The sequence below is a fragment of the Danio rerio genome, chromosome 8 (genome assembly GCF_049306965.1).
Source record: "Danio rerio strain Tuebingen ecotype United States chromosome 8, GRCz12tu, whole genome shotgun sequence".
NCBI classification, from domain to species: Eukaryota; Metazoa; Chordata; class Actinopteri; order Cypriniformes; family Danionidae; genus Danio; species Danio rerio.
The window spans coordinates 63117836-63189924 of NC_133183.1; the positions used below are offsets into that span (position 1 = coordinate 63117836).

Genomic DNA, 72089 nt, shown 5'->3' on the forward strand with positions numbered 1-72089 from the left:
TTATTTTTTATGGCAAGTTTGACATTTGCATAGAATTGCCCATATATATATACATACAGTTGAAGTCAGAATTATTAGCCCCCCTGTATTATTAGCGCCCCTGTTTATTTTTTTCCCCAATTTCTGTTTAATGGAGGGAAGATTGTTTCAGCACATTTCTAAGCATAATAGTTTTAAAAACCTATTTCTAATAACTGATTTATTTTCTCGTTGCCATGATGACAGTAAATAATATTAGACTAGATATTCTTCAAGACACTTCTATACAGCTTAAAGTGACATTTAAAGGCTTAACTAGGTTAATAAGGTGAACTAGGCAGGTTAGGGTAATTCGGCAAGTTACTGTATGATGATGGTTTGTTCTGTAGCCTATCAGAAAAAAAAATAGCTTAAAGGGGCTAATAATTTTGTCCCAAAAATGGTTTTCAAAAAATTAAAAACTACTTTTATTCAAGCCGAAATAAAACAAATAAGACTTTCTCTAGAAGAAAAAATATTATCAGACATACTGTAAAAATGTCATTGCTCTGTTAAACATAATTTGGGAAATATTTAATAAAGAAAATCAAAATCAAAAGGGGGCTAATAATTCTGACTTCAACTGTATATATATATATATATAAACCAAAAAAAGTCTATTACAGTGTAAACTAAAAGCAAAAGAGCTGAGTGCAGCTAAGCAGCTCCTCTTACAGACGCTAATAGGCAAAAACAAAAGCACACAATGCAGTTATTCACGAGCACAGCACTGTTCTGTGTTTGAAGAATGACGCTGGGTGGAATATCGAGTTTCACTTCAATGATATGAACATATACGAAATAAACGCCGTCTAAAAATAATTCAGCTTTGAGTATATGCTCACTAACGTTACCTCATATTTGACTTCGAATTATCCTTATAGCAGAAATCTTACCTTTCAGTGCTGAGGAATCCAAACCACGACTCGGCTTTCACATTTTGCCATGGATGAGAGATCCATACAGTGTTTATTCTAGGCCCCTTTCCGTGTCCATCTCTCTGTAACGGCTATTCAGGTCAAATCTATTCAGTGTTGCACGACAGGAGGATAAAAACGCGCATTTCTGTAAACTCACCGTCGATTAATGATAACTATTCAAGTCTATATGTTAAATTATGATCACTAGGCACTGTAGAAATACTCCAGGGCTCTTTACATCCTTTCAGTGAAGCGGATAAATGCGCGATACTGCCTGAGTGATGAGAGTAATTCCCCGCTTCGGACTGCAAAGGGTGCCTCCTCGTTTCTAGAAGGGATACAGCTGCGGCTACATTAACGATTGAATGAGAGGGTGCTCGCTGCAGAGCCATTTGAGGAGAGGTGAGCTCCAGAGAGGGGGAGCATGAGCTGTCGCTCCTCCTCCTGTAAGCTGTTTTAATGCGTACACCAACCCCACCCCTAACCCTACCCCCAGTGACATCACTCGTAGAAGAAGTGCAAAAAAGGTGGAGCTCAAGCTTAAGCTCCCCCTCTCTGGAGCTCACCTCTCCTCAAATGGCTCTGCAGCGAGCACCACTTGGATTGAATTGATGTATATTATTTAATAAATTACAAATTGATTGTTTTAATTAACGTTTACTCAACTCCTAACACTAAACCCAACCATCACAGTAATGTAAAACAGTAATTATTACGATGGTTATTTATTAAATTGCGTATTATAATAAAATAGTTATTTATTAAATTGATTACATTTCATTTTATTAACGTCGAACTCTTTCCCGACCCTAAACTTACACTTCACAATGATGTAAAAATATTAGTTATTATTTTACAGTGTCACAAAATTTTGCCATCATGACGTGCACGAGTAACCGCAGCTGTATCCCCTCGCTCAGAGGGCGTGTTTCAACCCATCACTTCACTCACTCGCTGTGCAAATCAGTGCACAAGCGTCTACTTGATTAATTATAAGCATCCCAATTAACTCTTAATTTACAGGCACCACTGGATAGATATTTGTAAGTTTATTGTAATCTGTGACGTATTAAATTAACATGCTTTTAAATAAATGTACATTTTTACATTGCACACGGTGCAATTTGAATCAGTAAGATTGCTTTTTTAAATTCTGAAATTAATATAATTTAACTTGATAATGCAGTTTTAGATGTGTGAGGAGATCCTGAAATTCTGGAAAGCAGAGTATGATCTTAAAATAAAAAATTAATGTCACCAGCCCCTAAAATGAACCAAAAAAGGTTTAATTATATTTATTTTTATCAATCAACATTTGAGAAGAAGAAGATAATATATATTTGTAGATATGTGCTTTTTACTAGCTAAACAGCTTGCAGTGCTTCATTGGATGTCAATAAATAGATCACTGGGAAAATAAAATAATGTGAAATGTTTTATTATTTGAGGCCATTATTAATTAATTGTTTATTGATTTATTTTATTGTATAGGTTTTTATATGTGCGTATTTGTGTCTACATGGATACTTGTGTGTATGCACAGCAGGTATATATTTTATATTTAGATTTGTTTTTAATTTGTAATAGTGTACAGTGCTATATTGTCTGTGTTGGTGTTGTAAATTACGCTACAAACACCTTGTAATAAACTGCAGCACATTTACTGTTATTTCACACACTCATTTCTCCAGATATTATTTCTTATCCTTGATATTATTATTTCAAATTACTAAAATATCAATAAAAGTCACTTTGTGAAACTGCAGAGTTGAATTCTTAACATCAGAAGTGGACAGAGCAGAGATCAACATCCCATGATGCAATCCACAAACATAAATAAACAAAAAACACTTGTGTACTACGATCACAAAGGGGGTTTTATGTTTATTCAGTATTGTTTCTCTACATCATGTGGTCAGATTTTGTTGAATTAACGTGCTTTAAAAATAAATTGAACATTGTAGATTGAGCATTTTCAAAATTGCGAAGTATAAAATGAAGAAAAATGTGTAAATAAATACACTGTAGATGTATCTCATTGTTTCATCAAAAGTTCTACATACACTTGGGGTCTAAAAGGAAGCCTTTAGGCAAATATTCAAGTGTAAAAGCTGCACATGCATGCAGGAATGGGTCATTTTTTTGCTTCCCCTTTTCTCATTCTAGCTTCCCCAAAATGCAAGGAAATGAGGATGAAGGAATTAAGGTAAAATCTATTTATATATTGAACAATTCTTAATCAGATTTAGTGAGAGTTCAGGGCTTGTTGTCGATGTTTGAATATAATTCTTTATATTAATAAAGCAAGATGGCATTTTCAAATACGGGAAATGTAAGCTCTTTTGTAGTAAAAAATAAATTCAAATAATCGGGCACCAAAATGAATTTGCAGAAGAAAAATGTCTGTTCCAAAAAACTTTTGTGAAAATGACATAATATGGGTGACATATTTTTTCAGAATTATTTGCCCCCTGTTTATTTTTTCCCCAGTTTCTTTTTAATGGAGAGCAGATTTTGTCAACACATTTCTAATCATAATAGTTTTAATAACTCATTTCTAATAACTGGATTAATTTATCTTTGCCATGATGACAGAAAATAATATTTTTCTAGATACTTTAAAGACACTTCTATACAGCTTAGAGTGACATTTAAAGGCTTAACTAGGTTAATTAGGGTAACTAGGCAGGTTACCCAAAAAATGTAGCTTTAAGGGGCAAATAACATTGTCCTTAAAGTTGTTTAAAAATAAAAACTGCTTTCATTCTAGCCGAAATAAAACAAATAAGACTTTCTCCAGAAGAAAAAATATTATCAGACATACTGTGAAAATTTCCTTGCTCTGCTAATAATCCTGACTTCAACTATATATTATATATATATATATATATATATATATATATATATATATATATATATATATATATATATATATATATATATATATATATATATATATATATGATATGTACAGTGGTCATTATAAATCAGTGCAAAAACATTTTTATCAATTTCTCAGTAAAAATAGTTCATGCATTTAGGTGCAAAACAGATTTATTTAATGTATATATTTATTAAAATAATATTTTAGCCACCAAAGACTAATATTTTAAAATATGAATTTAAACGAGACATTTGTGAGGGGTGTACGAGTACTTATATATGTTGAGTACTGTGTATATACACATACACACACACACACACACACACACACACACACACACACACACACACACACACACACACACATATATATATATATATATATATATATATTTATATATATATATATATATATATTTATATATATATATATATATATATATATATATATATATATATATATATATATATATATACATGTGTGTGTGAAAATGCTCTAGACATGACCCTGTTATTTTGATTGAAAAGAAAAACAACTAATCAAATAATTTGTCTGGGTTTTGAACAGTTTTCAGCTGGAAACACTCAAGTGTGTATCTGGCAACACTGCTGCCAATCCGAGAATCTGAGCACTCTTTTTTCCCCGCTGACACCTGAAAGTGTATTAATTATTTCTTTATTACTATTAACAAAAAATACAGAATTATACAGTAACACACAAAAACGGATCCCAGAGTGTGCATAAAAAACATTCAGTCATTAAAACTCTTACATTCCATTTCAAACATACTTCAAAATATCTTCTTTTGTGTTCAACAGAAGAAGAAATCAACTCAAACATGTTTGAAACAGGTGGATGGAGAGTAAATGAAGTCAGAAACTAAATAACAATATACAGTAATATACAGAAACAAATGCCAGAGTGTACACACAAAACATTCAGCTATTAAACATCCTACATTTCTGAAGAATATTATAAGTCTTTGCTTTTGGCCAATCCGCGCGCTCGTGCTGGAGACAGACAGACACGATGACGTCAGCGACGGCTCGCTCCAGACGCTCGTGCCCGCGCAACCGCGAACGCGCCCGAGAGGAAGAAAAACTCTCGCACGCTGGCAAACGGGGTCACGAACTATGACCTTTCACTGGAGTAAAACAATAACAAATAATGTGCAATAAACCCGAGAGCGAAAACCCCGCGGCCGTGCGTTTGACAGGTGAGCGGCTTTTTAATTCTGCATGTCGCACAATGGTTGGTCAAAACGGCCGCGTGAAAAATCATCGCTTTGTGCAGGATTTGTGCTGTGGAGAGCTAAAAACAGGCCTGAGCTGTTGTCAAAACTCAGCGCTGCTGTCAACAGTGGATATGTGTGTTTATTTAACAATATAAAACTGTCCGATTGCATTATTGTTAACAATGCCTGATGCATTACACTGTATTTCAGACAAATAATGCGATTAAATTTGATTCAATCACCGCTTTTGGAGTGACTTTATCAATCGGCGTGCATGTTTACGTTAACATTAGCTGGTTAGCATGAGAGCTAACATATGAACTCGACCCTTTTACCTTTGCCACCGCGGGTCCTTCAGTGGGAGGATTTCTTCCCGACATTGATCTATTATTAGTGTATTTTTAAAGCAGACGACTGAATTTATATCAATAATAATGTGTTTGGGGATCAGGAATGTTTTCGATTTTAGTTATATTTACTAACGTTTAACGAAGGTTTCGTCTGTCTGTCTGTTTGCTGGCCTTATGCCAAAGTCTCCATTTTGTTCCGTGTTTTGATCGGTGTTTCCTGCATAGTTCCGCTTTGAGGCGGAAGGACATTTCATTATCCTTCACTTTAACCTATCAGCGATCAAAAATAACAACCATATAATAATAAACCACACATACAAAAACCATTAAACTATACAATAATAACACCAGATTTTAATATTGATATTTTTATTTTCCGAAAATATCAAAATACTCGGGTGAATTCAGTTAAATTTACCGGAATTCCCCTTTAAACTCAAGTTCATTCATTCATTCATTCATTTTCGGCTTAGTCCCGAACCCTTTATAATTGTATAATAATAACAATTATTATTATTATTATTGTTATCGAAATTAAACCCTTCCAGTTGCAACCAATCACTGGGAAACATCCACACACACTCATTCACACACATACACAACGGACAATTTAGCCTACCCAAATCACCTTCTTTCACCATCTTTTTGGCTTAGTCCCTTTATTAATCAGGGGTCGCCACAGTAGAATGAACCTCCAACTTATCCAGCATATGTTTTACGCAGCGGATTTCCTTTCAGCACACTCCTTCACACACATACACTATGGACAATTTAGCCTACCCAATTCACCTGTACCGCATGTGTTTGGACTGTGGGGGAAAAAAACGGAGCACCCGGAGGAAACCCAAGCGAATGCAGGGAAAACATGCAAACTCCACACAGAAACGCCAACTGAGCCAGCCGAGGCTCGAACCAGCGACCTTCTTGCTGTGAGGCGAACATGCAACCCAATGTGCCACCGCGTTGCCCCGAAATGATCATTATTGGTCCCATTTCAGAAAGAGGGTTCAGTGAAAACTCAGAGTATGTTAACCCTGAAATAAAAGAAACTCAGGGTTTTCCGTTTTAAAAATGGCAGGTTTGTCAAACTGATGAAAGCAGGGCAAGTCAAGCCTGTTTTAAAAAGAGACGCCACTTTAACTCAGAGTCAGTTACTGTGGTAACTTACTCTGTGAACCTAACCTGGTCAGGAGCAGGTTTATCCTCTAAACTCTTTTTATTTTTATGTTTATTCTCTAAAGTTTCTGTTGGTCTCCTCCCCTTTTTTAACGAAGAAGCTGTATTTTTCGCCTTAGTCTTACGTTTCCAACCACCTATTTTTATGCGCATTTTGTATACGGTTATGGTGGATGGAAACACCAAGATGCGTATAACTTTTGAAATGTTATCTTGAACTGGTGAACTTACAAGTAAGTACGTTAAACATTAACATTAAGCTAAAGGTTATATGCATTTTTGTTTTGTCATATTTGTTGCAGAAAATATACAGACGCCTATTTTATGGGATTTAATGCAATTACATCTGAAATAACTTAAACTACAGCCAAATCCCCACTTTATCACGTAAAAAAGTCATTAAACATCACACATTGTTACTTTTTTATTATACCGAATTATTTAAATACTTTTAATGTAAAGATACGCATTAACTTGAGCTGCTTTCCCACACTAGCTGTCTCTATTTCACTGATGCAGTGCTGTTGCTTTTTTAAATTTCTGCTCATATTTGCTGTAATTTTGCACGAGCACATCAAGTTCAGCTGGAGAAAGAAATGCTGATCTCTATTTTCAGATGTTGCCCTAGTGACTTGTAATATCTGCGCTCCATTGATAATGTCTTTTTATAGTCACGGTGTGCGTGCTTAAGTCTGAGTTGGTCTACTCAACGTCGGTTGACCCAACTCAGATCAGCTATTCTGAAACCCAAAACTCTGAGTTTTTAATAATAATAATAAATTTTATTTAAAGGCGCCTTTCTAGCAACTCAAGGACACCGTACAATCAACAAGAATAATAAAACAACAAGAGAAATAATAAAATATACACAGCAATAGTGCAAATAAAATTAAGTATTAAAAGCCATCTTAAATAAGTGGGTTTTGAGTTTTGATTTGAGCAGTGTGAGGGAGTCAGTGTTTCTGATGGCAGGTGGTAGTGAGTTCCAAAGCCACGGAGCAGAGCGGCTGAATGCTCTGTTGCCCATAGTTGAAAGGCGAGTAGAGGGAACAGACAAGTGGAAGGAGGAAGAAGATCGCAGGGTGCGAGAAGGAACAGAAATGTGGATGAGGGCAGACAAATATGGAGGGGCGAGATTGTGGATGGCTTTGAATGTTTATATTAAGATTTTAAAGTCAATTGGAAAATAAACAGGTAACCAGTGAAGCTGTTGCAGGACAGGGGTGATGTGATGAGAAGAAGGGGTTCTGGTGATGATACGGGCAGCTGAGTTCTGGACCAACTGAAGCTTACGGAGGGATTTATGAGTGAGACCAAAGAGAAGAGAGTTGCAGTAATCTAAACGAGATGTGACAAGGCTATGAAGGAGAACAGCAGTGGCGTGAGGGGTAAGAGAAGAGCGGAGACGGTTAATGTTGCGTAGGTGGAAGTAAGCAGAACGGGTGATGTTGTTGATGTGAGAATCAAAGGATAGGGTGCTATCAAGGATGACACCCAGACTCTTAACCTGTTAATCTCCCGGTAAGTCAACTCAGAGTTCAAGTTTAAACCCTGAGTTGGTTAAACCTCCTTACTGAAACAGGCCCACTATGTTTGTTATTGTTCTCGAAATGATCATAATTATGTTTGTAAGTGTTATTGAATTATTATTCATTCATTCATTTTCTTGTGGGCTTAGTCCCTTTATTAATCCGGGGTCGCCACAGCGGAATGAACCGCCAACTTATCCAGCAAGTTTTTACGCAGCGGACGCCCTCTCCCATCTCTGGGAAACATCCACACACACATTCACACACACACTCATACACTATGGACAATTTAGCCTACCCAATTCACCTGTACCGCATGTGTTTGGACTGTGGGGGAAACCGGAGCACCCGGAGGAAACCCACGCGAAGGCATGGAGAACATGCAAACTCCACACAGAAACGCCAACTGAGCCGAGGTTCGAACCAGCGACCTTCTTGCTGTGAGGCGACAGCACTACCTACTGCGCCACAGCCTCGCCTGAAATGATTATTATTGTTATTGTTACGCAGTGGGCGTGGCCTTCAGATTATAATGCGTTGCGCTGCTTCTTTTGTCTTCTAGGAGGAGGTATCATTTTCAGATGCAGAGCTCGGCCAATCAGATGCTTGTAATGACTTCACATTACCATGACAACCAATGTGGAGCTGCTGGCTCAGCAGATATTGACCACTGAGCAGCTTTCAGAGGTCAGTGGTGATGCGAGACATTAAGGGTTCATTCAGACGCAGCAGTAGCGGTGTGTCCTCTATGCAGTCGGTTGCAGTAAACGGATCCATCTATGTGCTGGAAACACTGGTTGTAGTCAGAAGACTCCTAATCAGCCAAAATATTAAGTCTACCTTTAATTTTATTTGTAAGATCAGGCTTATTCGAGGTCATGCTGTGTGTTCTTACTGTGGGGATAAATAAACAGGATTGTAGTAAAGGTTTTGGTCACCTCACTGAGTTGCTATGGAAACGCACTGGCTGTGACCCTCAGGTGTGTGTGTGTGTGTGTGTGTGTGTGTGTATGTGTGTGTGTGTTGCAGGTTCAGTTGTCTCCGTCAGGCAGTTCAGTGATGAGCGGCTCTCCTCAGCGCATTCAGATCATCTCCACCGAGCCCTCGGTCACCAGCCCACAGAGAATACAGGTCCACACACATGTGCACATGCATACACACACACACACACACACACACACACACACACAAACAAACATATATATACCTAGACACACAAACACATGTGTACACAACCACACACATATCTATACACACACACAAGTACAAGCACACACACGCAACCACAAACATATATACACACAGACACACAAACACATGTGCACACTACCACACACACAAACATGCATGCAGTCTTATACAGACACACAAACACCAACACACACATGCACACACAACCAAACATATATACACCCAGACACACAAACACATGCGCACACACACACACACACAAACATGCATGCATTTATGCAGACACACAAACACGCACACAAAACCAAACATATATATACACCCAGACACACACACATGCACACAACCACACACATGCACACACATATATACATACACAAAAACATGCATGCAATTATACAGACACACCAACACACACACACACGCACACACAACCATACATATATACACCCAGACACACAAACACATGCGGTCACACATACACACACACACACACACACACACACAAACATGCATGCACTTATGCAGAGATACACAAACACATGCACACAACCACACACAGATATACACACACACACACACATACACACACGAACATGCACGCACTTATACAGACACACAAACATTCACACATATGCACACACAAACAAACATGTATACACCTAGACACACAAACACATGTGTACACAACCACACACATATCTATACACACACACACAAGCACACACCCACAACCACAAACATATATACACACAGACACACATATGTGCACACACACACACACACACACACACACACACACACACACACACACACACACACACACACACACACACACATATATATATATACACACAAACATGCATGCGCATATACAAACACACAAACACACACACGCGCACACAACTAAACATATTTACACCCAGACACACAAACACATGTGCACACAACCACACTCACACATATACATACACATGCACACAAGTACACACCCACAACCACAAACATATATACACACAGACACACAAACACATGTGCACACTACCACACACACACACACACGCACACACAACCAAACATATTTGCACCCAGACACACAAACATGCACACAAAATATATATATATACATATACAATATACATACACACACACACACACACATACACAAAACCAAACACACATGCCATGAACACAATTACACACTCACACACATACACACACATGCACGCATACAAACACATATATTCAGACACAGAGATTCTCACATTCACACAAAACCAAACACACACTCCTCATCAGCGCTGTCTGGTTCACACATGATCCTCCTCTTCAGATCGTCACAGAGCAGCAGACGGGGCAGAAGATCCAGATAGTGACGGCTCTGGACTCCTCTGTGCCCAAGCAGCAGTTCCTCCTGGCCTCTCCTGATGGCTCTCCAGCGGGTAAAGTCCTGCTGGCGTCCCCAGAGAGCTCCAGCGCCAAACAGCTCATCTTCGCCACTGCCGACAGCCTGGTACCCGGCAGAATACAGGTATGAAGAACACACACACACACACACACACACATGTACAATTCTGGGATGTACGTTATCTCTTACTTATTATATCGGTCAGAGTTTCTTGTTCACCTGTGAACTACTAGACCATCATCATCATCATCATCATCATCATCATCATCTTTATATAGCTGTGCTGTATTAATGCTGAATAAGAAATGCTTCTGCCTTCTGCTGTAGTTTGTGACTGATGCCGTGTCCGTGGAGAGGCTTCTGGGTAAAGGCACAGACCTCAGCCGAGTTCAGCCAATTGAATACTGTGTGGTGTGTGGAGATAAAGCCTCAGGTACAAACGCATTCAGTCTTACAAATGTGATTTTCTTTTTATACATGGAAGAAAGCATATTAAATGCAAATGTGTTGAAATATGGGTGAAATAATGCTCCATTGTCATTCAGTGTAATGTATGTTTATTTAAGAGTGAAGCACACACTTTTTCTGGCCTGTACATGAGAAATATAGTAAAGTGATCACACCAAATACAAATATATTATTGATATCTCCTGCATATTGTATTTGGTATGATCACTTTATTTATACTCACCGGCCACTTTATTAGGTACACCTGTTCGACTGCTCGTTAACGCAAATTTCTAATCAGCCGATCACATGGCAGCAACTCAATGAATTTAGGCATGTAGACATGATCAAGATGATCTGCTGCAGTTCAGAGTGAGCATCAGAATGGGGAAGAAAGGGGATTTAAGTGACTTTGAACGTGGCATGGTTGTTGCTTCCAGACAGGCTGAGTATTTCAGAAACTGCTGATCTACTGGGATTTTCACGCACAACCATCTCTAGGATTTTCAGAGAATGCTCAGACAAAGAGGAAATATCCAGTGAGCGGCAATTCTGTCGGCGCAAATGCCTTGTTGATGAGGCCAGAGGTCAGAGTAGAATGGCCAGACTGATTCCAGCTGATAGAAAGGCAAATAAGCACTGTGTGATGCCATCATGTCAATATGGAGCAAAATCTCTGAGGAATATTTCCAGTATGCTTGTTGAATCTGTGCCATGAAGGATTAAGGCAGTTCTAAAGGCAAAACGGGGTCCATCCTCGTACTAGTAAGGTGTACCTAATAAAGTGGCCGCTGATTGTATAATACTATATTTTTGCTTTATATAAAAATGAAAATGATGCAATAATAAAAAAGAACACTTTGCAGCATAACAAGTTGTATTTTTACCATTTTTTTTACCCTTATCTGTTCCGGGACTTGACAATTCACAAATTAAGCACTGGCAGTAAGTGAGACCAGAAGTGTCCAGTCAATAAGGCTGAACCACTCATATGTGAAAGAATCAGGTCTCTGTGGGAAAATAGTAGTTTTTGAACTGCATTAAAATTGCATTACATCAAACAGACGAAATAATGTTCTTGTTTTCTTTAGCAATGTCATATGACCCCTTTTAAATAGAAGTATTAAACTGAACTTCATTCATTCACTGGTCTCATCTCTCTGTGTGTGTGTGTGTGTGTGTGTTTGTAGGGAGGCATTATGGAGCTGTGAGCTGTGAGGGCTGTAAGGGTTTCTTCAAGCGGAGCGTGCGCAAGAGTCTGACCTACAGCTGCAGGAGTAACCAGGACTGTGTGATCAACAAACACCACCGCAACCGCTGCCAGTTCTGCCGGCTCCGCAAGTGCCTGGAGATGGGCATGAAGATGGAGTGTGAGTGACGCAGAAACAGCAGGGCTGGGGGGCGATGAATGCAATCGAGAAATTATTCTGCATCCGTTTTGAAGTTTTGCACTGCAATATATATACAGAATTATTCACCCTCCTGTGTTTTTTATTGAACAGATTCAGGAATTTTTCACAGTATTTCCTATAATATTTGTTCTTCTGGAGAAAGTCTTAGTTGTTTTATTTCGGCTAGAATAAAAGTAGTTTTTTATTTGTTTTAAAGCCATTTTAAGGTTAATATTATTAGCCCCATTAAGCAATATTAGTGTTGGATTGTCTCCAGAACAAACCACTGTTATACAATGACTTGCCTAATGAACCTAATTAACCTAGTTAAGCCTTTAAATGTCACTTTAAGCTGAATAGTGTTGCACAAAAATGACCTATATTTAATATAAAAAGTTATTTTTGGACTGGATATATTGGATTTATGTATAAATAGATATAATATTAGATATAACACTGGCTCTGATGCATTTTGTGCAGCATCAGATTAAAAACTTTTCTCCCTCATTGATGTTCTTGGCTATATTTGCCCCATTGACTTCCATAATAATCACATTTATTTATTGCAAAGCCATGTCAGCATATAATCATGCATTCTTGGTTGTTCTTGTTTTTCCCTGTTGGAAGAAGGGACACTGTTATTTTTCCTGTTGAACATCAGTTGACAGCATTAACCCTTGAGATAGGCCTGTGCTAAAGCGTTTCTGGCTTGTATATGGAGTATAACAGGAGATTATAGTGTGTGTGCAGAAATACATTTACTATGTTTTTGTTTACTCCATGTAGTTCTGAGAGCTGAGGTGCTTATTTTGATTTTCTCAGACATTTCAAGGTAAGTGGGCAAAGGTTTCTCTCACACCCTCACACACACACGCGTACACACACCCTATACTTCAAATAAAAGCCAGAAACTATGCTTTTTTTGCACTGCAACTGATGATCATCAGTAAAATAACTAGTTGTACCGCTTCCCGTAAATGAAAACCACCAGAAATGGTGTTATGTTATCATATATGTTATCACCAGTTATGGTGTCATGGCATTGCAATCAAAAATGTGATTATAATGGAAGTCAATGGGGCCAAAACAGCCACCAACATAGTAAAAGGGTAGTAAATGAAAAGTATTTTTCCAAAATATGTGTCAAAATAAGATTAGTCAGCAAAAATCTAGCAGTGCTTCCCACATGTAGACTTTACTTGGGCGGGCCCCATTGTGTGTTAATTCAGCTATCACCGCAAGTATATTCAAATCTATGGGAAGCACTGTCTAGGGTAGTTTTGAACAGCAGATGGCGCTCTAAACAAGTTTTCTAACAGCATTTTGTTCGTTTTATAACTCTCGTAGCTGTACAAAGTGAGCGGAAACCCATCGATCTTCCTCGAGAAAAACCTGCGAACTGTGCAGCGTCTACAGAGAAAATCTACATCAGGAAAGACCTGCGCAGTCCGCTTATCGCAACACCCACCTTCATCTCTGAGAAAGATAGCTCACGGTGAGACACACACACACACACACACACACATACACAAAAAGACGGATGGATGGATGAATGGATGGACAGATGGGTGGTTTGGTGGATGGATAGACAGGCAGACAGACAGGTGGATGGATGGATGGATGGATGGGTGTGTGGGTGGGTGTATGGATGGATGGAAGGATGGATGGACATAGATGGATGGATGGATAGACAGACAAACAGACAGACAGACAGGTAGATAGATGGATGGATGGATGCATAGATGGATGATGGATGGGTGGATGGACGGACAGACGGATGGATGTATAGATAGATAGATAGATAGACAGACAGACAGGCAGATAGATGGATAGATAGACAGATAGTTAGATGGATGGATGGATGGATGGATGGGCGGACGGACCGAGGGATGGATGGATGGATGGATGGATGGATGGATGGATGGATGGATGGATGGATGGATGGATGGATAGACAGACAGACAGGTAGATAGATGGATGGATGGATGGATGGATGGATAGATGGATGATGGATGGGCGGACGGACGGACAGACGGATGGATGGATGGATCGATAGATAGACAGACAGGCAGATAGATGGATGGATGGATGGATGGATGGATGGATGGATGGATGGATGGATGGATGGATGGATGAACGGATGGACGAATGGATGGATGGATAGATGGATGGATAGACAGACAGACAGGTGGATGGATGGATGGATGGATGGATGGATGGATGGATGGATGGATTGACAGACAGACAGACAGGTAGATGGATGGATGGATGGATGGATGGATGGATGGATGGATGGATGGATGGATGGATAGATGGATGATGGTTGGCCGGCCAGGCGGACGGACAGACGGATGGATGGATGGATGGATAGATAGATAGATAGGTAGACAGACCAATAGACAGACAGACAGACAGGCAGATAGATGGATGGATAGATAGATGGATGGATGGATGGATATGTAAAGTTTGGCATATGTAGTTGGAAAATGTAGACTGGTGTAAAACTGTAAAATTTGCTTTAGGTAATCAGATTATAGACATTAATAAAACAGTACACATTTCTGTATGTAATCATAAACTAAAGTGGAATAAACAGTAAAAATGTGCTTTATGTGTTGAGAATATAGATAAGAATAAATGTGTAAATATTGTATGTAATAATGCTGTAATATTGATGGGAATAAAACTGTCAAATCTGCCGGATATATTTGAGTCATTTTGTTTTTTGATTGTTTGCAAAATAATACAGGTTTGATGATGTTTTTTCTCTGTTTTAATTCTCTGCAGGTCCAAGCTGTTGGATTCTGGGATGCTCGTCAATATCCAGCAACCCTTAATACAGGCTGATGGCACATTACTGTTAGCAACAGACAAGGTAAACACATCTACATGACACAGTATGTTAGTCTATTATTATTTGTTTTGTGTTGTGCAAGAAACGTTTGTAAGAATCTTGGGCATCATTTCTATGTGCTTGTGTTGTGAGGATTTGCAGAGCTCCTAATAGAAGAGCTGTAGATTTTTTCTCTTATCATATTCTAAAATCTTAAAGCAGATGTTTGTTTCCTCAGACGGAGTCGGGGCAGGGTGATCTGGGGACACTCGCTAATGTGGTCACATCATTAGCAAACCTGAACGATTCGCTCAGTAATGGAGAAGCAACAGACGGGCAGCTGGAGGAGTCGCCCAGTGAAATCACACGGTGTGTTAATTATACAGACAACATCTGTGTACTCTGTGCATCACTATTCCCATCACCGTCTGTGTTTTTGACTTCAGAACATTAGTTTTGGCTGAGTTAATTAATTAATTTCATCCAGCGGAAACGCATGCAGTCTGCCTGAGCAGGGTGTCTAAGCTTTTCTCACTTAGAGTTTTTGTCTTGTTTCTTGTCCAAATATCTAAAAAGTCTTAAATCAAGAAGTATTTTCTAGACAAGTACAAAATATTGTGTTGTTTACAGAAATAATGAGTCAAAATGAAGTGAGTTTTACCTTAAAACAAGCTAAATAATCTGTTAATGGGGGAAGAGAAATAATCTTATGTCAAAAGGAAAAACAAGATTACTTTTCTCTTCGCATTGGCAGATTATTTTGCTTGTTTTAAGGAAAAACGCTAAAATGCATGTATTTTAGAGAATGGTGTTGTTCAATCAACTTAAATTTGTCATAACCAATTAACTCAACTGATTTTAATTTTGGGAAACATTAATTAATTGTGTGGAGCTCTGCATTTTTACAGTTTAGTAATAGTAGTAGCAGTATTATTATTATTATTATTATTATTAGTAATTATAGTAGCATTATTATTATTATTATTATTATTATTAGTAGTAGTAGTAGTAGTATTAGTAGTAGTAGTTGTCGTAGTCATAGTAGTAGTAGTAGTCATCAAAGTAGTGGTCATAGTAGTAGTAGTAGTTGTTGTAGTAGTATTATTAGTAGTAGTAGGAGTATTCATTATTGTAGTCACAGTCATAATAGTGGTCGTAGTATTATTATTAGTAGTAGTAGTAGTAGTAGTAGTCTTCGTAGTAGTAGTCATAGTCGTAGTAGTAGTAGTAGTAGTCATCGTAGTAGTAGTAGTTGTTGTCGTAGTGGTCGTATTATTATTATTATTATTATTATTAGAAGAGGTAGTAGTTATCTTAGTAGTAGTCATAGAAGTAATTGTAGTATTATTATTAGTAGTAGTATTAGTAGTTGTAGTAATAGTATTATTATTATTAGTAGTAGTAGTCATCGTATTATTATTATTATTATTATTATTATAAGTAGTAGTAGTCATCATAGTAGTAGTCGTAGTATTAATATTATTAGTAGTAGTAGTAGTAGTCATCGTAGTTGTACTCGTAGTAGTCGTAGTATTATTATTGTCATTATTATTAGTAGTAGTAGGTGTCGTTGTAGTATTATCATTAGTAGTAGTAGTCATCGTATTAGTTGTAGTAGTAGTCATCTTATTAGTTGTAGTAGTAGTCGTCGTAGTAGTAGTAGTATTTTTAATAATAGTAGTCGTAGTAGTAGTGGTATTATTATTAGTAGTAGTAGTCGTCGTCGTAGTATTAGTTGTCATAGTATTATTATTATTAGTAGTAGTAGTCGTAGTTGTCGTAGTAGTAGTAGTCATAGTTGTAATAGTAATAGAAGTTATCTTTGTTGTCGTAGTATTATTATTATTATTATTAGTAGTAGTCATCGTAGTTGTACTCGTAGTAGTCGTAGTATTATTATTGTCATTATTATTAGTAGTAGTAGGTGTCGTAGTAGTATTATCATTAGTAGTAGTAGTAGTAGTAGTCATCGTATTAGTTGTAGTAGTAGTCATCTTATTAGTTGTAGTAGTAGTCGTCGTAGTAGTAGTAGTATTTTTAATAATAGTAGTAGTAGTGGTATTATTAGTAGTAGTAGTAGTCGTCATCGTAGTAGTAGTTGTCATAGTATTATTATTATAAGTAGTAGTAGTAGTCGTAGTTGTCATAGTAGTAGTAGTCATAGTTGTAATAGTAATAGAAGTTGTCTTTGTCGTCGTAGTATTATTATTATTATTATTAGTAGTAGTCATCGTAGTTGTACTCGTAGTAGTCGTAGTATTATTATTGTCATTATTATTAGTAGTAGTAGGTGTCGTAGTAGTATTATCATTAGTAGTAGTAGTAGTAGTCATCGTATTAGTTGTAGTAGTAGTCATCTTATTAGTTGTAGTAGTAGTCGTCGTAGTAGTAGTAGTATTTTTAATAATAGTAGTTGTAGTAGTAGTGGTATTATTAGTAGTAGTAGTAGTCGTCATCGTAGTAGTAGTTGTCATAGTATTATTATTATAAGTAGTAGTAGTAGTCGTAGTTGTCATAGTAGTAGTAGTCATAGTTGTAATAGTAATAGAAGTTGTCTTTGTCGTCGTAGTATTATTATTATTATTAGTAGTAGTAGTAGTCATCGTAGTTGTACTCGTAGTAGTCGTAGTATTATTATTGTCATTATTATTAGTAGTAGTAGGTGTCGTAGTAGTATTATCATTAGTAGTAGTAGTAGTAGTAGTCATCGTATTAGTTGTAGTAGTAGTCATCTTATTAGTTGTAGTAGTAGTCGTCGTAGTAGTAGTAGTATTTTTAATAATAGTAGTCGTAGTAGTAGTGGTATTATTAGTAGTAGTAGTAGTCGTCATCGTAGTAGTAGTTGTCATAGTATTATTATTATTAGTAGTAGTAGTCGTAGTTGTCGTAGTAGTAGTAGTCATAGTTGTAATAGTAATAGAAGTTGTCTTTGTCGTCGTAGCATTATTATTATTATTATTAGTAGTAGTAGTAGTAATAGCATTATAATTATTGTTATTAGTAGTAGTCCTTGTAGTAGTTGTATTATTATTATTATTACTATTATTATTTCTGAATGAAAAAAAGCTTGTGTTTTCTCTGCTTCAACAATTTCCATTTTTATTATTTATTATCAACACCAAAAGTCCCATTCATGGTGATTTTATTTATTTAATATTTTAAATGTATTGATTTATATATATATATATATATATATATATATATATAAAAGTGTATTCATAATTAATTTATCATTTATTTATTTAATTTTAATGGCTTTATTCAACCTTAAAATATTCTTAAATTTCAAAGGGTTAATTTTAAATGTAAATGTATTGTTGCTCGTCTGTGTGTGTGTGTTTGTGTGGCTGCAGTGCCTTTGACACTCTGGCTAAAGCGCTGAACCCCGGCGAGCTGACGGAGAGCCAGAGTCTGTCTGAGGTGGACGGAGTGGGCGGAGCTACAATACAGGTGATCAGCAGAGATCAGATCTCGCCACTCATAGAGGTGGAGGGACCGCTGCTCACCGACACACATGTCAGCTTTAAGGTGCGTATAAAAAAATGATATTTGTAATGTCTGTACTGTCGTCATTATCTGATTACAGAATTAAGCAGAGATCATGTTTGGTGACTTGGTTTTTTATTTGCGAGGTCAAGCAGTAGATCAAAGAAAGTTGGTCATATAAAGGAATAGTTGTAACGAATATATTGCATGTAAAGAATATGAATATGAAAGTGTGTTTGATTATTTGTGTGTGTGTGTGTAGCTGACGATGCCCAGCCCGATGCCGGAGTATCTGAATGTACATTATATCTGTGAGTCGGCTTCACGTCTCCTCTTCCTCTCCATGCACTGGGCGAGATCTATCCCAGCATTCCTTGCTCTCGGGTGAGATGTCTGTCATTGGGTTTCTCTGTGTGCTGATGTGTGCTTCCTCCAGTGTATGTCAGTATTTCGATACAGTTCATTTGTATATATATGTGTGTGTGTGTTCCCATTTGTCAAAAGTAATGGAAACCAATGGAATGTCCCCACGATTCATAAAAGCAAATGTGTGTGTAGGCAGGAGTGTAACACCGCTCTGGTTCGGGCCTGCTGGAATGAGCTGTTTATTCTGGGTCTGGCTCAGTGTGCTCAGATCATGAGTCTGTCCACCATCCTCACCGCCATCGTCAATCATCTGCAGTCCAGCATCCAGGACGGTACAGTACAGTTAAACCCCACATACTGGGAGAAAGTCAGAATTTTTCGCCCTCCTGTATATTTTTTTCCCAAAATGTCTATTTAACAGAGAGTAGATTTTGTTCAACACGTTTCTAATTATAATAGTTTTACTAACTCATTTCTAATAATTTTATCTTTGCCATGATGACAGCACATAATATTAGACTAGATATTCTTCAAGACACTAGTATTCAGCTTAAAGTGACATGTAAAGGCTTCACTAGGGTAATTAGGGTAAAGTTAGAGTAATTAGGCAAGTCATTGTATAACAGTGGTTTGTTCTGGAGACAATCCAAAACTAATATTGCTTAAGGGGGCGAATAATATTAACCTTAAAATGAGTTTAAAACAATTAAAAACTGCTTTTATTCTAGCCGAAATAAAACAAATCAGACTTTCTCCAGAAGAACAAATATTATAGGAAATACTGTGAACAATTCCTGAATCTGTTCAACATCATTTGGGAAATATTGGGAAAAAGAATAAAAAAATTCACAGGAGGGCGAATAATTTTCACTTCAACTGTTTGCGCAGTGCATTATGCTAATGTCAGTATTGTATGATGGGATAAAATGGTTAGTGTTCATCAGATGTACAAAGTAACATTTGGTATCATATAGAATATATATATATATATATATATTTAGTAACACAATCACGTATGTATAGTAACATTTTCCTTTTTACATTTTAAGAGCTTTGTCTAAAAAATGACCACAATAAAGACTGTGTGCTCTTGAGATTTTTAATTAATTAATTCATTCATTCATTTTCTTTTCGGCTTAGTTCCTTTATAAATCTCGGGTTGCCACAGCAGAATGAACCGCCAACTTATCTAGCATATGTTTTACACAGCGGATGCCCTTCCAGCACACACATTCACACACATACACTACGGACAATTAAGCTTAAGGCTGATTTTTACTTCTGCGTCAAACGCCGGCGTATGCTATGGCGCTGACGCATTGCCCTTCGCCGTGGCCGTCGGCGTCGTTGAGATGCACCTCTCAAAAAATGTAACTACACGTCGCAACGATGCGTAGCGTAAGCTCTGTGATTGGTCGGCTTGGTAGCGCTGACGAGTCTGGGCGGGACCGAGAGCCGCGCGAATGGCGCTAGCGATTGTTTACAAGTGTGGAGTCCCGTGAAGGAGCTCCGGATGGAAAGTTTTGTTTTTTGTGTTTACCTCATAGTTAAAGTTGTTGCACGTTCGCCGGTTCCTGCCTCAAAATGAGCGAGTTTGAGCCACTTGTACAACCAGGAGGTGTTCAGAAAAAGCAAAACAGAAGCGAAGAAACTCGACAGAGAGGAACATTAACACCTCACTGCCCACTAGCACTTCGGAAGTGTTAATGCAGAGCAACAGAGACAGCGTGCAGAAGGATAAATGCACAGCTGCGCGCGTTGCATGCACCGTGAGTGACGCCGGTCAATTGATGCAGAAGTATAAACCAGGCTTTACCCAATTCACCTGTACCGCACACCTTTCGACTTGTGAGGAAAACCGGAGCACATGGAGGAAACCCAAACGAACATGGAGAGAACATGCAAACTCCTCCACACAGTAACGCCCACTGATCCAGCCGAGGCTCGAACCAGCAACCTTTTTACTGTGAGGCAATTGTGTTACCCACTCTGCCACTGCGCTGCTTTATTTATTTATTTATTATTTTTTAGTTTTTATTTCAAGAGCTTTGTCTAAAAAAATGACCACTCTGAGTGTTAGACTGTGTGCATTTCCTTTTTAATTCATTTTCAAACACCTAAGGGCTCTTGTAATGGCTAATCAATGAATGAAAAATGACATTCAGAAAAATGTAACTATTAAATAAAACTACTCAAACTAATTTAATATTATGCAAAGCACAACAACGCCTTGTTTTTCCGTGCATTGGTCAGTGAAATTCATCGTTTTTCAGAGAAAAGTCAGGGTTATTTGAACGTTTGTCCCTATAGTCTGTACTAATCTAACAGCTGATCTCCTCTCAGTAGACAAGCTATCAAGTGAACGCATCAAACTCGTGATGGAGCACATCTGGAAGCTGCAGGAGTTCTGCAACAGCATGGCGAAGCTGCAGACGGACGCTTATGAATACGCATACCTAAAAGCCATCGTGCTCTTCAGTCCAGGTACATCAGCTTAACACACTCCTTCTGTTGCACCCTTTTCTCAGCGCTGTAGTGGACATAGTTGAAAGCGCAGTGAATGGAAGAGTACAGCAAATCATTATTTTACAATCCTATTAGCTGAAATAATGACAGAAAAACTCCCGGATGGTGTGATCAAGACTTTCAGAAAGAGGAAAACAATAGTAACGGCAGCCAGAAGAGAGAATCATGTTAGATTTACAGTCCTGCACCCTTACACACTGCATTACACCCCATACACACTGGGCGTCAGCGTCAACGCTTCCCATTCACTTTGAATGGGTGATGTCAGGCGTTGCCGAACTGCATTGTGGAGACGGAAGCGTCAGCCAATCAGATCGCTGTATGCAAATACACCAGCTAGACAGTGACTTATTGCTGACTGAATTTCATTGGCTGATGCTGCTATGACGATCACTTCAGACACACCTTCTGTTAAGCATTGATGCTGAACCCTAGTGTGAATGGGGCGTTACACACACCTCACACAAGTGCTTATTCATTCATTCATTTTCTTGTCGGCTTAGTCTCTTTATTAATCCTGGCTTGCCACAGCAGAATGAACCACCAACTTATCCAGCAAGTTTTTACGCAGCGGATGCCCTTCCAGATGGGAAACATCCACACACACACTCATACACTACGGACAATTTAGCCTACCCAATTCCCCTGTACCGCATGTGTTTGGACTGTGGGAGAAACCGGAGCATCCGGAGGAAACCCACGCGAACGCAGGGAGAACATGCAAACTCCACACAGAAATGCCAACTGAGCCGAGGTTCGAACAGGCGACCTTCTTGCTGTGAGGCGACAGCACTACCTACTGCACCACTGCCCTGCCCTAGTGCTCATTCAGTTTTTGGTAGTTTGATGCAGAGATGATCTAATACACACATAAATACATATAAATATTTTAGAATTTTAAAAATAAATCTTAATATTAAAAACTATCAAGGATTTAAGATGCTGAGGATTGTTAAACGCATCATAACGCATGGTCTTGTGAAAAGGGTCCTGAACTCACAGCTGCTCCGTTTCTTCTCCAGATCATCCAGGTTTGAGTAGCTGCAGCCAGATTGAAAAGTTTCAGGAGAAAGCGCAGATGGAGCTCCAGGACTATGTGCAGAAGACCTATCCGGATGAAACCTACAGGTCAGCTCCATGTTGATATCAGACTATGGAGAAATGCATCTTATAGCTCTGATATAATCACTACTATTGAGATAAGAACAGTGGCGTAGCGCAAAATGCGGAGGCCCCCCTGCAGGGATCGCTGACGGGGCCCCCTGATGATGGGGGTGGGGGGGGGATACGTCATACGTCAATTTGCATATCACTGACGTCATCACGTTCTACCGTTTCTGTTTGTTTAACAGCATATGGTTAATAAAGGGGTATTTATAATTGCACTACACTTTATTTAAGCATGTTTATTTAACTTAATGTATTGCTGTTTGAATACAGTATGTCATTATAGATGTGTAGTGAATGTGCAGTAATCTCTCATATGTAATAAACTCAGACAAGTTCAGAAACTGTCACTAAAATATCTGTGATTGTGAACAAGAAAAGAATAAACGGTCCAATTAAATTGTGTAAATAAAGTAGAAGTAGATCGGTTTGACTGTACAAGGGAAAAACCTTCACACTGCCTGTGCTAAATCATTTGTCATCGGTACGCAGAGGGGTGATCTGCTCTCGGGCTGCAGGTGGGAGAGGCTGCTGTAGAGCAGTGGTTCTCAAAGTGGGGGTCGGGACCCCCCGAGGGGTCGCGGGGCAATGAAGGGGGGTCGTCTGGTGATTTCCAAAAATCTATTTATTTTTATTAAACCATAAGAATTAACATATTTTGTCCATAACTATACTGAAAATAAAAATAGTCGTTTATAGTTACTATATACTATATAGTTACTATAGTAGCTTATAGTTACAGTTCTATTGGATTGCGACCCCTGGGGTAATTACATTATATTAAAGGCAGCAATAGCGTCAGATGCATTTTGATTTTATAACTTCAGGTTATACTTTCTGGCACATTTAAAGCACTGACACAAATTTAATTGGTGTGTCTGCGTCATTGCATGCAAGGTTTCTGTATTTATAACCACCTCAGAGGATATTGGGGGTCGCGAGTCACTGGCATTGTTATTTTGGGGGTCGCGGGCTGAAAAGTTTGGGAACCCCTGCTGTAGAGGACTGACTGGGCCGCCTGTCAGTGCTGTGAGGCGGGGGAGGGGCCGGCGGCATCACACGCATTTCGTTGAGAAGAGTAGGGGCGGTACAGACAGTCTAAAAAAAATCTCCAATAACACACAAAAAAGTCGCTAGATTTGTTGCTAGGGGGGTCTGAAAAGTCGCTAAATCTAGTGACAAAGATGACAACATTGGCGGCAAGCAATCAGAATGAAGTAGTCCACCGCTTGAGAGGTGTTCAGAGAACACAGACCTGTGAACTTTGGTTCCGACAACAGGTGTTCCAAAGAGTTTGATTATTGCGGTTGCCGGATTTTCAATTATTGAAAATCGCGACGACGCGGGGCCCCCCCACGGTGCGTGCCCTGCGGGCCCGTCCGCTACGCCACTGGTTAAGAAGAAGTGTGAAATATTGGCCTGCACGGTGCTGAGAAGATACGCGATATTGTTGTCGAGTGATAATGATATTTCTCATTTAACTCATTTTTCAAGTTAGCTTTTTTACTAATATGTATGATACGAATATTTATCTACCGTAAAGATGCTTAATTATGCAAATGAAATTAATTGCGGATTGATACTACAGGTTGGCTCGAATCCTGCTGCGATTACCGGCGTTGCGTTTGATGAGTTCCAGCATAACCGAGGAGCTGTTCTTCACCGGCCTCATCGGAAACGTACCGATCGACAGCATCATCCCATATATCCTCAAAATGGAGACTGCAGACTACAACAGCCAAATCACAGCCCCCTCCGTGTGACCATCGTTTCATGCGATTCCCATCATCCCTCGCCCCCGAATACATCGCATTATACTGAACCGACCAACAAGCTCTACCTCAAGAGGAGCTGCGACAGCGAAAGCCTTTCTGAAGCGCTACCCGATTGATATTGTGTTGTAGTTTACAGAGAGAGATGCATTATGGGACTTTGAGTTCCAGGACATTTGCCTCAAATTAAAGGCCTTTCTTATTTTGTAAACTTTAATTTAAAGAAAGAGAAACACTTGAGCACTTCGAGATGATTCCAATGGAAAAATCCCAATTTTTTTTTGAATCGCCCTCGTTAATATTCATAATTATCAAAAGCATGAGCATTTTCATAAGGAGATGTGACTGAATGTATCGGCTGATTACATGATCCAACAAAGGTATGATTTCATTCAGATTTGTTTCTCTCTCTCTGACCGTACAGCCATTGAAATGAATGGGAATTTAGTGTTTTTCCTGCAGCTCTTAATTTATCCGTACTGTCACTCCTGTCGTCACGACAATCAGCTTCTGCTCAATATATCCGGCTTTTCCTTTGCTGTATTTATTTCAGCTCTAAAGCGCATACAAATGTAGATCTTCGCTTGATTTCCAAAATCACGTATGCTATAGGAGATCTTCAATCGGTGTCTTTAAAGCATCTTTATCGCTGCTGCAATTGTCGTTTTCAAGATGTAATATATCCATAAACATGATGCACTTAGGTTCCTAACATGTTTTTATTCGCAGATCTGCGCACTTAAGTTACATTTGTACATTTTAATTTGTCTTTTTTTTAAGAAAGATGTCTCGTTTTGTCCCAAATGTGATGCATTGACATGCACTTATTTAACATGCTGTTTCTGAAACAGAAATGTTGACCCAGGCTGTATTTGTTTGGGTTTAAAATCGGTAGACTCTTCCAGACTATGTTAGCCTGATGCTATTGGTTAGCCACCTTGTTTGTTTAGGTTCGAACTACCATTAACATTATTATATAGGTTGTTACAAGGTGTTTGTAGCTTAATATACAACATTAACCCAGATAATATAGCACTGCAAACTATTAAAATGACAATAAAAGTCACTTTTTACAACGTTTAAAGATTAAAAGCTAAAGATTAAGATCCCATAATGCAATTTAAAAGCAGAAATAAACCAAACATGAATCACAAAATATGAAAAACTACTAATTTACTGATGTTTTGTTATTTTTTATAGTGTATAATGTTTATAATGTGTGTTTTTTTTACTGTTTTAGAGTCATTTCTTCTTGGCCTCATTAATTATGTCCCAAAAAACAACTTGTTATTGTTTTAAAAGCACGATGGCCTCATACAAGTATTTATTTTAACATGGTTTGAACACATTTTTTATTTGATGCCCAATGTTTCTGATCTGTCAATGACTGGTTTATAGGTGTTGTAAATCTATATTGCTGTCTGTCTTCATCTGTCTGTGAGACGATAAGAAAAGCTGTGCATGAAGAGCTCATCAATTTGATTCTGATGTGGAGTTTAAATATTGTGGCTTGAGGAAATAATATATATATATATATTTACAGTGCATTCAGAAAGTACCCATTCGCATTCATTCTTGACCATTTTGTTTATTCAGAAGTGCATATACGTTTAATTCATGCTTGATTACAGAGCTGAAACCAGATTTGTGATAACTTTTGCAGATGTATTAAAATGCAAACACTGACATGTGACAATTCTGTTTTTAAGAAGCACAAATGACCATTTTTTCATAGGGGTGAATGAAAATGACTGGTTGTCTATAGTGTTCTCATTTTGTGCAATATAGCATAAAAACAAAATTTACACTCACCGGCCACTTTATTAGGTACACCTTACTAGTACCAGGTGTGACCCCCTTTTACTTTCAGAACTGCCTTAATCTTTCATGGCGTAGATTCAACAAGCTACTGGAAACATTGGACGTGTTGTGTGTTCAGAGATGCTCTTCTGCAGAGCTCGGTTGTAACGAGTGCTTATTTGAGTTACTGTTGCCTTTCTATCAGCTGGAACCAGTCTGGCCATTCTCCTCTGGCCTCAACAAGGCATTTGTGCCCACAGAACTGCCGCTCACTGGATGTTTCCTCATTGTCGGAGCATTCTCTGTAAACCCTAGAGATGGTTGTGCGTGAAAATCCCAGTAGATCAGCAGTTTCTGAAATACTCAGAGCAGCCCGTCTGGCATCATCAACCATGCCACCTTCAAAGTCACTTAAATCCCCTTTCTTTCCCATTCTGATGCTTGTTTTGACCTGCAGCACACCCTCTTGACCATGTCTACAAGCCTAAATGCATTGAGCTGTTGCCATGTGATTGGCTGATTAGACATTTGTGTTAACCAGCAGTTAGACAGGTGTACCTAATAAAGTGGCCAGTGAGTGTATAATAGAATTTCTATTAAAGAGGAAATGAAGGACTCAGTCAAGTTTACCTTATTTTGTACACTGGATTCCACTTTAATGAAAATATATTAAACAATCTCGATTAATGTAACCATTTAGAAGAAAACGGCATGTTTTACTATAGATTTTAGACCCGAGTATACCATGATTTTGGCTATAATCAAACATAATAAGGATTTTAAAATTTTAAAATGAGGACCAAGAAACTCATCTGCTTCTTTAATGATGTATTTTCTGTAATTTGATGAGCTGTAGCTGTAAAGACTGCAGGATTTTACTTGGTTTTATTTATAAATTGTGTCCATTTCTTTCACTTAAAAATTTCTGCTCAGTCTGAATAAATGATGACGCAATCGATGAGGCGTGGCTACGCAGGCTGACGTAATCAGAGAAAGAAGCAGACTTTTTATTTGTATTTTTTTAAAGGTCAGATTTTAATTAAAAATGACCAAAATGTTTTGTTGTTACAGTGAATTACCTTCACAGATTAATTGTTAACATTCAGAATAGACACCAAGTGTTGTTTTCATGCGGACTTAAAACACTAATCATGTCTAATTATTCTTTTAAAATGTATAGAAATGTAGTTATTCACTTGTAAATGGTTTTGTTTACATGTTTTTCTGCAAGCATTATGAAAAGTTCGTGCGTCCTCCAATCCTCCAGAAGGCGCTGAACGCGAGTATTGTTTGCGCATGCGCTGTCAATAAACGAGCGAGAAGAGCCTCAGCAGCAGCAGCAGCATGAGCAGACGAGTACAGATAATTTCTGTAAATTCATAATTTATACCAATAAATCCTATAATCATGCCGATGAAGGGCAGATTCCCCATACGGAGGACACTGGAGTATCTGCAGAAAGGAGAAGTGGTGTTTAAGAAGTCCGTGCGGATTATGACCGTCAATTATAACACACATGGAGACCTGAGTGAAGGAGCAAGGTCAGACATAAACAATAACCGTCTTTATTAGCTGAAAACAATACGATTTATTGATTTTCTTTACTGTCAGTGCGGTTAGGGTGAGACTTTGCAGGTGAATGGGATAAAAAAAAATGAACTAATAGTTAATACATACCCATCCTTCCCACGACATTATTAATATAGTGTTTTTTAACCACACTGTAGTAAAGTATTGGGCTAAAGTTGGCTTATATTCGCACTTTTTGACTTTCTTCTTGATAATATAATATCTAAAATATAACAACTTTGTTTGTAGTTAATTAAATAGTGCTAATGATGTTTAATTTGAAGTCATGTTTACATTAGGATATCCAAGGTATATTCAAAGTAGCGTAATAAACAATATAAAGATCGTGTCAACAAGCTGTCCCTGTTCACAAATAGACGAATGAGCGAATGTGAAACCAACTCAATATTATACTACTAAAACACTTCGTTAATGAATTCTCTCCAGCATACTGTAGTATTAACAATAGTGACCTGAATTAACTGTAATAAACACTGTAGTATACTTTCTTTTTTACTACAGTAAACCTTTGGTGTTGTAGTGTAAAATACCTTATAGTTGTTGAAGAAAACTACTACAGTCATTGTTATTATAGCAACTTTATAATCACAACATCTGATTAACTGAAGAAGTTTACTATGATTTTTTCGTATGGTTTAAAATTCATTCAATCATTCATTCATTCATTTTGATGTCGGCTTAGTCCCTTTATTAATCTGGGGTTGCCACAGTGGAATGAACCGCTAACTTATCCAGCATATGTTTTATGCAGCGGATGCCCTTCCAGCTGCAACCCATCACTATGAAACACCCAAACACTCTCATTCACACACATACACTACGGGCGATTTAGCCTACCCAATTATTACTATTATATTTTTCTTATAGTTGTCTGAAATCTGCATTGTTTAAACAAACTTTTTTATTGAGATGTAACACAAATGTGACAATATAAGCAGTGTGCATTTTAAACAAAAAAAGCTTACTGTTATGTTCTTAAGAAAACCAAAACCAACCACTGTTATACAATGACTTGCCTAATTACCCTAACTTTACCCTAATTACCCTAGTGAAGCCTGTAAATGTCACTTTATGCTGAATACTAGTGTCATGAAGAATATCTAGTCTAATATTATGTGCTGTCATCATGGCAAAGAGAAAATACATCAGTTATTAGAAATGAGTTATTAACACTGTTATGAGCAGAAATGTGTTGAAGATCACATGAGAAATGTTTAATAAAGAGTGACCTTTTCTAAGGGATGCTGTTGTTTGTCTTCTACTGTAATCTGTTGACTGTAGTTGTGAAAGTCCCTCTTGAGTTGTTTTATTTGCTGTTTTTCAGGTCGTTTGTGTTCTTCAAAATCCCTCAGATCCAGTACAGAAACCCGTGGGTGCAGATCATGATGTTCAAGAACATGACGCCGTCTCCATTCCTGCGCTTCTACCTCGGTCAGTGTGTGTGTGTGTGTGTGTGTGTGTATGTTTGTATTTGTGTGTATGTATTTGTTTATGTGTGTATTTGTGTCTGTGTTTGATTGTGTGTGTGTGTGTGTGTGTGTGTGTGTGTGTGTGTGTTTAGATGACGGTGAGCAGGTTCTGGTGGATGTGGAGGGAAAACACTATAAAGAAATCACAGAACACGTCAAGAAGATCCTCGGCAAGACTGAGTGAGTCCTGCTTCAACACACACACACACACACACACACACTTTATTATCAACACCTCCAAATTGATTCTTTTTAGAATCTACTCTCTATTCTCAACTTCTCGAAATTGATTTGTTTTTTGGAATCGACTCTCTATTCTCAACATTTCCGAATTGATTCTTTTTAGAATCGACTCTCTATTCTCAACTTCTCAGAGATGATTCTTTTTTAGAATCAACTCTACTCTCAACACCTCCGAATTTGTTCTTTTTGGAGTGAACTCTCTTAACGCCTCAAAATTGATTCTTTTGTGCAATCGACTCTCTTAATGCCTCGGAATACATTCTCTTTTGGAATCAAATCTTTATTCTGAACACTTCGGAATTAATTCTTTTTAGAATTGACTCTCTCTTCTCAATTCATCAGCTTTGATCCTTTTTGGGAATCATCTCTATTCTCAACGCTGCGAAATTGATTCGTTTTTTGGAATCGACTCTCTATTCTCAACTTCTCAGAGTTAATATTCTGTTTTGGAATCGACTCTACTCAACACCTCTAAATTGATTCTTTTTAGAATAAATTCTCTATTCTCAACGTCTCAGGATAAATTCTTTTTAGAATCAACTTTATATTCTCAATGCCTCCAGGATTGATTTTTTTAGAATCGACTCTTTATTCTCAACTCATCAGCGTAGATTCTTTTTGGGAATCATCTCTATTCTCAACGCTGCGAAATTGATTTGTTTATTGTAATCTACTCTCTATTCTCAACACCTCCGAATTGATTCTTTTTGGAATCAACTCTCTATTCTCAGCATTTCTGAATTGATTCTTTTTTAGAATCGACTCTCTATTCTCAACTTCTCAGAGTTGATATTCTGTTTTGGAATCGACTCTATTCTCAACACCTCCGAATTGATTCTTTTTGGAATCGACTCTCTTAACCCCTCGGAATTTATTCTCTTTTGGAATCAAATCTTTCTTCTAAACACCTCAAAATGTATTATTTTTAGAATCGACTCTTTTCTCAACTCCTCTGAATTGATTTTGTTTGTTTTGTTCATCTCTCTTCTTTGTTTCTCTCTCCTCCATTTGTGTGATTCCATATAATTTATGTACCTCTTTGCATAATAATGTTTAATAAAATGTTCTTCTGTTTGGAATCGTCTCCCAGTGAATGTTCTGACTCTCGTCTGTCCTTCTGTGTCCACAGTGAAGTTCTGCAAGCTGAAGCTGCAGCTAAAATGGAGCTGTTCAATCCTGCAAACTTCGGGCCCAAGAAGTACTTCCTGCGGGAGTGCATGAGTGAAGTGGAGGGCCAGGTTCCACATCCCGGACGAGTCCCGCTGCCAAAAGAGATGACCGGGAAATACAAGGCCAAGATGGCGGCAACCGCAGACGAATAGAAAACAAATCTTCTTCAGTCCTTTTGTTTATTTTTTGTTGTTGAACTGTTGTACTTTTGATAAACATGACGTTATATTTTGAGGTTAAATGTGTGAATAAAAGCTGTTTTATAAACCTCAGAAAAAGAAATTTGCTTTACATTTGATCAATAGTCACATTCGTTTGGATTTCGTCCAGTGCACCTACAGTTGATTCTAATGTCTTTGCGCTCTATATTTAGGATTAAACCAACTAATAATAATACAAAATGCTCACTTCGGTGACTGATTTGAAAGTCAATCTCTGAAGTGAAAACCTCATTTTCATCATCAGTTTTATTATTAGTGTTACATTTATGATACCTGATATTGTTCAGTGTAAACATACATCATCATCCAGAAGCTCATGGACAGGCTCATATTAGTCACAGAGGCCAACAAAACAAAAGCATTATAGCGGTCTAACCGAAACACTGCTTCATTTCAGAAAGCGCTTCAGATACAGTATATGTCCTTGTGTTTTTGTGGAGAATCAATAACACATGCAAGACGGAGCTTCTTTACAGAGCTGTGTGGATTATAACAAGCGCAGGTTTACTTCAACGCCACTCGGATGGTTGTGCAATCGGTAAAGTGCAACAGAAATAAACTACTCGTGGTTTAAATCACTATAGACGGAAAATAAAGTAATCGGTATATACAAAATAAACTGACAAACACCAAAAGATTTGACACGTTCAAGAGTTATGCAATATTAAACCAGTAGTTCACCTAGAAATGAAGAACTAAATCATTTAAATGTAATTAGAATGTAGAGCACGGTTATGAATAACTGTTTGAATTCTAACAAATATCTCTTGTTGAATCACAACATTTGTGGAAAATAAAGGCGAAATAATGTTATTTAAAACACTCGATAGTTTTCCTATGGAGCCAGATGAGTCTTAAAAATAATAGATCTGTAAAAATAAAACTCAAACACGCACAGCACAATTCACAAAATCGAATTCGTTAATTCAAAATACAATTCACAAATGAGCAAATCACATTTATGATCGCCGTTTTAAATTTATGAATTGGATTTGCGCATTTATGAATGGTGTTTTGAATTTCTGAATCACGTTTTAAATTAACGAATTTAATTTGCGCTTTTATGAATGGCGTTTTGAATTAACGAATTTACCTTGCGCATTTATGAATTGCGTTTTGAATTAACGAATTGGATTTGTGCATATATGAGTGGCGTTTTGAATTAACAAATTTAATTTGCATATTTATAAATGGCGTTTTGAATTAACGAATTGGATTTGTGCATTTATGAATGGCGTTTTGAATTAACGAATTTAACTTGAGCATTTATGAATGGCGTTTTGAATTAACAAATTTAATTTGCGCATTTATAAATGGCGTTTTGAATTAATGAATTGTGTTTGTGCATTTATGAATGGCGTTTTGAATTAACAAATTGGATTTATGCATTTATGAATGTGGTTTTGAATTAATGAATTGGATTTGTGCATTTATGAATGGCGTTTTAAATTAACGAATTTAATTTGCTCATTTATGAATGGCGTTTTGAATTAACGAATTGGATTTGTGCATTTATGAGTGGCGTTTTGAATTAACGAATTTGCACATTTATGAATGGCATTTTGAATTAACGAATTTGCGCAATTATGAATGGTGTTTTAAATGTACAAATAGGATTTATGCACTTAAGAATGGCATTTTTAATTTATTAATTGGATTTGCGCATTTATGAATGGTGTTTTGAATTAACGAATGTAATTTGCACATTTATGATTGGCATTTTGAATTAACGAATTGGATTTGCGCATTCATGAAAGGTGTTTTGAATTTACGAATTGAATTTTCTCATTTATGAATGGCATTTTGAATTTACTAATTGGATTTTCGCATTTATGAATCGTGTTTTGAATTTACGAATTGGATTTGTGCATTTATGAATGGTGTTTTGAATTTACGAATTAAATTTTGTAAATGTGAATTGTAAATGTGTCTTGCATTAAATAGACTTACAACCTATATAAATTTAGTAAATTTCAATTGACGCACACTAAAGAAGTGCTATACAGACATATGGTGAGTAACAGGAATTTTCATTTCTGAGTGAACTACACTGTTTCCAAGACAAACGCAGAACATTGAAGTTTAGTATGTAGTAAAATGGTCTATCTATTAAATCAACATTAAAGCTGCGGACTCAGAAACTGATTCAGAAATACATTTAGCGTCAAAATCTGAAAATACTGACTTTGTTAAACAGAAAATGCTTCAGATATTTTAACTCATTTATAGCACTCTAATAATGGAGAACTTTATTCAGATCTAAATCTGAATAATCATCAATACTAGCGCCCGCTATGCCTCTTCAAGTGTATTCAATTACAAATCTAAAGGGATAGTTCACTCAAAAATGACAATTCTCTCATTTATTCACACTCAAGTGAGTCTAAACTTTTGCTGGCATCCAATAAATTCATTCATTCATTTTCTTTTCACATAACAATAAATTCCATAGTCCTTTTTTCCAACTATGAAAGTCAATGTGTCAACATTCTTCAAAACATCTTCTTTTCAGTTCAACAGAAGAAAGAAAGCCATAAAGGTTTAAAACCACTTGAGGGAACGTGAATGAGGCCATTTAAATTTTTAAAGTGAACTATCTCTTTGAAGGAACACTACACTTCTTTGTAAATATGCTCATTTTACAGCTCTCCGAGAGTTTAGGTGTTCAATTTTAACATTTTTGAATCCATTCAGCTGATCCCCTGAGGTGAGCACTTATAGCTCAGCATAAATCATTAAATTGCATTAGACCATTAGCATCTTGTAAAAAAAAAAAAAAAAAAAGAATAAAAACAGATTATTAATAATTTTCCTATTTAAAGGTTGACTTTTATTCTGCCGATCTCCAGGTCTGGCAGGAGCACTTTTAGCTCAGCTTAGCATAAATCCTTGAATCAAATTAGACCATTAGCATCTTGTAAAAGAATAAATAAATCAAAACAGATTTTTGATAATGTTCCTATTTAAAGCTAGACTAATTAAGCCAATCTCCAGATCCGGCTCAAACACTTTTAGCTTAGCTTAGCATAAATTATTGAATCGGATTAGACCATTAGCATCTTGTTAAAAAAAAAATCAAAACAGATTTTTGATAATTTTTCTATTTAAAGCTCAACTCTTATTCTGCCAATCTTCAGATGTGGCACTAGCACTTTTAGCTTAGCTTAGCATAAATCATTGAATCAGATTAGACCATTAGCATCTTGTAAAAAGAAAAATCAAAACAGATTTTTGATCATTTTCTTATTTAAAACCCGACTCTTATCCAGCTAATCTCCAGGTCTGTTAGTGGTACTTTCAGCTTAGCTTAGCATAAATCACTGAATCAGATTGGACCGTTAGCATCTTGTAAAAAAAAAATAAAAAATTAAAAAGTCATATTTTTGATTTTTTTTCTATATAAATCTCGACTCTTATGCAGCTGATCTCCAGATCTAGCACAATCACTTTTAGCTTAGCATAAATCATTGAATCGGATTAGACCATTAGCATCTTGCTAAAAAGAAAAATCAAAACAGATTTTTGATCATTTTCTTATTTAAAACTCGACTCTTATCCAGCTAATCTCCAGGTCTGTTAGTGGTACTTTCATCTTAGCTTAGCATAAATCACTGAATCAGATTGGACCGTTGGCATCTTGTAAAAAAATAAAAAATAATTAAAAAGTCATATTTTTTATTTTTTTTCTATTTAAATCTCGACTCTTAGGCAGCTGATCTCCAGATCTGGCACAATCACTTTTAGCTTAGCATAAATCATTGAATCGGATTAGACCATTAGCATCTTGCTAAAAAAAAAAATCTAGACAGATTATTGATCATTTTCCTATTTAAAGCTCGACTCTTCAGCACTTACATCCTGTACTAAGACCAAAGGAAATTTAAAAGTTGATATTTAGGCTGTATGTATCATTACATACTCATATCACCGCTCCTGCTGCAGCCATGGTCCGGCAGCAAAGTTCCTTGATTATTCCGCCAGAGTGAGAGTATAGTCCCTACCTGTATTGCAACTTTGTTTTTCTTGTGTCTTAGTACACAACGTAACTACAGAAAACCATGATTTAAATAGGAAAACTATCCAAACTCTCTACTGTTTGTTAGAATGAGATGCTAATGGTCTAATCCGATTCAATGATTTATGCTAAGCTAAGCTAAAAGTGCTCCGGTCAGATTCAGAGACCAGCTGAATGGATTCAACCATGGTGAAACTCAACTCTTTAACTTCGGGAGAGTAAAAAAAAAACGAGTTTATTTCCCACACAGAAGTGGAGGAGTGTTCCTTTAAATCGAAGCATCAGACAAGATTCGCATCTGACGTTACGCGTTTCTACTCCGAGTGCATCGTTTTATATCAGTAACTACAAACAAGTCAAGAGTCCTCCTCTATTTCTTCCTCTTCTGCTCTCGTAGTGTTCTCTGCAGCTCCTTTAAGTTCTCCGACAGCAGCTCCACCTCATCAGAGCGTCCGCTTAGCTTAGCGTCGAATATGTACGCACGAATGTTATCGATCTGCTGCAGAAGGAGCTCTTCCTCAATGGCCGTATCATCCTCATCATCCTCATCAAACGGGTTGGTCGAGGATGCAGGAGTCTCATCGGAAACCTCTTTAAATGGGTTACTTCGGTCATCATCATCATCATCATCATCCTCAAATGGGTTTTTAGCCGCATTAGGATCATCGTTTTCCTCCTCAAAAGGGTTGTACTCTTTCTTCCCGTTGGCAGTCTGAGAGTTTGTGGGCTCTTCCTCTACTGGAGAGAAAGGCTCCTCATCGAACGGGTTTTTGGATGGAGATTTGTTCTCCAACGAAGGAGGCGAATGCTCTTGAGTTTTGCTTGTGTCTCCTCTGAGTGAATGCTCTTGAGTTTTGCTTGCTCTGAGTGTAGGATCTTCTGCTTTGTTTGCTCTGAGAGACTGATATTGAGTTTTGTTTGCTCTGAGTGAAGGATCTTCTGCTTTGTTTGCTCTGAGAGACTGATATTGGGCTTTGTTAGCTCTGAATGGCTGCTCTTCAGCTTGGTCAGCGCCTCCTCGGCGTGTATGATCAGTTTTCTCTAGATCTCCTCTGACTGAATGCTCGTCTGTTCTGTCAGTTTCTCCTCGGAGTGGACGCTCTTGAGTTTTGGCGAGTGCTCTGTGCTCCATCTCTCTCTGCTGGAGATGCTGGATCTGCTTCTGCTGGAGGTCCGTCTCGTCCGCCAGCCGCTGGGAGATCTCTATGGCTCTGCTGGTCTGCTGCGCGTCGAACTCGTCCTGGAGCTGCCGCAGGTTCTCCTCTAGCATGCACACCTCGTCTGAGCGGTTTGCGGATCGCGCCTGTCGCAGGAAGGATTCGATGTTCTCGATCTGCTGCAGGAGCGGGTCGTCCTGCTCGGAGCGGGTGTCGGATTGAGGGAGCCAGCCGCCGGCTTTGGTCACGCGTGGAGCTGCGACGTCTCCGTTCACACTGACAGTCGGACGGTTCTTCTCATTCTCCAGTCGACGCTTGTGAGACTCTAAGCTGACCTGAGAAACATCAGACAAATAATGAGTTAGAAGATTACCATCATCATCATCATCTGCCCCCTTATCTGCAGTCTTAAGGCTGATTTATACTTCTGCATCAAGAGCATGTGTATGGTCCGGCGCAGCCTTTGCAAGGTTGCATAGCCCTCGTCGACGCAAACATGCACCCCTCAAAAATGTAAGTACACATTGCAAATAGTGCTGTCACAATACTGGAACTCTGAACCGCTGATGAATCGACCGATCTTCACAGCTTTAAAACGCTCCAGTGTCCCTGTATCCGTGTTTACACTGAGTGAATTTGGTGAACTGATGACCTTCACAGCCAATCAGTCATTCTGTTGAGCACGTGAACACAATGGCAAATCAGCGCTGTTTAAGAACGCGCCTAACAGAAGCTCAAATGTTAGCCGGAAATCATCGTTTAAATAATTTCAGTAGCAATTGCTACCGAATGCCAGTATCGTGACAACACTGGCAGGAACCCCAGACACTTTCCCGAGACATTCATAGTCCCTCCAGCGTATCCTGAATCTAAAGCCGCCTTTCCACTGCACACGACCTTTGGACACGACGGTCGGAATACGCCCCCTTGTGGCAGCCGCACAGTATTTTCAGTGTTGTCGTGCACCACGTGAGCTGATTCTCACGTTGTCCGAAATAAAGGAGTGCAAGAGCAAGAGCCTTTATTCTCTGTGCGTTTACATGGTTTAATGGATGAATGAATACTAGAAACTCAAAGACCGCTAAAATATTGGAGGGAGTGTGGAGACAACATTAAAAAAATTTATATTTTTTGTTACTTTCTTACTTACATTTATGAACAGAATTTTTTTTTGTTAATATAGACTTTTTATAATTTAAAAAAAATAACTAAATAGACTCCTATTTCTCATCTCACGCGCACGGACCGGCTTGGACAACACTGGAATACATCATATCCGGTCGGCAGGTCGCATACGGTCTGGTCGCAGGAGTTTAAATATTTCAACGGATATGCAGCTCAATTCGGATCCAAATTTTCCGCATACGGAGATGATCAGAACTCAACGCAGCTCCCAGACTACTCTCCATTGGAAATGGAATGACTTCCGGTCCGCCGCTTGTCGTTTGTCGTGTGCAGTGGAAAGGAGGCTTAACCCTGGGTCTCCTTCCAGTGGGACAAGCCCAAAGGTAGGCATCTAGGAGGCATCCGAAACAGATGCCCATGCCACCTTAATGACATTCCTGCAATCTCTGAGGATGTACCCTGCCACTCTTTGAAGGAAACTCATTTCGACCGCTTGTATTCGAGATCTTGTCCTTTCAGTCAGGACCCAAACTCTTGACTGTGGTTTAGAGAGGGAATATAGATTGACTGGTAAATTGAGAGCTTTGCCTTTTTGCTTAGCTCCTTTACCACATCGACCTTGCATTACTGCTGCACAGATCCGCCGGTCAATCTCACGCTCCACTATTCTCTCGTGAACAAAACCCCAAGACACTTGAACTCCTACATCTGAGGCAAGGACTCTCCTCTATCTGGAGCCACATGGCCTCGGACTTAGAGATGCACCCCAGTGCATGCTGAACGTCCAGGTCTGAAAAAGCCAACAGGACACCATCATCTGCAAATATCAGAGATTAAATCCTATGGCCCCCAAACCAGACCCCCTCTGGCCCTTCTAGGCTGAGCCTAGAAATTCTGTCCATAAGTGCAGCCCTGCAGAGTCCAACATGCAACACGTCTGACTTATTGCTGGCAATGCGAACCAAATTCCTGCTCTGATCGTACAAATACTCCTAGAGCACCCCCACAGAATGCCTCAAGGGACACAGTTGAATGCCTTCTCCAAGTCCACAAAACACACGTGGACTGGTTGGACATACTTCCATGAACCCTCGAGCACCCTAATTAGGCTATAGAGCTGGTTCAGTGTTCCACTGCCTGGATGAAATCAGAATTGTTCTTCATGAATCCAAGGTTCAACCATTGGCCAGATCCTCCTCTACAGATCCCTGCCATAGACTTTCCCAGGTAGGCTGAGGAGTGTGCTGCCCTCCAGTTTGTCCGGCCTCCTCCTCTACCAGTTGACCAAAGTCACCAGACCAGGCGTTGATCAGTTAACAGCTCTGCCCCTCTCCTTACCAGAGTGTCCGGTCAGAGATCAGATGAAATGACCCTAACGTCAATCATCGACCTCCTGCCTAGAGTGTCCTGGTGCACTGAGGGACACCCTTGTGCTTGAACATAGAGTCCATTATGGACACTAAACTGTGCCTTGCACAGAAGTCCAACAACAGAACAACACTCAGATTCAGATCATGGAGGCCGTTCCTCCCAATCCCTCTCCAGGTATCACTGTCTATCCCACATGGGCGTTGAATCCCCCAGAGAAACAACAGAGTCGTCAGTCTGAGCATCCTTTCCAAAGACTCCAAGATTGCAGTGTTCTCTGCGGTGGTGTTTGGCCCGTAAGAACAAACTACAATGAGAGACCGATCCTGACCTGAAGGCGCAGGGAGGCGACCCTCTCACTGGGGAAAACTCCAACATATGGCAGCTGAGCTGGGGAGCCATAAGCAAGCCCACATCACCCCGCCGCTTTTCACAGTGGACAACTGCAGAGTAGAAGAAACTAGAGCCCTTCTCCAGATGTTGAGCCCAAACTGTGCATGGAGATGAGCCAAACTATCTTTAGCAGGTGTTGTTCAGCCTCCTGCACAAGCTCAGGATCCATTTCTCCTGTCCCAAGAGCCAGTTCCTGTGTCTGAGGATTGACCACTGCCCATTCCATGGGACATCATATAACTGGGTTATGAACTGTCTTTGGATTTGATGTCAATGCAAAACATGTAATAAAAGACAGAATCATCACGGATTGACTGCAGGCTGAGTTTCACTGAAAGGCAGATCAATGGATTGGTTCTGAGGTAGATTCACCTGTCTCTCCTGCTGAGCCCTTTTCTCCTGCTCCACTCTCCTCTTCTCCTTCAGCTCCTCGTATTTCTCCTTGGTCGGGAGAGACGTCAGACCCAACAGCTTCTCCTGCAGGCCGGAAGAAAAACATGGGGTAGAAAGAGAAAACAAAAGCAAACTTCCACCTTTATATGTGTGTGTGTGTGTGTGTGTGTGTGTGCACATGAGCTGTAGTGTGCATCACCTGTATGAAGAGTGTGGCTGTGTATCGCACCATCCTCTGCAGCTGCAGGGCTTTGGGATGAGGCTGAAGCTCCTCTTTCAGCCCCAGTGTTAGGATCTTCTTACTAAAGCAGACAAACACACCCTGATGAGTCTGATCCAGACACACGAATGCAGCTGAAGGCATCATCGCACACATTATAACAGTAGTTATATCATGATAGTATAACAGCCGAGTCTCTGGTCTGTAATTTACCTCAGAACGTCGATCAGCTCGTAGTATTTCTGGATCTCCATCCTCAACGCTGCTGTGCTTTCCAGACTGTAGGTCTTTTCTCCAGCACTGCACACACAAACACAGAGGAAACTAACCATTAAACAAGCGAACAGATGGATATTGAGCATTATAGCTGTGGTTGAGGGCTTACTTGAGCGATTCTGCCATCCTCGTGTACTCTGGAGCTTTAGCTTCAACTTTATCCATACACGTTCTTAACCTCTGCACACCAAACACACACCAAACAGCACATGTGGATGATTAGCACAGCTTATACACCTGCCATGCACCAACTACTGGGGAGGCGGGACTAAAGGTAGCACGGCGCCTTCTGATTGGTCAAATTTAGATACAAACGACTAATGCGTAAAATAAATGTCATGTATCACACGTCTGTGATATGTACAGGTAAAGTCAGAACTATTAGCCCCCTGTATATATTCTGTATTTATTGCAGAGCAGATTTTTTTCAACACATTTCTTAACGTAAGAGATTTACTAACTCATCTCTAATAATTGATTTCTCTTTGCCATGATGACAGTAAATAATATAAGACTAGATATTCTTCAAGACACTAGTATTCAGCTTAAAGTGACATGTAAAGGCTTCACTAGGGTAATTAGGGTAAAGTTAGGGTAATTAGGCAAGTCATTGTATAACAGTGGTTTGTTCTGGAAACAATCCAACACTAATATTGCTAAAGGGGCGAATAATATTGGCCTTAAAATGGCTTTAAAATAATTAAAAACTGCTTTTATTCTAGCCCAAATAAAACAAATCAGACGTTCTCCAGAAGAAAAAATATTATAGGAAATACTGTGAAAATTTCCTGAATCTGTTCAACATCATTTGGGAATTTTTTTTTTTTTTTTTTTTAAATTGAGTGAAAAGAACATAAATGAATGATATGACAGACATAGTGAAAGACTTTCCACTTTTAAACTTCTGTGACAGAACAATAAAACATTTATACATTTATATATATATATATATATATATATATATATATATATATATATATATATATATATATATATATATATATATATATATATAAATAATGATAAATAGCATGACAATAATAACAGCAACAATATTAAATAAAAAGGAGTAAATAAAATAATAATAGTAAAAAAAATTATAATAAATAAATAAATAAGTAAATAAATAAATAAATTAATAAATAAATAAATTAATTAATTAATAAAAACGTGATAAAAGTAGAGGGGGAAAAAAAGGGGGGGGGGTGGAGGAGGTGATGTCAATGAATTGGAAAAATACAATCAGTGGACAAACTTAGAAGCGACTGAAAGTAAGTTATGAGGGGTTGCCATTTATCATAAAAAGATGTGTAATCGGCAGAGCGAGAGCATCTGATCTTTTCTACCTTCAGAAAGTACATGGTGTCCACAAGCCACTGTGAAACACTTGGTGGTTTAGTCGACTTCCACAGAAATAAGATCCGACGTCTAGCTAATAATGAGGTAAAGGCAAGTACCTCTAACTGTTTAAATGTAAATCGGGTCAAAAATTGCAGTGGTGGGACAGATATACACTTTAGTTTGGAATATTTTTGACAAGGTTTATAATAAAAATAATAATAATTGTTCCAGTAGTTTTGTAGTACTGGGCAGAAAAAATCTAATGAAAATTTGGGAATAAAGAACCAGCGCAGTGCCTGGTTTGTAAATAACGGAAAAGATGTGAAGGTGCGAGTTCTAATTCAGGAAATTTTTAACTTGAACTGCATATTGCAAACACTATTATCGCAATAAATATAATTTTGCAGTTTAAGTCTATCCCTGATGAATGTACTTCTCCAGCATGTACCTCGTAGAGTTTGACGATATCGGGAACGTGGTCTTTCTCCTCCAGTTTCCTCTGGTGCCTCAGCAGGGCGTCCATGCAGTGGTGACAGCAGCGCACGCGGTCCTCGTCCTTCTCCTCCAGCACAGACGTGACAGAAGAGATGCTGCTGATGGAGCCGCGCCGAGACGTCTGCTGCACCACGGCCTGTCCTGTGCTCACCGGGGACCCACCAGAACCCGGAGCCCACAGAGCCTCCCTCGTCCCGCTGGTTAATTTATCTGAAACACAATGGTAGGGTTAAAGATACTAAGGCCCTCACTGCAAGAAGGTCGCTGGCTCGAGTTAGAGTCCCAATTGGCGTTTCTACGTGGAGTTTGCATGTTCTCCCGTGTTGGCGTGGGTTTCCTCCGGGTGCTCCGGTTTCCCCCACAGTCCAAACACATGCGCTATAGGGGAATTGATCAACTGAATTGGCTGTAGTGTATGAGTTTGTGTGTATCCCAGTACTGGGTGGCAGGTGGAAGGGCACCCGCTGTGTAAAACATATGCTGGAATAGTTGGTGGTTCACCAACTATTACCCCGGATAAAAAAGTGACTAAGCCAAAGGGAAAATGTATGATTGAATATACAGTACTCTTAATTTAATCTGAGGTCTGCATACTCACAGGCCATCGGCAGCGGCACAAACTCTGTGCACTTCCGGCACATGATGGATCCGCAGAGTCTGCAATGGTGCCGGCGGTTGCGGAGGTTGAATTTCCCTCCACAATCCGGGCAAAACGGCACGTCCTGATCGTTCACCCACGACACCACTGATTTCTCAAGAGCTGGAACACAAAGCCGCACCGCGGGTTCATTTAACATGACAACATTAAGGAGCTCTCTACTGTATAACCAACGTTTGGCTCACGTACATCTAATCTGCGCTGCGTCCATATTGGTTCTGTCGAAGGAGGTCAGCTGAGGAGGAAAAACAGCAGAAGTAGTAATGAGAAACAATTGATTATATATTGGCTATACAGTTGAAGACTACATTATTTGTTTCCCTCCTGTGAAATTAAATCAAGTATTTCCCAAGTGATGATATGCATTATAGGTGTCATTTCTAATAACTCATTTCTTTGTCTTTGCCATGCTGACAGCAATAATAATTTACTGGTTATTTTTCAACATACTGGAATTCAGCTTAAAGTGGCATTTAAAGGCTTAACTAGGTTTATTAGGCAAGTAACTGGACAAACTTTTTCTTAAGGGGACTGATAATGATTGAAGAAACAAAGCTTTGAAACACCACTAGTGACACCTGCTGGTCAGAACTGTGTAAATGCAGCAAAAACACAGGCAAATATTGCTACCTTTTTAAAGGGCCATGACACCCCCACTTTCGGTTAAAGTCTACTTCAGAATTTTTTCAAAAGATGCATGATTAATGGGCGGAGCTCCGCAAGCATCGGGCAGGAGTGGGCGTGGCCAGCAGGGGAGAACGTGAGCGAACAACTGTTGTTGTCAGTTAGCTCAGAAAATGAGACAAACCGTGAGGAGACGCATGAGTTTATAGTTTACAAAGTTAAAATGCAAAGACATGAACAGTGATTTAATGCCCTGCTACATTTGTTATTCGTAATTTCATATACACATAACCACAATTTATATCCTTATAAAGATAAGTGTGTTCATGTAAACTATAAATGAGGACTTCGCTCTCAATCCCCGTATCCAGCAGACTCAGTGCAGCAGTTCTCCTGTCTATTTTAACCATTAGCCCTGCTGGTAATCTGGAGGATTTAGGCAAACACCGCAGCACGGCGATGTGTCTGAGTGTGAACGAACTCCTGATAAAAGACAGCGTCCGCCATTCTCCAATTCTAGTGCTGCTCTCCCGACAAAAATGCTAGCAGCACGCACACAGCTTTGCTCTGACAAGATCGCGGGGGAAAACATGCAACAAACCCCGTGGATCATGGAAACAAACGCATATGAGCCTTCATGAACGGCTAAATACTGCGCCGTGGTTTCCGTGTCTCTCAGCTCGGGCTTGACACTGGCAGGTCTGGCAGGTCTCATGAATAATTAAGCAGCCGGCTCTTCTCATAGGATAAGAAAACTCCGCTATGAATAATAATGAGAAACCGACGCGTCATCATTGCACTTGCAGTACTGCGCTACGTCGCCGATTTTGATCCCGCCCCAAAAATCATTTTAAACCCGGAAGCTGAAATTAGCTGACCAAAGCTCAAAATTATCCAGTTTTCTCCACAATTAAAGCTGGCAGCTGCTAACATTGTCTTAACTGATGCGCAACACACACACATCTGTTAATATAAAAAGTTCTCCGGGGTGTCCTGAACCTTTAATGCATATAATTAATCCTGGGGTTTTCATCTTTATTGTTATGGGATAGTTAATATTAAAGAAAAAAAAAAAAAACTCAAACCGGGAAACAAATTTAGGTTGCTGTGATCATCATTTCGCTATGACGAAGCACTAACCACAATGTTATAGAAAGCAATCCAACTCACTCCAGTCACTTTCTATTGTGGGAAGGTGCCTTGTTGTCATTTCTGACAAAAAAATAAAAATAAAATAATATCTAAACTTTGCTATGTGACAAAATGTAAATTAAGACACGTTAAAAATCCTGTCTTACAACAGTTTTAGGCATGGTGATCAGTGTTGCCAGATATAGCTGACGTTTTCCAGCCCAAAAGCTGTTCAAACCCCGCCCAAACGCACACGAAAAGGCTCAAAATATGAGATGAATATTTAATTTAATATTTAATTTATTTAAATCAGAAATTAGCATAGCTACTTCAATTGTCAGACTTTTTTAACCATACAGCAACCAACACTAGAAGTCACAGAACCACAATAGTAAAACTACAAGATCACATGATCACATCAATGCACTTACTGTTCTGTAGATTACACGACCTATTCGCCTATATATAGTGGATTTATTTGTTTAAAGATGATATTTAAACAGATTACAAATTATTTGCATTAAATATCCTGTTAAGAATATTAATTAGCTAGTGTGCTCCAATGTGTCTTTAGTAAATCTGGTGAGTCTAAAAATAATTCAACGAAACGAGGACTTGTTTGACGCAACAGAATCAGGATACAGCAGTCCCTGCTTCCACAGCAGCTCTATGGATTCCTAGTATGGATTCAGGTAGATGCATAATGGCGTGAATGCATCAATTCATCCCAGTTGAACCCATTAAAGTGCTGGTTTGTCAATCAGCAAATGCTTCTATGTTCGTTCTTGCTGTCAATTGCAGGAAAAATGGTCGGTACAAGTTTTATGATAAACCTCAGTGAGTTGAACAAATGCGATCTGATTTTGATACAACTTTCCTTTTTCCTTCATCTGCTTGCGGGTGGGCTTACGCAGTTTGTGCTACGCATTGGTCACAACTAACAGAATGGAGTAGGAGCACACAGTTACGTTTTGTTAAAGAAATTGGATATAAAATTAGTTTCAAAACCAGCCAAATTTTGTCAACCCTCCCAAGCCATTATTTACGCGCACAAACAAATCCAAAACCGCTCAATTGGGTGGGAAAACGCCCAATCTGGCAACACTGATGATGATAAATGTTCCAGTTGACATTTCCTCCAGTGGGCGGGGCCTTAGTTTTTTAATGTGAGATGTTGGGTTCTACTTTTGTGTCCCCAAATGCTTGTTTTTTGGGATTGACCGGTTATAAAAACTTACTTCTGGATTTTTTTTTTTTGCTTGTCTACTATATTCTATTTCTATCCTATTCATTTATTTTTTTTATTTGTCAGAAACGACAAGGAGGCACCCTCCTGCAATAGAAAGTCAATGGAGTGAGTTGGATTGTTTACCTCTCCCGTTGGGGCGTGGGTCCTAAATGCTCACTGTCTCTCTAGGCAAACTTTGAAATTATAACCTACAGTACAAATGCTTTATTTTCTATTATTAAATATTAAGTGTCTGTATGATAGGATTTGTTTTTTAAATCAAGGTATCCCCCAACCCCCCCCCAAAAATATTGACCACAGCAGTTTTTACATTTATATTTATTATTCCAGCCAAACTAAAATAAATAATATAAAAATATAAGGTACAATTATATTTTTAATAGTATATTAATATTTATAATTGTTATTATATATTATTATATTATAATTGTAATTGTAGTATTTAATATTTTTAATTGTTAATAGTACAATTCGCACTATTAACAAATCATTAACTAACACTTTTAGCTCAATAAACTATTAACAAGCTGCTTATTAATAGCTATTATTTAGTAAGGTATTTGGCGTAGAATAAGATCATACTTTATAAGTGCTAATAAACAGTTCATATCTTAATAATAGGCAGGCTATAAGCCAGTAGTAAATGCTATGACCTGTTACAACCTAGTGTTGCCAAATATAGGAATATGCATTAATAAAGCATTTATTAACACTCAAAGTAACTATTATTGTAACCAAGTACCATATTGCTGAAAAACGAGACGTATAAATATTACTTTCAACAGTTTATTAATCACTTAAATGCGTAAATGATCTAATAAACTGGTTTGTAAATAATCTTCTGTGATATAAATGAAATGATCAAATTAGGTTTTTAGGTGTTGAGTGTTCAAATTAGGTGATTAGGTGTTCAGTACACAACTCCTCACCTTTTCCAGCCGGATGATGCATTTGTTGACTTCAATAACGTAATGGTCAATCCTCGCAGCTCTTTGCTTCTTGAAATAGTCCAAGTGACTGCGCGTGGCTCCTGTTTGAACACAAGACTCATTACAGTCTGACAATGGTCCGAACTAGGGGTGTGTGAGACATTTATAATCGCTTAAACAACAGCATAAATAGTATTATTATTTTTTTTTTCTACAATGGAAGTTGATGGTTCCAGCATTCTTCTAAATATCTTCTTTTGCGTTCAACAGAGAAAGGAACTCATAAAGGTATTGAACCCCTCGAGAGAGAGTAAATGGTGAGTAAATGTTAATTTTTGTGTGAACTACCCCTTTAGCTCGGTGTGTGTCGTTAGCGAGGGTCTCACCGAGCTCCTGCGGCTCCCACATGTACGGATCGACTCCTCCATAATAAAAGGACTCGTAGCTGCTGTCTGTGCGCTCGTCTCCGTCCCGCTTCAGCAGCTTGTCTTTGGCTTTCTTTGCCTTTTGCACCAAGTCTGAGAAATAACATGGGAAATATATAAAGAAACCCTCATTGTATCACCATGACAGACTTAATGGCTAATTTCACAACATGGTTATTATTAAACTAAAATCACAACATTTAAAGGGCCAGTTCACCCAAACATGTTAATGCACTTACTATTTACTCCCCTTCAAGTGGTTTTAAACCTTTATGGGTTTCTTTCTTCTGTTGAACACTAAAGAAGATATTATGAAGAAAGCTGGAAACCACTGATTTACATAGCAGGAAAACAAATACTGTGTAAGTCAATGGTTACAGGTTTCCAACATTTTTTTAAATATCTGCTTTTGTGTTCAACAGATGAAAGAAACTTAAACAGGTTTGAAACAAGTGAAGGGTGAGCAAATGATGACAATATTTTCAGTTTTTGGTAACAAAACTAATAAAAAAAAACATGGGGGAAATCTAACTTTGGTCTGACAAAAATCTGACAAATAAATTACTGTTTGTTGTTACTGTTTGTATGTGTTGCTTTTTAGGCTTTGATTGATGATGCAACTAATATAAACAAATAAATAAAGAAAAAATCAGATTTAATTGCTTTTTATTTTGGTTTGATGTTATGACACAACTAATTTAAATGATATTTTATGTATGATGTTTTTGTTCAAAATTAAATAAATCAAATCAGTTTAAACAAATAAATAAAGGGGAAAAATCTGATTTAATTGCTTTTTATTTTGGTTTGATGTTTTGCACTATTGTTGTGACAAAAAACATGTACATAAATCTGATTTAATTGCTTTTTTGTCTTTGATGTTATGATACAACTAATATAAACAAATAAATAAAGAAAAAAATAATCTGATTTAATTGCTTTTTTATTTTGGTTTGATGTTTTGCACTATTGTTGTGACAAAAAGCATGCAAAAAGTCTGATTTAATTGCTTTTTGTCTTTGATGATATGATACAACTAATATATACAATTAATAAAGAAAAATCATCTGATTTAATTGCTTTTTTGTCTTTGATGTTATGATGCAACTAATATAAACAAATAAATAAATAAAAATCTGATTTAATTGCTTTTTATTTTGGTTTGATGTTTTGCACTGTTGTTGTGACAAAAAGCATGCAAAAAGTCTGATTTAACTGCTTTTTTTGTCTTTGATATTATGATACAATTAATATAAACAAAGAAAAAAAGAAAAAATCTGATTTATTTGCTTTTTATTTTGGTTTGATGTTATGACACAACTAATTTAAATGATATTTTATGTATGATGCTTTTGTTCGAAATTAAATAAATCAAATCAGTTTAAACAAATAAATAAAGGGAAAAAAATCAGATTTTATTGCTTTTTATTTTGGTTTGATGTTTTGCACTATTGTTGTGACAAAAAACATGTACATAAAGTCTGATTTAATTGCTTTTTTGTCTTTGATGTTATGATACAACCAATATAAAGAAAGAAAAAAATCTGATTTAATTGCTTTTTTGTCTTTGATGTTATGATGCAACTAATATAAACAAATAAATAAAGAAAAAAATTATCTGATTTAATTGCTTTTTATTTTGGTTTGATGTTTTGAACTATTGTTGTGACAAAAGCATGTACATAAATCTGATTTAATTGCTTTTTTATTTTGGTTTGATGTTTTGCACTATTTTTGTGACAAAAGCATGCAAAAAGTCTGATTTAATTGCTTTTTTGTCTTTGATGATATGATACAACTAATATATACAATTAATAAAGAAAAAAATAATCTGATTTAATTGCTTTTTATTTTGGTTTGATGTTTTGAACTATTGTTGTGACAAAAAGCATGTACATAAATCTGATTTAATTGCTTTTTATCTTTGATGTTATGATACAACCAATATAAACAAATAGATAAATAAAAATCTGATATAATTGCTTTTTATTTTGGTTTGATGTTTTGCACTGTTGTTGTGACAAAAAGCATGCAAAAAGCTTTTTTTGTCTTTGATATTATGATACAATTAATATAAACAAAGAAAAAAAGAAAAAAATCTGATTTAATTGCTTTTTATTTTGGTTTGATGTTATGACACAACTAATTTAAATGATATTTTATGTATGATGCTTTTGTTTGAAATTAAATAAATCAAATCAGTTTAAACAAATAAATAAAGGGGAAAAAATCAGATTTAATTGCTTTTTATTTTGGTTTGATGTTTTGCACTATTGTTGTGACAAAAAACATGTACATAAAGTCTGATTTAATTGCTTTTTTGTCCTTGATGTTATGATACAACTAATATAAACAAAGAAAAAAAGAAAAAATTTGATTTAATTGCTTTTTATTTTGGTTTGATGTTATGACACAACTAATTTAAATGGTATTTTAAGTATGATGTTTTTGTTCGAAATTTAATAAAATCAATTTAAACAAATAAATTAAGGGAAAAAATCTGATTGAATTGCTTTTTATTTGGGTTTGATGTTTTGCACTGTTGTTGTGACAAAAAGCATGCAAAAAGTCTGATTTAACTGCTTTTTTTGTCTTTGATATTATGATACAATTAATATAAACAAAGAAAAAAAGAAAAAATCTGATTTATTTGCTTTTTATTTTGGTTTGATGTTATGACACAACTAATTTAAATGATATTTTATGTATGATGCTTTTGTTCGAAATTAAATAAATCAAATCAGTTTAAACAAATAAATAAAGGGAAAAAAATCAGATTTTATTGCTTTTTATTTTGGTTTGATGTTTTGCACTATTGTTGTGACAAAAAACATGTACATAAAGTCTGATTTAATTGCTTTTTTGTCTTTGATGTTATGATACAACCAATATAAAGAAAGAAAAAAATCTGATTTAATTGCTTTTTTGTCTTTGATGTTATGATGCAACTAATATAAACAAATAAATAAAGAAAAAAATTATCTGATTTAATTGCTTTTTATTTTGGTTTGATGTTTTGAACTATTGTTGTGACAAAAGCATGTACATAAATCTGATTTAATTGCTTTTTTATTTTGGTTTGATGTTTTGCACTATTTTTGTGACAAAAGCATGCAAAAAGTCTGATTTAATTGCTTTTTTGTCTTTGATGATATGATACAACTAATATATACAATTAATAAAGAAAAAAATAATCTGATTTAATTGCTTTTTATTTTGGTTTGATGTTTTGAACTATTGTTGTGACAAAAAGCATGTACATAAATCTGATTTAATTGCTTTTTATCTTTGATGTTATGATACAACCAATATAAACAAATAGATAAATAAAAATCTGATATAATTGCTTTTTATTTTGGTTTGATGTTTTGCACTGTTGTTGTGACAAAAAGCATGCAAAAAGCTTTTTTTGTCTTTGATATTATGATACAATTAATATAAACAAAGAAAAAAAGAAAAAAATCTGATTTAATTGCTTTTTATTTTGGTTTGATGTTATGACACAACTAATTTAAATGATATTTTATGTATGATGCTTTTGTTTGAAATTAAATAAATCAAATCAGTTTAAACAAATAAATAAAGGGGAAAAAATCAGATTTAATTGCTTTTTATTTTGGTTTGATGTTTTGCACTATTGTTGTGACAAAAAACATGTACATAAAGTCTGATTTAATTGCTTTTTTGTCCTTGATGTTATGATACAACTAATATAAACAAAGAAAAAAAGAAAAAATTTGATTTAATTGCTTTTTATTTTGGTTTGATGTTATGACACAACTAATTTAAATGGTATTTTAAGTATGATGTTTTTGTTCGAAATTTAATAAAATCAATTTAAACAAATAAATTAAGGGAAAAAATCTGATTGAATTGCTTTTTATTTGGGTTTGATGTTTTGCACTATTGTTGTGACAAAAAAACATGTACAAAAGTCTGATTTAATTGCTTTTTTGTCTTTGATGTTATGATACAACTAATATAAACAAATAAATTTAAAAAAATCTGATTTAATTGCTTTTTATTTTGGTTTGGTGTTTTGCACCATTGTTGTGACAAAAACATGTACAAAAATCAGATTTAATTGCTTTTTTGGCTTTGATGTTATGATACAACTAATATAAACAATTATTAAAGAACAATAATCTGATTTAATTGCTTTTTTATTTTGGTTTGATGTTTTGCACTATTGTTGTGACAAAAAGCATGCAAAAAGTGTGATTTAATTGCTTTTTTCGCTTTGATTATATGATACAACAAATATATACAAATTAAAAAAAAGAAAAAAACTGATTTAATTGCTTTTTTGAGTTTAAAGTTATGATACAACCAATGAAAACAAAGAAATGAAGAATAATAATCTGATTTAAGTGCATTTTTGGCTTTGCTGATATAATAAAAGGAACACAAATCAGACTTAATTGCGACATACTTTTGAGCTGTCCGCCGACGTGCCGCGAGTCTCCGGCGTGCTCCTCCTCATAGTGGTCCTGCAGCTGGTAGAAGGACTGCAGATCTTTAAAACACAGCGGACACAGAAATCCCTCCTTCACCTCCGCCGAGTCCTCCAGTGACGGTGAGTAGATGGAGGCCATCGGCTACAGAGAACTACTGAAGCGCAGAGTCTGAGTCTATGCAGCAGCAGCAGCGCTGGGACAGCAGCAGAGGACGATCCATTCCCTCTCCATCACTGTAACACACACACTGATTTGTAGTTGTGAATTGTGGGGACATTACATAGGCTTCGTCTAGGTTGTCACAAAAACACACACACACACACACACACACACACAAACACAAACACAAACACACACACACACACACACACACACACACACACACACACACACACACACACACACACACACATATAGGTCCCCACCATAGACCTGATGCAATAAGGCACAAGGCATGCATGACGTGATTTGTTGCTATTATTAGCAGTATTATTTATTATATGCATATTTATATTTGCTTTAATAAACACAAGTGTAGATGTGTCCAGCTGTGGGGTTTTGGAGACGTCTGCATCAGCATATGGGGCATAAGAACAGGACGTGTGTTTGGATATAACTCAGTTTTCTGACCACACTTCATTATTATTGTTCATTTACGCCTTAAGTAAACATTACTTTGAAAAGATGCTGAATTTAAAAGAATTGAAACTTCACAGGAGGGCTAATCATTTTGTCTTCAAGTATTTGTATAAAAGCCCTGCACTATTATGCTTCATAACAAAAATGTCAATTTCATGCTTTCAATAAAACAGATTTCTGGTTCACTTTTAAGGTCAGGGAAAAATAAAGACTCATTAGTATTTAGTATATTTGCATATAATTTTGGTTAAATTGTAAAATGTATCTTGCTATCTTAAATGCAATCTTTAAAGGGACAGTTCACCCAAAACTGACAATTCTGTCATCATTTAATCACCTTTTACTTGTTAAAAACTAGTTTTGACTTTTTTCTTAAATTTATTTTTAAATTAATTAAAATAAATAAATAAATAAATAAATATATAGTTCCAGCACAAATTAAGCCATATATATATATATATATATATATATATATATATATATATATATATATATATATATATATATATATATATATACATACACATATATATATACATACACATATATATATACATACACATATATATATATATATATATATATATATATATATATATATATATATATATACATACACATATATATATATATATATATATATATATATATATATATATATATATATATATATATATATATATACACGCCGGATCTGGAACCTCTAAAATCTGATCTGACACCTCATTTTACCAATCCCCCTCGCTATATATATATAGTAATATATGTATAGTAATAAACAGCCATCGACTTCTATAGTATTTGGTGGTACTGTGGAAGTCAATGGTTTTAATTTTCAGCATTCTTCAAAATATCTTCTTTTGTATTCAACAGAAAAAAGAAACTAATAAAGGTTTGGAAACACTTGGGGAGGAGTAAATAGTGAGTAAAATTTCATTTTTGTGTGAACTACCCCTTTAAACTCCTCTTTTTAATGGCGTTTGTGATTGGTGCTAATTGGCATGAGGGCGGAGTCAACCTGTCACTCACATGAGATCCACCAATAACCAACTACAATCATCCAATCAATTAACCGCTGACAAAATCAAGCTCTGCCTACATTTGCTTTAGATCTAAAAAGTATATTAACGACAAGATAACGTTTATAATGATAAAATAAGAGTTTCTGTTTGAGTCTTTTGGATGAAGTTCCACTATAGCATATTATACAAGTCCATTTTATTTATTGTTTTCATCTGATGTTGGAAAACATTATATTTAACAATTATTTGATTACAATATTTCACTGCTTTTTCACTCACTCGTTCATTAATTATCAGTAATCTCTCTATGCTATGAACATATGTGTTTTTGTGTTGTCGTATTATTAGAAGGGTCATGAACACTGAATGAAATGAATAGGTTCCCATGAACATCATAATATAACAAGAGACGCAAATATAACACATAAGCAACGGATATTAAAAAATCTGAAGAATGTTAAAGCTGTAAACAATTACAAATTCACACGAAAAGTATAATTCTGTCATCATTTACTCAACCCAGTGTGGTCTGCATGTCAAAGTATTAGTAACAGTATAGATAGTAAACAGTATATACAGTAAAACATGTATATTATCTGTATATTATAATTTTTCTATAAAAAGCATAAGACAATTTCTTTGAAGAGATTAGTTTTTGCTTCTCTTACTAATGCTAACTTGCTATTATTGTGTGGATTTAAACGCTGTTGTTTTCAAATCTTTTATGTTCTAAAGAAGAAGTATGTTTTATTAAAATGACCCTAAAATACTTGCATTGGATGAATAAATAAATAGTATTAAGTAATAGTGAAATAGTCAAATACATTGTGTGTCCTCTATTGTAAACAAGCAGATTGTGAACAGGCCTCAGCTAAAGCACACTGACAGATGCCAAAAACGAACAATTATCTACCTTATTCATCGGAGACCCGCTTTGAGCCCTTTATCAAGCAATTAGCAGTAAATAGCGATAAATATCGATATTAAATAGGCTTTACGTGAACAGTAAAGCGCAGAAGATCATACTGATGATCGTGTGACTGTCCGTTCACTAGGCGTGATCACAGGAACAGCGCGCGCGCACGTCAGAGCGTCGTGTCAAAATAAAAGTCCCCTCTACTAGATGAGACACAGCTGCAGATACTCTCGTCAATATATAGCATATTTTTTGCGACATATTTTTACATTACTGTGACGGCTGGAGTAGGGTTGACGCTGATAAAATACAATTTAATGCGTGATTTATTTAATAATACAAATTATTATCGTTATAATTACTGTTTTAAAATTACTGTGATGGCTGGTTTTAGGGGTAGGGTAGGGTTAGCGGTAATAAAACACAATTTATTGTGTAATTAAATTAATAATATAAATAACTATCGTGTACCTGCGGCAGCAGCTGTATCATTTCTAGCAACAACCCTATTACTTTTATTCTATTGACGAAAAATTACCTACATCTTCAATTAGTACATTATTTGATTATAATAGAGTTAATTATTATTAGTAAATTACTTTTCATTTTGTGGGTGAACTGTCCCTTTAAATTTGAGACTGCCCTCCAACCTGAACCGTATGCAAACGTCCTGTTTAAGCAATATAATTTTTGTTTAATTTAATTATTATTAATGTAATGAGTTTCTCAGACACATATTTAATTCAAATTGTTTTAAATGCACATTTGTGAAACAGTCATAGATATCATTGGTATGGAGGACCAGGAGTGCCATTTAGAAATAAAACAAATAATAAATTCATCAATTTAATAGTTGAAGCATAGAAATGTATAAAAAATATGCCAATATAATTGAGCAAATGATGGACAAATAAATAGACGTAGTTAAATGTGTTTATTTAAATTGTGTTTTTAAAGGTCATTTAATAAAGAAATAAAGCGTTGCATTAAAAAATAATTCATGTATAAATAAATAGTTAAATGTTTATTTAATTCATCATTCAAGACACTGATTAATCAAACAGTAAAAAAGTATATTAATAAATATACTTCTAATAAGACATTTGACATTAATATAGCGCTTTTCTGGACACTCAAAGCGGTTTACACATTGGGGTAACATACACATCCTCATCCACCACCAGAGTGCAGCATCCACCTGGATGACCTGATGGCAGCCATATTGCGCCAGACCGCATATCACACACCAGCAGATAGGTGGAGAGGAGACAGATGATATGGGGATGATTTGGAGGCCATGATGGACAGAGGCCAGTGGGCAGATTTGGCCAGGACACTGTGGTTAAACCGCTACTCTTTTTTGAAGGACATCCTGGGATTTTTAACAACCACAGAGAGTTTAACTTCTCGGTTTAACGTCTCATCTGAAAGACGGCGCACACTGAGCAGTATAGAGTCCCCTTCACTATACTGGGGCATTAGGACTCACACGGACAACAGGTTGGGCGCCCCCTGCTGGCATCACTAACACCACTTCCGGCAACAACCTAGCTTCCCCATGTGGTCCCCCATCCAGGTACTGACCGGGCGCAGCCCTGCTTAGCTTCAGTGGGCGACCATGTGAGAGCTGCAGAGAGCCAGCTGCCGGCAAATTGATTCTGATTGGTCAATCACAACATGTTAAGTAAGTGATAAAGTACATCGAGACATTTGTTATCACAGAAAAAAACAGACAGGTTTATTAGCAGCTGTTGTGTAAGACTGGAGGGATCATTCTGCAATAACAACCAGCAGGATGTGCATTATCCTGACTATACAAGGCTGTGTGCCACAAAACTAAACTATTAGACACAAAACATTGATCTGAGCTCTAACAATTCACCAGTAGTATCACGTTTTTAATTTTGTGTGAGTGTGGAAAACAAACTACTTCCACTTGTGAAATCAGAGGAGCAGCAATTAAACGTGAAATGCAAGATCTGTAGGGTTTTAAATCTCAGTGCGAAACGTGACGCCGCTGTTCTTCATCTTCTGTTTATAGACTTCATCGAAGCGTTCGTTCTGGGCCACGGTGAAGTGACTTTTCCAGTCTCCAACTTTACCTTTTGGGACACAAACAAGAAGATGAGCAGCAGTGAAAGCGAAGAACTCCACATGAACGAACACTACAGTAATAAATTAGTTAGTTAGTGTATACTCCATCAGCTGTTATAATCTCTGTCAGCTTTGTGTTTTTCACTGTTTGGCGCCATCTAGCGTCTGAATAATGCGCAGGTTAGTGTATACTCCATCAGCTGTTTTAGTTTCTGTCAGCTTTGTGTTTTCGACTGTTTGGCGCCATCTAGTGCCTGAATAATGCACAGGTTAGTGTATACTCCATCAGCTGTTTTTGACTGTTTGGCACCATCTAGTGTCTGAATACTGCGCAGGTTAGTGTATACTCCATCAGCTGTTTCTGTCTGTTTCCATCTAGTGTTTGAATACTGCGCAGGTTAGTGTATACTCCATCAGCTGTTTCTGTCTGTTTCCATCTAGTGTCTGAATACTGCGCAGGTTAGTGTATACTCCATCAGCTGTTTTAGTTTCTGTCAGCTTTGTGTTTTCAACTGTTTGGCGCCATCTAGTGTCTGAATAATGCGCAGGTTAGTGTATACTCCATCAGCTGTTTCTGACTGTCTCCATCTAGTGTCTGAATAATGCACAGGTTAGTGTGTACTCCAGCAGCTGTTTTGACTGTTTGGCGCCATCTAGTGTCTGAATAATGCACAGGTTAGTGTATACTCCATCAGCTGTTTTCGTTTCTGTCAACTTTGTGTTTTCAACTGTTTGGCGCCATCTAGTGTCTGAATAATGAAAAGGTTAGTGTGTACTCCAGCAGGTGTTTTTGACTGTTTTGCGCCATCTAGTATCTGAATACTGCGCAGGTTAGTGTATACTCCATCAGCTGTTTTCGTTTCTGTCAACTTTGTGTTTTCAACTGTTTGACGCCATCTAGTGTCTGAATAATGCACAGGTTAGTGTATACTCCAGCAGCTGTTTTTGACTGTTTGACGCCATCTAGTGTGTGAATAATGTGCAGGTTAGTGTATACTCTATCAGCTGTTTGTGAATGTTTAGCGCCATCTAGTGTCTGAATAATGCACAGGTTAGTGTATACTCCATCAGCTGTTTTTGACTGTTTGGCGCCATCTAGTGTGTGAATAATGTGCAGGTTAGTGGATACTCCATCAGCTGTTTTCTGCCAGCCCTAGAATACTGTATTATTGAATATCAGCACACCTCTAAATGAAATGAGTGTGTGGTTTATGAACCTTTCCTCATGAAGGGTGAGATCTTGCAGTCCAGGAAAGGGATTGTGACATGGTTGATCAATGTGTTTTGTTTCATGGCATCAAACTGAACTCCTTTAGTTATTTTCTCCTTCTCTTGGACTGACGTGGACAAACCCAGGAAAGAGCACAAGCGGTTCACCTCACGCCCAGTGTCCTGGAAAACACAAGAAACACGCAATACACACTCTTCACATTTCCACAGCTCATCTAACGATCACTCTATAAATTTACATACTTCAGACAAATCCTCAAAGAACATGTAGAGCATGTTGGGATAGCTCCGCTTTTTCTGCCACCATCCGCTGACGTGGTCGAACCAAGAACCGAACACATCTGCAGAGAAAATACAAATCCCCACTCTAGGAAATGCTGGGTTATTTCAACTCAAATTGGGTTAATTTTTGACTAACCAAAACATTGTGTTAAATTTGGTCATACTCTTATAATTAAATAAAATTAACCCAGCAGTTGGGTTAGTCCCTATTACACCCAGAAACGGGTTAAAATAACCCAGAATTTAAAAAAAAAATCACACAAGACTCAGCGATATATTAAATAAATCATGATATTGTGCGTAAATGTGAACATTTTGAGTTTACTCGATTCATTCTCGCATGTAATCCACTTCACTATAGTCGTGGATTCCCATCGTGGGCAGGCCTGTCCTACCTGCTGTCTACCCAGTGAGCTTCGATGCTAAATGGCTAACATGGCTTTAATTGAGAGAATAGCTGTGTTTATGCGCTTTAGGAAGGCTGAAAACATACAGTTTACTATAGTAAATCCTACACTGTGGTATTTTGTGTTGTGAGCTGCTGTAAACTGGCTTACTTACTTACTTTGGCCTTGCATGAATTTGTCTAAATAGCTATCCCAGTCTCCTGGCTCGGGCTGCACCATGTTCATTCGGTCAAAATGGAAATAGGAAACGGCGTTGTCTTTTGCGTTGCGTGCCACATACACAACCTGGATTAAGAGAAAGAAACTATTATGACATGAGGATTTAATCAGGAAAAATGTTTGATTCATTCAGTCATTTTCCTTTGGCTTGGTCCCTTTATTCATCAGGGGGCGCCACTGTGGAATGAACCACCAACTTTTCCAACATATGATTTACGCAGTGGATGACCTTCCAGCTGCAACAAGTACTGGGAAACACCCATACACACTCATTCACACACACACACACACACACACACACACACACACACACACACACACACACAAATGCAATGTGCACATAGCGAATGTGCTTGGAGCACCCAGAGGAAACCTACACCAACACGGGGGGAACATGCACACTCCACACAGAACTGCCCACTGGCCCAGCCAGGACTTGAACCAGCACCCTTCTTGCTGTGAGGCAATAGTGCTAACCACTGAGCCACCGTGTCGCCCACATAAATATATTTTCATGTTTATATACATTTTTAGATGACACAATATCAATGTTTGAACTTCAGAAATCTATTTGTATTTTTAATAATCGCCTATATTTTTTGTGAAAATGGTATTCTTACCCTTGAGTTCTGCTCCCAGAAGGACTTGGGCACGAGCTGGACCGGTAAATGGGTTTTAATGAGTCGAGGAGAAGTGGGTAGATTATCCGCCATTTCTGTCCCTGAAACTGAACACAGTCTTGTTTACTTGCTGACACTTAGCTTACATTTGAATATTGCTACATTTTCATTTCATGAAAATTTTTTTATGTCGATTTAGTCCCTTTTATTCCACAGCGGAATGAACCGCCAACTTATCCAGCAAGTTTTTACGCAGCAGATGCCCTTCCAGCCACAACCCATCTCTGGGAAACCCACGCGAATGCAGGGAGAACATGCAAACTCCACACAGAAACACCAACTGAGCCGAGGTTCTTACCAGCGACCTTCTTGCTGTGAGGCGACAGCACTACCTACTGCGCCACTGCCTCGCCGCTAATATTCAATATAATAATAATAATTTTCCCAGAGATGGGTTGCGGCTGGAAGGGCATCCGTTGCGTAAAAACTTGCTGGATAAGTTGGCGGTTCATTCCGCTGTGGAATAAAAGGGACTAAATCAGCAAGAAAATTAATGAATAATAATAATAATATAAATATAATAATATTTTATTAATTCTTATTTTCCTGAAAGTTTTTATATTGTAACATTGGAAAAAAAATTCTGTATTTAATTTTTAAAATGCAACTCTTTGCTTAATATGCATAATAAAACATTTATTTGAAAATGATCATTTAATCACACTCTACAAAAATAAATCTCTTACAGAGACTCCTCCCCCTACCCATCAACAGCCAATCGTTGTGTGCACAGTTAATAACCATGATGACATCATCCATAGCCATGAGCTTAACTTCGCCCTCACTCTCAGCTTCCTCAGTCAAGTTTCTCTGCAGGTTTTTTAAGAGGCTAAACACTTCACTCGTAGTGCTATGGCACAATGTTTTTTTTTTTGACCCAAAATAATTACTTTATTACATTTGTGACCTACTTTACATTTCTCATTGAAGGTTCTCTCTCAAATTAGCATTTAAAGTAAAGCATAAGCCCAAGAAAATACAATTTGACCAGCAAAATAAATATTACAAAAGTAAAGGTTAAATAATTAAAGAAAAGTCATTAATTATCTTAGTCTTGTTAATCAGTCATAGGTTTGGCAGCAAAAACTCAACCTGCACATGTACTGTAAACAACTTATTTCATGACCCTTTAACAACAACAACAACAACAACACCACTATTATTTTTATTTAGATAAAATAAGTTCATTAATAGTGTAGCGGTAAAAAGATTGACTGACTCGTTGAAAACTCCTGAAAGCAGGACTCCAGGAACGGCACTCTCTGAACGATGGGCTGCGAGGTCTGATTCTCATCATTACCGAAATACAGAAGGTCGAGGATATAAGAAACCCATGTAGTTCCTAGCAAAGGAAAGCAAGTTTTTCATCATTTATTTTCAATTTCAGACATTTTGCAAAGATTAAAAAGTAAACAGCAGAGACAGAGATATAAACCAGTTCACACATAAGTGCATCCACACACCAAATAAATAAACTGAGGCATTTACTCACGTGAGTAAAATATCAGTAGCTTATAGAGTAAATGTAGTGTTTTTGAACCGTACTTGAATGGATTATTTTCACAAGATGGTTATGTTGCATTTACTTGCCTTCACTATCATAAATGGCTCGAAAGTTAGATAAAAAAAACCCACGTATGTACATTTATAAAGCTATACTTTGTGTTAAATCATATTTGCATCAAATAAATTATTAAACAAATCTCTAATTACCGCTAGTGTCCATGGGCGAGAAAGTACATATGACGTTATCTAGGCTAATGTCATAGATATATACATTATTGCATACAGACCAACCCTGCCCCACTGAAAAAAACAGCTTAAAGCAGCCTAGGCTGGTTTTACCTGGTTGACCAGCCTGGTTATAGAGGGGTTTTGACCCTTTCCAGGCTGGTTTCCTGGTTTTAGTTGGATTTAGTTGGCCATTTACCAGCCTGGAAATGGCCAAAACACCTCTGAAACCAGCCTGGTTGACCAGGTTAAACCAGCCAACCAGCCTATGCTGGTTTAAGCTGCTTTTGTCAGCAGGGTGAGCATGCATCAATACCGCCGCCATATTGGTACAGTGCTTCCAGAACAAATGTCATTCAAAAGCACTTAGTCAAGACTAAAGCCAATGAAGATGCTGGACTTTAGCACTGTGTACGGGTGTAGTAATGAGTAGGCCCACACAGAATCTGCGTGCAGAGATTTCCGCAGATTTGTAGCCCATCATTAATTCTGTTTATTTACTTGACACCTATTATTATTTACACCTTGGTCCCACACAAGGATCCCACATTCATTTTAAAGGGGCGGTACCCTGTACCAAAATTACCATTCCTTCCAATGGACAACAATAGCGTAGGTCACATCTAATGTAAACATCCATGGGCTAATAATAGCTTTCCAGCTACGTCCGCTGCTGCGATGAGAAACCCTACAGTTGCTATGGTAACACAACAACTATAGTATTATAAACAACTGACCCAACCCTGCTGAAAAACCCAGCTTAAACCAGCCTAGGCTGGTTGGCTGGTTTTAGCTGGTCGATCAGCCTGGTTTAAGAGGGGCTTTGGCCACCTCCAGGCTGGTTTCCAGCCATTTCCAGCCTGGTCTTAGCTGGTCAGGCTGGAAAGTGACCAGCTAAAACCATTTAAAACCAGCTTCATCAGCCTGGTTTAAGCTGGACATAGCTGGTTTTGGCTGGGCTCCCAGCCTAGGCTGGTCAAGCTGGTTTTATCTGGTCATCTCCCAGCCTGACCAGCTAAGACCAGGCTGGAAATAGCTGGAAACCAGCCTGGAAGTGGCCAAAACCCCTCTTAAACCAGCCTGGTTGACCAGCTAAAACCAACCAACCATCCTAGGCTGGTTTAAGCTGGATTTTTTTACCAGTACTGTCATTTTCACAGCAATAGAGTATACTACAATGACACTCAAGTGTATTACGGTATTTATTACAGTTGATACTAGGATGTTTTAAGATTTTAAAGCTCAGTTTGGAAAGTCAGTAGTTCATACTGGGGTTTTTAATGGCGCTATAACCTGCTTTAGGATACGTGGCTATGAGAATGTCGTCAGGTCTGGCTTGAAAGTTTTTCACGTTCTCCCAGTTGTCAGTGAAGAAGCGAGTCAAAAACACTCCCTCGAAATCAAACATGTCCGGACGAATGCATGGCTTCATCTGCAGCGTAGAAACATTCAGTAAACAATCCACACAGAAAACCTCGTACATACATGTAAACAAACATGCAAACAGCCATTTTTGCATATAGAACATATATTTTACATCCGTGAAACCAAACATTAATTAACATCTACATGTATTAAAATCTTACACAATCATCATTTACCAACGTTAACAAGCATGCATTTGCATTAATAAAAACATTATTGTTCGAACATGTGCTTCGAAGTTGATTTTAATCTACACACTTTTAAAATTACAACATGTATTTAATTAATGAATTATTAGCAACTGCATCAAGCTCTTACCAATGTTCTTACAAAAGCTACAGCCACATTACAGTAATACTATATTTAGTGTATTGTCTTTATATTTATCTTACTGCAGCATACAGTGAATTGATAAACTAGTAAGTACTGTGGTATAATTTATAGTAAACTACACTGTGGTGTATTGACTCATAACGTAGTTTATATTTAGTTTGTTCTAGTATTTACACTTCATGTATCCGTCTTTACTATATACTATAGTAAGAGCTGTAATAGCTCTCTAGGCTAGTTTTTAAGAACAGATGACACTCTATGTTAGTTTTTAACAACAGATGGCGCTCTAGGCTAGTTTTTAAACAGCAGACGGCGCTCTAGGCTAGTTTTTAAACAGCAGATGGCGCTCTAGGCTAGTTTTTAAACAGCAGATGGCGCTCTAGGCTAGTTTTTAAACAGCAGATGGCGCTCTAGGCTAGTTTTTAAACAGCAGACGGCGCTCTAGGCTAGTTTTTAAAGCAGATGGCGCTCTAGGCTAGTTTTTAAACAGCAGACGCCGCTCTAGGCTTGTTTTTAAACAGCAGACGCCGCTCTAGGCTAGTTTTTAACAGCAGATGATGCTCTAGGCTAGTTTTTTTAAAGCAGACGGCGCTCTAGGCTAGTTTTTAAACAGCAGACGGTGCTCTAGGCTACTTTCTAACAGCAGACAGCGCTTTAGACTAGTTTTTAAACAGCAGACGACGCTCTAGACTAGTGTTTAACAGCAGATGACACTACGTTATTTTTCAACAACAGACGGCGCTCTAGCCTAGTTTTTTTAAAGCAGATGGCGCTCTAGGCTAGTTTTTAAACAGCAGACGCCGCTCTAGGCTAGTTTTCAAACAGCAGACGGCGCTCTAGGCTAGTTTTTAAAGCAGATGGCGCTCTAGGCTAGTTTTTAAACAGCAGACGGCGCTCTAGGCTAGTTTTTAACAGCAGACGGCGCTCTAGGCTAGTTTTTAACAGCAGATGACGCTCTAAGCTAGTTTTTTTATAGCAGACGGCGTTCTAGGCTAGTTTTTAAACAGCAGACGGTGCTCTAGGCTACTTTCTAACAGCAGACAGCGCTTTAGACTAGTTTTTAAACAGCAGACGACGCTCTAGACTAGTGTTTCACAGCAGATGACACTACGTTATTTTTTAACAACAGCTAACAGCAGATGACGCTCTAGGCTAGTTTTTTTTAAAGCAGACGGCGCTCTAGGCTAGTTTTCAAACAGCAGATGGCGCTCTAGGCTACTTTTTAAACAGCAGACGGTGCTCTAGGCTAGTTTTTAACAGCAGGCGGTGCTCTAGGCTAGTTTTTAACAACAGATGTCTTTACTTTATACTCTAGTAAGAGCTGTACTAATGTAATAATAGTAAAAAAAGAGCTGCTGTGTGTAAAACACTTTGCTTTATAATGGAGTAAAATCATCTTTTCAGTTAAAACACTGTGTTTGGCTGAGTTTGTGATTGCCTTAAACTGAAAAATCTGGCTTTAAGGGATATGAAGTCTACAATGACCCTCAATAGTCTATTAACAAATGTAGTAATTTACTTTAATAGACTATAGTTATTATATTATAGTTATTATTATTGTAGTTATTAATAGTACAATTACTAAAACAAATGACCACATTGTTGGAATTTACAAAGGTATATATTTACTGCAGTAAAGCTAAAAAAAGCTCTAAAGCATACCATATTTACCACAGAAAATTTACTACATATTCTATAGTAAATATAACGTAAAATTAGTATTTTTTTTCATATGGACAGTTTAGTAAACTCTATAAATTTTCGTTCACTCATTGTAGAAAACATATAGCTAATTCTATTATTATTATTATAAAACAGACTACTCGACACTCACTGAAGCCACGTCAGGGAATTCGTGATCCGTCATGATGAAGGAGACTTTTCTTAATCCTAATTCCCCTTCAGAGTGTTTGTGTTGTGCTTCTGAAATGCAGACGTGCTTCTGCTCTGTTTACAACACAGACACCGCTCACAGCCTTTCTCCACCCATTTCTCTGTCCTTTGAACAGCATGTTGCACAAGTCTTGCACATAACCTGAGTTTAGGGTCATGTGCGTTTCACATACCAGACAATAGGAGTTGAACTGAGCTGTTGATTGATCAGACTGGATAAAACGGGTAAACTTTGCCTTTACCGAGGGGAATCTTCTTGAAGAGCCTACTGTGTGTTTTCATTTGGCAGGTGGGTGTATAGTCTACAATAGTCAATATAAAATAAGGGACACAACTGAAAATTTCATGTGACATCAAGTGCTGCAGTGATCCTCGTGTTACATGACTGATTGCGGATCTTTTTGAACCAGCAGGTATTGATTTCTAGAGCTGTTGTGATGCATTGATTCTGCAATTTTGAAAGTGCCTCACTATTCACTTTTGAGTCGATAACGAGCTTAGTGTTTAACAGTGGACGATTTAGGCTAGTGTTTAGCAGCAGACGGAACTGTAGGCTAGTTTTTAACAGCAGATGGAGCGATAAGCTAGTTTAAACATCAGACAGCGATGATCTAGACTATAGTTTTTAAAAGCAGGTGGCGCTCTAAGCTAGTTTTTAACAGCAAATAGTGCTAGTTTTTAACAACAATTGGTGCTCTAGGCTAGTGTTTAACAACAGACGGCCCTCTAAGCTAATGTTTAACAGCAGACGGTGCTCTAGGCTAGTTTTTAACAGCAGATGGCGCTCTAGGCTTGTGCTTAACAGCAGACGGCGCTCTAGGCTAGTGTTTAACAGCGGACGGCGCTCTAGGCCATTGTTTAACAACAGACGGCCCTCTAAGCTAATATTTAACAGCAGACGGCGCTCTAGGCTAGTTATTAACAGCAGATGGCGCTCTACACTTGTGCTTAACAGCAGACGGTGCTCTAGGCTAGTGTTTAACAGCGGACGGCGCTCTAGGCTAGTGTTTAACAGCGGACGGGGCTCTAGGCTAGGTTTTAACTGCAGATGGCGCTCTAGGCTAATGTTTAACAGCAGATGACGCTTTAGGCTAGTGTTTAACAGCTTACGGCGCACTAGGCTTGTTTTTAAAGTATATGGCGCTCTAGGATAGTGTTTAACAACAGATGGCGCTCTTGGCTGAATTTTAAAAGCAGATGGCGCTCTAGGCTAGTTTTTAAGAACAGATGGCGCTCTAGGCTAGTTTTTAAACAGCAAACGGCACTCTAGTCTAGTTTTAACAACAGATGGCGCTCTAGGTTAGTTTTTAAGAAAAGATGGCGCTCTAGTCTAGTTTTTAACAAAATATGTTGCTCTAGGCTAGATTTTAAAAGCAGATGGCGCTCTAGGCTAGTTTTTAAGAACAGATGGCGCTCTAGGCTAGTTTTTAACAACCGATGTCGCTCTAGGCTAGATTTTAACTACAGATGGCACTGAAAGCTAGTTTTAACAGCAGAAGGCGCTCTAGGCTAGTTTTAACAGCAGACAGCGCTCTAGGCTAGTTTTAACAGTAGATGGCGCTCTAGACTAGTGTTTAACATTAGAAAGCACTCTAGGCTAGTGTTTAACAGCAGATGACAGTCTAGGTTAGTTTTTAACAGTAGATGACACTCTACACTAGTTCTTAAAGCAGATGGCGCTCTAGGCTTTTTTTAAAGCAGATGGTGCTCTAGACTAGTGTTTAACAGCAGACAGAGCTCTAGGCTAGTTTTTAACAACAGATGGCGCTCTAGGCTAGTTTTTAAACAGCAGGCGGTGCTCTAGGCTAGTTTTTAACAACAGATGTCTTTACTATATACTCTAGTAAGAGCACTCAAAGCTAGTTTTTCATAGCAGACGGTGCTCTAGGTTATTTTCTAACAGCAGGCAGCATTCTAGGCTAGTTTTTAAAAGCAGACGGTGCTCTAGGCCATGAGGACATTTTACTGGTCTTCACTAATTGAAAATGCTTATAAATCATCCAGAACAGTGATTGTGATCCTGGTTATCTGTACACAAAACAAAAACAGGGAAAAACTGTATGTACTGCTCTTTAGTAGCAGCAGAGTTATAATCAAAGCTGCTGCATGTCAGTGTTTGACTCTTCTAAAGCAGAAAAACAGCATCACATGTGTGCAGATATTCAGAACATGCTCATTGAACATTCTTGAACATCTGAAAAACACTGCTGAAGTCAGATATTCTGCTTTGAACATGTGCGTTACATGACGGAATGGCTGTCTTTGTTTTGGTCTCTTTAACCCACCCACTGCCAGTTTAGCCAATTATATTTCAGCACCTGTGTCCATGACCGAAATGCGACCTCTGGTGGACAGAGACAGACTCCAAAATGAGACACAGATTCAGAGTTCCACATGAGGTTATTAATTAGCAAATAATATTAATATTACGAGCGTAAACATTAGGTGAGCAGGTTACATTGTAACCCTGTGTCCTAACAACACGCTACCTGACGAGATACACAGTGATGAGCAATTAGGCTGTTTGCATCAGACGAAACAGGACAGAAATGTAAATACAGCCATTCAGAAGCACAGAATAGTGCACTCACTGCACTTCAGCCAAATGGTAACGTTTATAATTTAATTAATAAATATTAAACCTCATTACCATAATTAAATGTAGATGCTAAATCACTGATATGTTGGTGTCGTCAATCTGGCCGTCTGCGCCTGCATGTTTTGAACCAAGCGTTCAATACCTAGTTCAACCACTGGGTGTCAAACTTACATACTGCACCTTTAATCTAAAAATGTCTGCATTTCTGAATCCAAAATCAAGACACGAGGTGGCTAGAAGAGTTTTATTTATCCTCTTTGTCTCTAAGAACATAAATCATGTCATTATCCTATGATGCGGTGGTGGCATTAATCATTATACAGCCAAATCAAAAAGGCAGGAAACAATAAATCACATGCTGTAATGTTAATTCGCATGCACAAAAACAATATGCTCCGATTGTCATTACAACAGCAAATTTTGTTGTGAGGTTTCAAAATAAAAGCAGCTTTTTAGTGCTTCTTTAGACAAAACTGAAGCCAAAATAATGATAAAAAGCGATTAAATAATGCAGAAAAGGTCCAGAATAACATCTTTCAGCAATACTGATACAAACTCTCATGCAAAACATCATTACTTCTGCTCAAAGTTCATATGTAATGACTTTCCACAACATAAATCAGCTCTTATTTAAAGCCAATTTCAGAAAAATAATAATAATAAACTATGATAAACACTATGCAAGAAAATGCATTTAAATAATACATTAAACTGCCTAATTTCATTCAAGCACATCATGACATTGCAAGCAAAGATAGTTCCACATTTCCAAGTAAAAAAAGTAATCAGAACTGGTTTCAACAATAATATCTATAATAACAAAAATAATAATAACAATAAAATAAAAATGAAGAACGAACCTTGTAAAACTTAATAAAGTCAAAAAAACGCAGCTTTAGTTCATTCATACAAGTGCTCAGAAGGCTATTCTGGTGCAAATATTCAGAAAAAGCAAGTAAATTAACAAGGAAATGTCATTGTAAAGCATTCACGACTAAGTGTAAAGAGGTATCTATCAGTCTTGTTAAAATGCAACAATCCCCGTCCATCCAAGCATCCTCTAAATCCCCTATCCTGTCATACTGATGAGCATCTACAATAAAGGACTGATGGTCTAATAATCCAGGGCCAGATTCACTAAACATTATTTTAATTTCGACAGTAAGTGATACAATTAAAATAATTAAAATGAAGCTGTAATGAAATTGTTGTGACTATACTTGAGTTTAATGGGCACCTAGGTTACCCCTTTTTTCAGATTTAATACGAGTGTTTTGCGTCTCCAGACTGTGTCTGTAAAGTTTCAGCTCAAAACACCCATCAGATTTTTCATTATACCTTTTACAAGATTCTACTTTATACATTTTTGCACTAGGGGGCTGTTTTGTCGTACTGCGCCTTTAAGGCGAGTCCTCCCCACATACCATTTCTGTGTGCCTTGATCTCCTTCCTCAGCTGCATCAGACAACAGACAGACTTAAAGGAAGAAGGTCTCACGCAGCGTTTGTGAGAAATACTACAGTAAGAACTTCACCAATGAGTATTTGTTGTGGACTTGCATCGATCAAGTCACACACAATGTCGTTACAAAGTTCACGCACACACACACACACACAGATGCACAGACAGACAGACAGAGCGCGCGTTTAGCTTTGCACTCTTTCTGCTGATGATCCTAGCAAACTGAACAAATCTTTTATTCCCGGTTGCTTTGCGCACGTCTGGTCTTGTTGATATGATTATACACGTGACTACCAGGACATGTTAATACGCAGCTGTCAATCAATATTGGTGGGCGGGGGGAGCACACTCCTACATCAAGTTGCGGTCGGTCTGAAAACCGCTCCAATTGGTCCGTTTTTTGGTTGTTAAATTGAAAATAAAGGACTGTGTGTGTTTATATCAGCCCAATATGACGAACTATACACTATACCTACACACATGACTGTCCAAACAGCTTGAAAAGTAGATTTTTCACCATTGGTGCCCCTTAATTGCTAGGAATAAAGGGATAGTTCACTTAAAACTAAAAATTGCACTAATTTACTCACTCTTTAAACATGTCTGAGTTTCTTTTTTCTGTTGAACACTAAAGCAGATATTTTGAAGAAAGCTACTGTAAAAACCTGTAACCATTGACTTGCATTATATTTCTTTTCCTACTATGGAAGTCAATGGTTACAGGTTTCCAGTTCTCTTCAAAATATCTTCTTTCGTGTTAAAGGAACTCATAAAGGTTTGGAACCACTTGAGGGAGAGTAATGAAGTACTGAACTACCCATTTTAGACACCTCTTAGTTTATTTCTTAAGACGATTTTCGTGCATCCGGCCCCAGATATGCTAATAATCTTGTCACATCAGTGTATTGACATGAGTGAAGTCAGAATTATTAGCCTCCCTGTACATTTTTGCTCCCTGACACATATCTAATCATAATAGCTTTAATAATTCATCTCTAATAAGTGATTTATTTTCTCTTTGTCATGATGACAGCACATAATATTAGACTAGATATTCTTCAAGACACTAGTGTTCAGCTTAAAGTGACATGTAAAGGCTTCACTAGGGTAATTAGGGTAAAGTTAGGGTAATTAGGCAAGTCATTGTATAACAGTGGTTTGTTCTGGAGACAATCCAACACTAATATTGCTGAAGGGGGCGAATAATATTGACCTTAAAATGGCTTTAAAACAATTAAGACCTGCTTTTATTCTAGCCGAAATAAAACAAATAAGACTTTCTCCAGAAGAACAAATATTAAAGGAAATACTGTGAAAATTTCCTGAATCTGTTCAACATCATTTGCGAAATATTTAAAAATATTCACAGGAGGATGAATAATTCTGACTTCAGCTGTATGGCCATGCGGAGGGGGATGTGTTATGATTGATCTACATGGTGTACGCCACCCAGTAGATGACGTTGACCACGGCGAAGGTGAACGGGAAGACGGCACGAGCGTAGATGTCGATGGTGTCGGCGTCTATGGGTTTACACTTGCAGCATTTCTTCTCCTCGCTGCTTTCTTTCTGCGCTCTTCGGCTCGTAGCGCTGCGAGTCTCAGTCTCTTCATGCGGATCTGCAGCGGCGGCGGCGGCGTCGGAGGCTCTGTGTGATCTGCTCTGCCTGTTGGAGATCAGGAGACCCTGGTTCATGCCCGCCACCGACAGAGAAAACAGAACCATGGCCTGCTTTCCATTCTTCACCATCGACTGTGATAGAAACGAAGGAAAATGCAGTTTATTAATGGTCAACATGAACTCAAAATGGACTTATTTTTAAATGCATACAGAGTTTGTTATAAACCATGTGTCTGTGCACTTCACTGTTTTGTTTATTAAACACCATATACATTCACTCCCACCTCCAAACAACCTTTCTTCAGCACTGGTCACATGGAATGCTTTTAGGGCGGGGTTATCGGTAATTTAGGAGGCGGAGCTAACAGTCATTTAGGGCAGGACCATTAGTCCCTTAGGGCAGGGCTATCAGTCATTTAGGGTGGGACTATCAGTCATTTAGGATTGGGCTATTAGTCTTTTAGGGCGGAGCTATAAGTGAAATAAGGCTGTCAGTTTTTTAGGACGGGGTTATCAGTCACTTAGGGGCGGAGCTAATAGTCATTTAGGGCAGGGATATTAGTCATTTAGGGCGGAGCTATCACTCATTTAGGATGGGACTATCAGTCATTTAAGGCAGAGCTATCAGTCCTTTAGGGCGGAGCTATCAGTCATTTAGGATTGGGCTATCAGTCTTTTAGGGCAGAGCTATCAGTCATTTAGGATTGGGCTATCAGTCTTTTAGGGCGGAGCTATAAGTCATTTAGGGTGGAGTTATCAGTCATTTTGGGCAGGGCTATTACTCATTTAGTGTGAGACTACCAGTCATTTAGGGTGGAGCTATCAGTCATTTAGGGCGGGGCTATCAGTACTTTGTTGTGGAGCTATCAGTCATTTAGGGCAGGGCTATCAGTCATTTAAGGCAGGGCTATCAGTCATTTAGGGCGGAGCTATCAGTCATTTAGGCGGGGCTATCAGCACTTTGTTGTGGGGCTATCAGTCATTTAGGGCGGGGATATCAGTCATGTAGGGTGGGGATATCTGTCATTTAGGGTTGAACTATCTGTCATTTAGGGCGGGGCTATCAGTCCTTTAAGGCGGAGCTTTCAGTCATTTAGGATTGGGCTATCAGTCTTTTGGGGCGGAGCTATCAGTCATTTAGGATTGGGCTATCAGTCTGTTAGGGCGGAGCTATCAGTCATTTAGGATTGGGCTATCAGTCTTTTAGGGCGGAGCTATAAGTCATTTAGGGTGGAGTTATCAGTCATTTTGGGCAGGGCTATTACTCATTTAGTGTGAGACTACCAGTCATTTAGGATGGAGCTATCAGTCATTTAGGGCGGGGCTATCAGTCATTTAAGGCGGGGCTATCAGTACTTTGTTGTGGAGCTATCAGTCATTTAGGGCGGGGGTATCAGTCATTTAAGGCGGGGCTATCAGTCATTTAGGGCGGAGCTATCAGTCATTTAAGGCGGGGATTTCAGTCATTTAGGGCGGGGCTATCAGTCATTTAAGGCGGGATTTCAGTCATTTAGGGCGGGGCTATCAGCACTCTGTTGTGGGGCTATCAGTCATTTAGGGCGGGGATATCAGTCATTTAGGGTGGGGATATCTGTCATTTAGGGTGGAACTATCTGTCATTTAGGGCGGGGCTATCAGTCCTTTAAGGCGGAGCTTTCAGTCATTTAGGGTGGGACTATTAGACAGGTTTAAGCAGACTCTTTTATCCAAATTGACTTATAAGTGAGGATAAAAAAGCACATCAAATCATCAGAGAGTAGCAGTATATAAGTGCTATGAAGCATCTAATTTTTGTTTGTTTTTCTTCCAAGAAGTATGGGGGGCTCATCTAAAAGTGTCTGATGCATATGCAAACTTTATTGTGGACTCCTAAAGTTTACTACTGTTACACTTTTAGCACACTTAAAAGTAAAACTGTATGAACTAAAAAGTGGGCCAATTTAGTCCAAAGCAGTATTCAAGTAGTACACTTACAAGTATACTACTACTACATGGATGTTAGAATACTAAGTATGCCTAATTATATACTGTATACTTAAAATATATCTCTTTTTGAAAGAGTATGAAAACCATTCAAATGAATGCAATGTT

General features: G+C 37.7%; 6 protein-coding genes across 16 annotated transcripts in view; 2 read left to right on the plus strand and 4 right to left on the minus strand.

The window, feature by feature from the left end:
• The window catches only part of b3galt4 (UDP-Gal:betaGlcNAc beta 1,3-galactosyltransferase, polypeptide 4), a 16067-nt gene extending 14857 nt beyond the window's left edge, over positions 1 to 1210 (minus strand). The window contains exon 1 of the mRNA XM_005167360.6: positions 915 to 1210. The gene's annotated coding sequence lies outside the window, so the exon portion shown is untranslated. The remainder of the gene's footprint in view (positions 1 to 914) is intronic.
• Positions 1211 to 4882: 3672 nt separating this feature from the next.
• Positions 4883 to 26384, plus strand: nr2c2 (nuclear receptor subfamily 2, group C, member 2). 7 transcript variants are annotated; one of them, NM_001123294.1, is made up of 15 exons: positions 4883 to 5038; positions 8674 to 8798; positions 9141 to 9242; positions 10636 to 10833; positions 11038 to 11143; positions 12348 to 12527; positions 13896 to 14043; positions 15336 to 15423; positions 15620 to 15750; positions 18735 to 18909; positions 19130 to 19251; positions 19426 to 19565; positions 21577 to 21717; positions 22782 to 22887; positions 24515 to 24690. In NM_001123294.1, the coding sequence occupies exons 2-15, from the start codon at positions 8739 to 8741 to the stop codon at positions 24687 to 24689; spliced, it is 1872 nt and encodes a 623-aa protein (NP_001116766.1). In that variant the 5' UTR covers positions 4883 to 5038; positions 8674 to 8738; the 3' UTR covers position 24690. The 7 variants fall into 7 exon arrangements, with proteins under 7 accessions (NP_001116766.1, XP_073765842.1, XP_005167412.1 ...); XM_073909741.1 differs by having other exon boundaries at positions 4945 to 5038; positions 8674 to 8910; positions 9092 to 9242; positions 24515 to 26384; XM_005167355.6 differs by having other exon boundaries at positions 4945 to 5038; positions 21580 to 21717; positions 24515 to 26384.
• A 1431-nt stretch (positions 26385 to 27815) lies between these two features.
• Positions 27816 to 31237, plus strand: mrps25 (mitochondrial ribosomal protein S25). Its single transcript, NM_001017590.1, has 4 exons — positions 27816 to 28039; positions 29413 to 29519; positions 29650 to 29737; positions 30930 to 31237. The coding sequence occupies exons 1-4, from the start codon at positions 27906 to 27908 to the stop codon at positions 31120 to 31122; spliced, it is 522 nt and encodes a 173-aa protein (NP_001017590.1). The 5' UTR covers positions 27816 to 27905; the 3' UTR covers positions 31123 to 31237.
• Positions 31238 to 35415: 4178 nt separating this feature from the next.
• On the minus strand, positions 35416 to 54184 carry rbsn (rabenosyn, RAB effector). 2 transcript variants are annotated; one of them, XM_692614.8, is made up of 12 exons: positions 54022 to 54184; positions 51423 to 51680; positions 46952 to 47083; positions 46566 to 46666; positions 42822 to 42867; positions 42573 to 42734; positions 41928 to 42184; positions 40248 to 40318; positions 40076 to 40162; positions 39842 to 39944; positions 39622 to 39726; positions 35416 to 36698 (listed from the first exon to the last, which is right to left on the minus strand). In XM_692614.8, the coding sequence occupies exons 2-12, from the start codon at positions 51583 to 51585 to the stop codon at positions 35577 to 35579; spliced, it is 2349 nt and encodes a 782-aa protein (XP_697706.2). In that variant the 5' UTR covers positions 51586 to 51680; positions 54022 to 54184; the 3' UTR covers positions 35416 to 35576. The 2 variants fall into 2 exon arrangements, with proteins under 2 accessions (XP_697706.2, XP_073767419.1); XM_073911318.1 differs by having other exon boundaries at positions 51423 to 51738; positions 53989 to 54184.
• An 843-nt stretch (positions 54185 to 55027) lies between these two features.
• On the minus strand, positions 55028 to 64378 carry sult1st4 (sulfotransferase family 1, cytosolic sulfotransferase 4). 4 transcript variants are annotated; one of them, XR_012383640.1, is made up of 8 exons: positions 64260 to 64378; positions 61961 to 62099; positions 60156 to 60278; positions 58877 to 58983; positions 58192 to 58322; positions 57592 to 57689; positions 57336 to 57510; positions 55028 to 56126 (listed from the first exon to the last, which is right to left on the minus strand). XR_012383640.1 is itself a non-coding variant. In XM_021478222.3 (8 exons), the coding sequence occupies exons 1-8, from the start codon at positions 64290 to 64292 to the stop codon at positions 56014 to 56016; spliced, it is 939 nt and encodes a 312-aa protein (XP_021333897.1). In that variant the 5' UTR covers positions 64293 to 64378; the 3' UTR covers positions 55028 to 56013.
• A 2769-nt stretch (positions 64379 to 67147) lies between these two features.
• Positions 67148 to 72089, minus strand: part of gabrd (gamma-aminobutyric acid type A receptor subunit delta) — a 16622-nt gene continuing 11680 nt past the window's right edge. The window contains exon 9 of the mRNA XM_695007.9: positions 67148 to 70130. Within this exon, the coding sequence (XP_700099.5) occupies positions 69810 to 70130 (321 nt within the window). The 3' untranslated portion in view covers positions 67148 to 69809. The remainder of the gene's footprint in view (positions 70131 to 72089) is intronic.

Excerpts from the sequence above, each read along its gene's own strand:
- nr2c2 (XM_073909741.1), top strand. The coding sequence starts at position 8,891 with ATGTGCTGGAAACACTGGTT. Across the intron at positions 9,243-10,635 it reads CCAGCCCACAGAGAATACAG|ATCGTCACAGAGCAGCAGAC; the intron begins GTCCACACACAT and ends CCTCCTCTTCAG. Across the intron at positions 15,424-15,619 it reads TACTGTTAGCAACAGACAAG|ACGGAGTCGGGGCAGGGTGA; the intron begins GTAAACACATCT and ends TTGTTTCCTCAG.
- rbsn (XM_692614.8), bottom strand. The coding sequence starts at position 51,585 with ATGGCCTCCATCTACTCACCGTCACTGGAGGACTCGGCGGAGGTGAAG. Across the intron at positions 42,868-46,565 it reads GCATCATCCGGCTGGAAAAG|CTGACCTCCTTCGACAGAAC; the intron begins GTGAGGAGTTGT and ends TTTCCTCCTCAG. Across the intron at positions 39,945-40,075 it reads GAGCTGATCGACGTTCTGAG|TAAGAAGATCCTAACACTGG; the intron begins GTAAATTACAGA and ends TGTCTGCTTTAG.
- mrps25 (NM_001017590.1), top strand. The coding sequence starts at position 27,906 with ATGCCGATGAAGGGCAGATTCCCCATACGGAGGACACTGGAGTATCTG. Across the intron at positions 28,040-29,412 it reads GACCTGAGTGAAGGAGCAAG|GTCGTTTGTGTTCTTCAAAA; the intron begins GTCAGACATAAA and ends GCTGTTTTTCAG. Across the intron at positions 29,738-30,929 it reads AAGATCCTCGGCAAGACTGA|TGAAGTTCTGCAAGCTGAAG; the intron begins GTGAGTCCTGCT and ends CTGTGTCCACAG.
- sult1st4 (XM_021478222.3), bottom strand. The coding sequence starts at position 64,292 with ATGACGGATCACGAATTCCCTGACGTGGCTTCA. Across the intron at positions 62,100-64,259 it reads AATTCCCTGACGTGGCTTCA|ATGAAGCCATGCATTCGTCC; the intron begins GTGAGTGTCGAG and ends TCTACGCTGCAG. Across the intron at positions 57,690-58,195 it reads CAAATTCATGCAAGGCCAAA|ATGTGTTCGGTTCTTGGTTC; the intron begins GTAAGTAAGTAA and ends TTTTCTCTGCAG.